Consider the following 72,089-nt stretch of genomic DNA (forward strand, 5'->3'; position numbering starts at 1 on the left):
CTTGGAACTTCGCGATTTGGTCACCACGTCGAGCTGCTCAAAGTAGCCGTAAATTTTTTCCAAAATAATAAAAACCGTAATACTTATTTAAGATTAGGGATTCAGAGGATACAGCAACTTAATTAAGGAACGCTCAGTAAAAAAAATCTTCTAAAAATTCCCAAAAATAAAGTCGTGACTACGGCGGAAAGTAATTCCCATTGCGGCAATGGGAGAAAGGGAGAGAGAGACAGAACATGAGAGATTCGCCGCTGAGCTGAAAGTTTCAACCCAACTTTCTCTGCGCTTGTAATCCTAATTGCAAATGTTTTTGGCTCGAAAAATAATGTATATCTTGTGGATCTGCTTTTTGTAATTTGAACAATATTATTTTAGTAATCGTCGAAGTAAAGTGAAATTCTCAGTGGTAACTGGTGGCGCTACCTCTAATATTGAATTATCCCTAATCAAACTCTGTATTCATCTTAAGACATGAGCCCTGAGACCCATAAGAATACAAGCGTAACAGGGCCCACGCCATCATGCGTATAATTCCGTTTGGTAGAAGTACGTCCATTTGTTGATCCGACATTCGACAAAGGGATTGAGTAGGCCAACAACTGAATCTTATCGCCTCTTTCTTATCGCCTTATTGCCTGCCAGATGAACTTAGTAATTAGAAACTTGCTCTGCAACTGTACTTGTCGATTAAGACCATTCATTGAAAAATAAATTGGTTACAAGAGCCGTGCTACGGTGTTTCGTATTGACCGAACAATTCAGTTATCGATGGCTGAGGGACAATACATCCTATCTGCAAATAGACGATTTTAAAGGACGAAGAGCAGATTTAGCCACTTTTGTAATTTTAAAATTAGGTTCGCAATTATTTTTAAACATCATAACAGGGCCGGATTTAGGGGGTGGCCACACGGGCCGCAGCCCATGGCGGCAAATTTAGGGGGCGGCAAATTTTGCAATTTTTCTAAATGTAGTTATAAAGAAAAATCAGATTCAGAAAAAAAATATAGAAACGAAAAAAGGTGACAAAATCTCTCCTATCCTGAGAGTATATCTCTGGATTTGTGGTCTTTCTGCGATACAATGGACAGGACCTCTAATTTGTCGAGTTAAGACTGAGAGAGAAACCGAACAGCGCGGCGCAGAGAGCAATGATGACGAGAACTTGCGATGAAAAGGAGAAACCCTTGGCGCGGCGGTCGGCATGTAACACATATTAGCGCCTACAAGACTGCATGGATACTTCACGCATTGCGTCAAAGACAGTGCGGTCGCTGCTGTCGGCAGCGGGCTGCGTGAAACGCATACCGCCTACAAGACTGCTTGAATACTTCACGCATTGCGTCAAACAAAGTGCGTGCAGCAGCGGTCGGCGTGGAACGCATAGCATATATAAGACTGTAGGAATACTTTACGCATTGCGGACTTACGCTGTCGTTATACAGGGTGTCCCAGGATTAAGTACGAATATTTAAGGAGTCGATTCTGTAAGTCAAAAAAAGACGTTTTCGAAGTTTAACTTTTTTTCCAAAAACGCTTTTCCTGGGGGCCACAGACATATGAGCACAATATTTTTCAACGCCGAATCTATTGGTGTCGTCAAAAAACAATTTTTGTCGCTGGAAACATTAATTTTGGCTACTTTTAGGTTCAATACCCCCCCCTATGTAACGAAGAATTTCATTCTTCGTTTTAAGTTTTTTCCCATCTTTTGTAAACGAAAATAGCGACAAATGTGTCACGGCTTGGCGACACCGCGCCGCGACGCCCGGTGACTGCCGGTGACGGTACATCAGCTGTTTGAATAATGAAAAGAAATGGAATACTGTTTCTCCTTTTTTTCTCTCTCGAAGATAACTGCGAAATCAGGGTTTTCCGAAGATTTACCCAAAACGAAAAATTGTAAAAAATTCTAAACTACTATAAACTTCTGTAGGAAATTTTCCTACATCCATTTCTGTAAATTTTATATTTTAATTAATTTTTCTTGTAACAAAAATTTTGCAACGAATGTCGAGATCGTCTTTCAATAGCTTCAAATCAATCTGATAGCCCTCTAAGCCAAACATTGTTCATCACCCTCTCCTTTCCGGAGGGTCACCTCTTCTCTCATCTTTCCTAAATCTTTCTCGACTTGAGGTGCACGTTAGTGAGTGGCATCTCGTCGAGCCCTCTGTCCATTTCACTTTCCTCTTTTCTCTTCTTCTGTGCTGAGGTGCACGTTAGTGAGTAGCATCTCGCCCAGCTTCACTCCTCCTCTCCTCTTAAATGTATCCTGCAATTTCAAGCCTTGAGGTGCACGTTAGTGAGTGGCATTTCGGCTAAATTATTATTATCCTCATTTTGAGTGTAGGTTGAGTAGGATCCTCACAAATTTAGCTAATAAAAGGACATTCTTTTTGTAAATTTGAGACATAAAGAGTTTGATCATTCTTCCCCTTTTTCAAACTCTCGCATTTTTAAAATTGGCGCCCGAATCCAGGATCCCGGCGAGCTCATTCCGGCAACTACAGTAACGTTGGCTTATCTTATACCAGAGGACGTATGTGCCTCTGAAGAAACGGGATTTGCCTCGTTACACCCTAAACCCCTCCCTAATATGCGTTTTCTCTTTTTTGGAGGTCTAAAATGAAAGATGCGCTAAAAATTACCCCCCATCTACCAATGTTCATTAATATTGATTGGTAAACATTGTCACAGTGTTAGAGAGACGATTTTTGTCTCCAAATTCGGGGGGTCGTGGCCTCCAGGGAAAGCGTTTTTGGAAACAAAAGTTGAGCCACGAAAACTTCTTTTTTTCGCCCAAAGAATCGACTCGTTCAATATTCGTACTTAATCCTGGGACACACTGTATTCCTCTTCCTGATGACTTTCATCTAAACATTGACGTTTACTCTTTTCAAAAATAACTACTCGAACGGCTGAAATGTGCAAACGTCGAATTACACCCGACATGCATCGCGCCAACTCTGAGGAACCACCCTGGTGCTTAGCCTCACGACTGGATTGACCGCAAGGTCATGTTTTTCCGTCCACGTCTAAACACACGGCGGCTCCTGGCCTGGCGCAACCGCTGATCAAATCAAGTCGGGGAACTTAGATTAGTGCGCCGGGCTCAATTTTTCATGACACCTAAGCTCCGGCGAAGAGCCCCGCACAAGAACCACGCATCAGAGCCGAAATCCCACTGGAGATATGCGATTCTCGCTGAGTGGGGCGGTGCGCTGCGCGCTGTGGCGGTCAGGAAAGAATTCCCGACCCTGGAAATTCGGACATTGATAAAGCGATCATTACGAGTATTAACTCCCGCCTAACGCTGCCAGATTATCTCGCAAAATCGCGTCGAGTTGTGAGACGAATATTTCTGGTTTTCGGCCTAATCTGGCGACCATGTTTCCAACTCCTGAGGTGAAAGCTTAATGGATCGTGTGAACAAATTCGCAAATACCATATTGAGTAGTATATGAGAAAATAAAGGGAAATTTAAAACTTTGTGGCATTATCAGTGTTGATAAGATTTTGCATGGTTTCCTTAGCCATAAAAATAACTGAAATGCCTTCGCCTACTGGAATTTTTTATCGGAAAATTCTCTCAGTATATTGGTCTAATTTTCATGAAAGGAATTGTTCCTGTCGCGTCACTGGATTTTCCCCACGAATGATTTCACGTCGTCCTAATCCGTAAAAATTAGAACTTCAGAGCGTGGATATGTAGTTCCGGCAGCTTAGTTGGGCTCTGCTTCGGTTTGGGGGACTGTAAAGATCGAACAAACAAACGGAAAAAATAGTTGCTTGATTTTAGCAACATCATATGGTGCTTAAACCAGGTTTTGAAAGTTCACTATTTAAAGATGATGCTTAGAATAAACTAGCAATCATCTTCTAAACTCTACTAACTGACTTAAGTCAGACGAAGTGATAAAAGTTTCCCATCGTTCTTTTGATCACATACATATGAAGCCGCTTTCATAGCGCTCTCTGGCGCTCTGCGATACCTGGCCGCCAAAGTCCCCTATCCTCCCAAAGCCCTTCAGGGAGTTGGCACACCCTTATTTCTTCTAAAACCCCCTGTCGCCATGCTTTCACTGGGACGTCCCCTTCGTTTCCTCCAGGAGAGACCTAATCAAGCATCTCTTTCCGCAACCTTTCGTCCGTCTTTTGATTAAATTGAAGAAAAACGATGAATTTCGGCAAAATCTGGCAAGCCTGCTCCCGACTCCCCCGCCGTTCCCGCATATGGCGCTCAAGCCGAAAAGTGAGGCCCCGTCTGTCTGGCGAAAAACCGCGTATCCACCCTTGAAACGGCGGATAGATAGGTGGTTTTAACGGTGCGGTGCGGGTCCAGAGCAGCATCGGAGCGGCGTGGGTACGAATAAAGACTAATCTCTAATAACGCATCGATCTCAGCCGTCGGTAATTATGATGAATCGCGTCCGTCAAGTCGCCTGTTGCCGCGCTTGTTTCGAGTCCGAGTTTTTTCTCCCGCCAAAAGTCTGCAAAAAATGGTGGCTCGTTCGCTTTGGTTAGTCGTGGTCAAGATGGAAATAATGTTCAACAGTCTGCAAAAACCTCATATTTATTGACTGTGACCTTAACAGGTAGAATTAGGGACCAAAGCTGCAGGTCATACCACTATTTCTATCATATTAATGTCAACCATCACATCGGTGGTAATCCAATGCGCTAGCCACTCGCAAATCGCGACCTCTGAAGGAAAACAAGAGTACATTTAAGTTCGGTAGGGAACTTCCCTCATGATCCGATGTCTCAAAGTAACCTACAGTTAGGGTCGATTCAACACAAAATTGTGTTGAGCTACCAAGGTCTTTGGGTTGATCAGATACAAAAAAAGCATAAGTAACACCAAACACGGAAATGATTAACGGTATAAGATCCAGGTTCGATCTTGGCGGTTCGCACCTGGTTTCTAACGAGACACAGTGGATCGAGTCAATTATAGAGGTCGAATTTGAAATTTTTTATTTTAACTGCAAATTTTGATGTTTAATTTGTCACATTTTAAATTTCAAAGGGTGTTCTTGAAAGAAAATTTCACGAGGAAACCAACAAAACCACTTTTAAAACCTCAAAGTTGCAGTGGCGAGGCGTGAATAATCGATTATCGATATTTCCTTATTTGAAGCTATGGTAACGAATCGATTAACAAGGTGTTCGTTGCGAAAACCCTGTTTATCGATCCTTTTCCATAGGTTTAAGTGGCGGATCAATCGATATATCGAAAAGCACGCCACGCCACTGCAAAGTTGTGTATGAGCGGAGCAGTTATGAGCGTATAAAGTTTGTAAATTTTGTCAGACCTCTCTCGTTGACTCAACCCACTGTGCGAGGTTACAAATTTTCAACCCAAAAATGCAATCAATGTAACTCAAATGAAAACTGATCAAAAAATACCAATCTCACGTTCAGGTTAATTATCACTGGGAAAAAAAACACATTGGATCTAGAGTTCACACTTCTTAAAAACATCGACAAGAAAAAGTACTCATGATTCAATCAGAGTCTAGCTTAAATCAAGAACCAGGCCTCTTAATTTAAGCGGATTTCGTTTTGATTCAAGTAAAAATCCGATTGAATCAAGAGTATTTTTTCTTGTCAATGTTTTCAAGGGTCTCGACTCTAGATCCAATGTGTTTTTTTTTCCCTAGTGCAATTGTTACGTCGATTACTGTTCCTAGCTGTGTGGCTATCGACTGATTCGCTCGACTAGGACGGGTGGAGCTGGCAACTTGGAGAGAGATCCATGTTGCTCGATGGACTGATTGCAGGGACTAATGTTGGCCGCGTAATTACGTCGCGTCGCCCCGCGTCGGATAAGTTGAGGGTTGATCCTCGGATGCACCCAACACCGATCCGACTCCAACTTTTTGTTTTTTACCACTCGCCTTCCTTGCGCCTTGCGCCTTGCGTTTTAATGAAGATTAAATGCGTATCTTACCTTGGGCAGCCCCGATCCCGATCCCAGCCCCAGTCCGGTCGGCCACAACGAGGCCCTTAAGTCAGAACCGCCTAAGTTCATTGATAACTCCGTGGAGATAGGTGATTTCTCTTACTACGCTACGCTACGGCCCGTAGATCTGGTCCTGTTTCCGAGCGTGTAGCACTCACTGAGAAAAGCAATCAAAGGCGCCTTCACCATGTTGCCCGATGCACGGTTGAAAATTTCCTTGTATGCACGGAGAAAAAAACTTCCACAGGCACTCTGAAATTAGAGCGCTACAATTGACGAATCCTGTGCAAGTGCCAAGGTGAGAAAAGCGGAAGCGCCTTCAATTTTGAACATGCAACACGCACGTCCGTTGAACACGAATAGATGCATCAAGGCGCTACAGTCAACTCACAATCAGTCTAGTCTTTGTAAAGCGGAAACGCCTTAATTTTTGAATATGCAACACACACATTCAAGATACTGAGAATATGAGCAACATTTATATAATTCGTAAATTTGTAATTAGAACTATTGGGAAAAATTAAAAAATAAAAAGTTGAAAAATGTATACACACACGGAGAGAAAAACTTCGCGCGTGGGACCCGAAGTTGAGGTCATAAGGATCTCTGAAGTTTTCGGATCTCGCATTCGAAAACTTGAGGTCCAGCTGCCGAAGTTCGGGTCAGACATCTGAAGTACTTAGGTACATACCGAAGGGTTCGAGTCGCACATCTGAAGGATTCGGTACATACCTAAGTACTTCAAATGTCTGACTCGAACTTCGGCCGTTGGATCTCAAGTTTTTGGATGCCTGATCCGAAAACTTCAGAGATCCATATGACCTCAACTCCGGGTCCCATGCACGAAGTTTTTCTCTCCGTACCTGGGATTACTTTGAGTTACTTTTTTTTAGTCAGGGAAACCAAAATGACTTGGTTGACAAGGTAGTAAAATGGACGTCTTTCTGCCAAACGGAACTATTGACGAGAGGAAAAGATAGGGTGTGCTCTAGAAAGCTACGTAAGGAACAATGTTAAAGAGGGCGGAGTCTCTTTGGAATAATGGAATTTTACATTCTGCCAAATGGAACTATGTGTCAACTTAATGCGGCACTCGTGAGCCGTATATTAAATTTTAAGTCAATTACTTTTTCTTACTAAGAGAGAGATGTATGAATTCGGCCTGTAAATTCACAACGTCTTCTCCGCCCAATGCTGATATAGCAGTGGAAAAGCAAGAGGGAAAAACGGAAAACAAGACTAAAATACACAATTAATAAAACCCGAGACGTTTCGACTCAAAACTGAGTCATTTTCAGTCGGAAATACAATAAAAATTTTCAAAAAAAAACGATGAAAACCTGAGCCCTACATAGTGGTGGCTGGGATCTCTTTAATATAGTTACTTGCATTGAAATACTACGCTTACGTTTTTTGTTTTTTTTCAAGACTACGAATATTTGTAAACGCTGTCTGTATCACAGCGTCCAGTTGGTCGAGACAATGAACAATATTTCTTCTTGAGCAGTAAATAATTTTACAGAATTTTCAGCAAACGAGTTCTATTTGTTACAAAGTTTCGAAAGAAATTTCTTTAAAGATAGCGACGATGTCTTCGCGAGTAATATTCAAAGGAGTCCGTTTTGATTCAAAGTGAAATTTTTCGTTGAACTATACACGATTTGCTTTGGCGGAGTCCTAAGTTTGTTCAAACTATCAAAAGTTGTTTTTAAACTTCAAGATAAAGCAATGCCTTTTCTATAATTATTTTAGCGATGTTCAAGAGGAATGAAGAAGTCGAGCATCTATTACTTAACAATTAACAATTAACGTTGAATACTTTCTGTTATCAATTTTGTTTAAATAAATGACTTATCTTGACAAAAAAAAAAAAAAAAAAGAGGAATGAAGAAGTCGGGCAACACGGCCCCCGAAAAAAAGATTGAGTAGACTCATCTTTCGTCGGCCGGGGCAATATTAGCGCTTGTTTTGACGTGTAGACAAAACGCAATTTCGGTAATTTCACCCGCGCTCTCAGTCCCAGTGCTGCCAAAACTAACTATTAAAACGAATCATTCCTGTCTTGGCATTGATTTCCAAATGCAATTCCGACAACCACCGAAAAAACGCTGCTGCCAAACCACGCCACAATTTCATTCCGAAATGAAAAGCGAGATCTTGAGATAACTATTTTTTTTTAGACTCAGAGGCGTACGTACCATTTCTTCACCCTCACAGGTTCACACCCTTGATTGCACCGCCGAAGGCACAGACTCAAGATCCTCCCCTCTCGGGACCTGTCATTCCATTTGTCAAAAACTTCGAATTTAGCCTCTCAACTTCGAACCCACGACGTTGTCTTCCGTGTTGCCATTTACGTTTAGATGAAAGTGCTATTCCAACTGGGCTAGACGATTTGCAGGAAGAAACAACAATGTTAGGCTCATTTTAGTAACAAAAACAATCGTTAAAGCTATAGTAGAGCTCCTGCGCGGATATGTGATTCATCGGTGAGCTAGAGATACTACAGTTTCGAATTACAAAATGAGGGTCCATCTGATGTCATCCACGGCGGCAGCTCCAAAAAGTTTATAAAAGTCATATTTTGGTAGCTTTTCTTGATTGAGAAATGAAAAAGTAACTCCACAGTATGATGGTCTAATTTAAGGGCTTGGAGGCCAAGGCGTATATGTGCATTTTTTGACAAAATTGAAATATTAATGCTTCCAAGTAAAACCAGCCTATGTGCATTTTCTGTGAAAAATTCGCTCCCATATTCAAATTTTTAAGCATTAAAAAGTCAGTTTGAAGTTTCTTTCCGCCATACGGATCCATGTAATATCGAAATTTCAAACACGTTTTTCTCGAAGTAGCAAAAACTGCACTTATGTGCCTTGTCTTTATTAGTTTTAGCCCATTAGGGACCGTCCACAAATTACGAAACGCTTTTTTGGGGGCATTTTTGAACCCCTCCCCCTTGCAACGCTTTTGTGACGGAAATCCCTATCTATCTTTTATCACGTAATAACAAGATGGCGTAACGCTCTCCTTGACCCCCCCCCCCCGAGCGTTACTTAATTTATGGACGGTCCCTTCAGCTATTTAAAAAAAAATGCATGATATTCCAAGAAATTTTGCACGTCAGGCTCCAAGTAAATTCTACAATCCCTAAAAATTGCTTTCCATCCATGTGCTTGGAGTTTCCAAAGAAATCGCTCCAGACAACAAAATGACAACAAGGCATCGAAGTTGGCACTCGGGCGTGTTAGAATTTATTGTTATTTTTTGGGAGGTCAGAGAGGTGAGGTCATTAAGGGCGGGAGAGTCGAGAAGTTAAGGGCAGTTTTGAAATTAGTTCCGAGGTAAGTTCGAGCTCGGAAGCACTGATTCCCACCCCCCGCGACCCTCGTTCCTAGCCCCCACCCGCCCCCTCTTTTTGCCCCCCTCAACCCTCTCGTCGTCTCTCGCGGCCGCCCGACGCTCGCGCTGTGAAATGAACAGGAACATAGTTAGGACGTCTGGACTGCAAATTGAGAGCAAGTTCGGAATAGTTGGTCGAAAAAGGCTCCAGCCCGTCGCCGGCTTCCATCGAACGCCTTCATAATCAAAGGCTACGATTTAATTATTACGGCCTTCGGGGTTCGTCAACCCTTTGAAATTTTCTCCCTGGTTCATGGGTCATTGGGTTGAGGGCTCGAGTCAAACGTGAGCGAGATCATGAAACTACGCTGGAACTGGGTTTTCTACGCCGGCTTGACTTTACCTTTGAGCTGGTGATTCTCGGTAGCCCGAGAGCTGCGCGCACTAGAGACAATATCGACGGTGAATGGAGACAAATAAACGAATATATAAAGAAAATTTTAGTTATTAAGAAAAATGTATACAATAATATTAATGATAATGAAGCAATAGTTGCTATCCCAGCCGATGATATACCTGTTGGTGATTCCGGCGTGTCTCGAGACACAAATACTTAGGCAGAACCGATTATTTAGTATTTTAGTATATTAATAAGATTATGGAGTAATGATAAGTAATTTGAACAACATGTATAAACAAGCGGGAAAGTTCTAATACTGTCGTATTAGAAAGCGCTCAGGTGTTAGTCAATGTATTTAGTGAAGAAAGGAAGTATAAACTCCGTCGACTTGGCTGGGTAATGGAAATAAAACATCAGCTGATAGCAAACAAAGGTTACCAAGGAAACCGTAAACGCGTTTTTTCGTTTCCCGAAAATGATAGTCACCGTTGAGCTCATCAGGCGCGTTTTTTTTAGGCTTCATTTGAGTTCAACGATCGATTTCGATAAGAATTACTCTACCGCTAAGAAATATTTCTCATAGACAAACGATCGAAACTACCTGCGCATTACGTTAAAAGCGTAAAATACGGTTTTCACAGCTTTATATATTTTAAAACTGGACCCCTCCCCAAAAGCCTACACATCGATGAGCTGGTGCGCCATTTAAACGAATTAGCACTAGTATACTAGTACTCAGAGGCAAGTCGAAATCAAAAAGCGCTGTCTATCGGCTGAGCACTTAAAATTTTGTGTTTCATTTGAGACACAATAAATAAAAAAAAAAATATCGACGGTGAACTCCCAAATCACGTATCTCGTTTGCGGTGTTTAAAAATCCCCGTCCTGTTTTATTTCTTAAAAGAGGAAAATTCAACATCACCTTTTGAAGTTTTCTCAGAATTTGCCTCTCACAGAGAAGAAATAGCCCGGATAATTTTAAGAATGAGCCTTGCGTAGTTCTCCTTTTGAAGATTGAAGCTAGTAAAACAGAAAGTCTGCAACATCGCAAACTGAGACACGTGGTTTTGTAATTTTATCATCGATATATTTTAAAGAACTTACGCCAACAATGTAAGCAATGCTATCAGGTGAGGTAGAAGTGAAATTCACGTTCGACGTTACTTTTCACTGAGTGATGATTGGTTAGCAATTTGTTGAGCAAAAATATCGAATATTTACCTGATCATGACTGATGAAGTTTAGGGTGAGAAATTTGCTCGGCAAGCTTTTGCAAATCGGGTTAGGATTACCAAACAGATTGGTCAAATCTTCATGCACTCATAAAAATTTTGGAGTGGAATTCAGTGCTGGAGTCAATACCGCACTTAAGGAATCCGAGTGATATGAATGCGGCGTAAGATCCACTCTCTTCACGAGATGACGAACACTTTTACGAGGCAAACTCTACCTCTTTGAGAAAACGTCGTGCGCTACTATAGAGCGAATTTCGCTTCTCATTCCTACCAATCGGGTTCTTTGTAGGCCAGGCCCGCCACATCCCATCTCGGGCCCTGGTACCAGATTTCTGGCCCGGGCCCCTAGCACAGAGGGGGGTCCGGGGGGCCTCCCCCGGGAAATTTTTGAAATTTTAAATCTATTTGGACGCATTTTGAAGCTCTTATGATGGAGATTTTCCATCAATTTCTGCAGAATAATTACGCTTTTTTTTACTTTCAGCACCAAATACTTTCGAACTGTTGCATTCAAAACATCTATAAAAATTTTTTTGAGGGGGGCAGATGATACTTTTCAATTCTAGGGGGAGCCGGGCCCCCTGGACTCCCCTTTTGTACGTCTATGGCAAGGGAGTTGAGCCATTGAAGTCGAGAATGCCCGGACAGGGGCCTCTTAGCATCCGACAACAGAAGAAAATGAAACGCAGTTACTCAAAATATCATTCTACATATACTCAAAATCTTGAAAATAGATAGAATCTCTAAAAAAGTAAGACAAATTTTATATTGCCCTAGCGTGTATTTGAAACTTCATTCATCTTTTGCGGAATTTTTAGGGCCATTTTTTCACTTTTCCTTACGAGACAAGGATTACACATGAATTCGTAGGGGATTGTCACCTGCGTCACGGGCCCCTCCAGGGCCCGGGCCCCGGTACCGAGGACCCAGTATCCCCCCCCTTGTGGCGGGCCTGTTGTAGGCTATGTATAGACTCCAGTGAAACACCGAATTTCACTCCTCAATTTTTAACAGTGCTTGGTTTTGAGTCATCACTGTATGGTGAGTCTGAAAGTCAACTTCTAAAAGTAACGACACTGTAGGCAAGGCAGCAGTACAATGCAGGGTCTCTAAAATTTCATTTTTTCAAAAGAAGAAAAAAAAATGTTTTCTGGGAATGCGACTTATGCGTGAAGATTTACAAGGAAAGTTACTCGGATTTCAAACATCTCGCTAAACTATATTGTATGATACAATTATATCAACTCCTGAGCCGCTCAAATTGCATCTACCGAGTTGAAGGCGAACTTGATTTTTCACTCCAGTTCTCAGTTATTCAAACATGAGCGCAAATACGGGGCTATGTTCTTTCTTTTACAACTTTATCTCAATGTCAATAGCAAAATATTGTTCCGTGCCGAGAATCGAGTAAAATTTAGTGGCGTTCTATCAAAGAGGTCACTAAAATCACGAAAATTACAAAAAGGTTCACTCGTTCTAGGACATCGCGCTAAGCCCAAATTCGTGTTTCAACTATTTGTAGATTATTAAAGATGATAGACAAATCTATAGACAAAAAAGGAGTAAGGAATATGGAGGGATCCTATTGGTGTAAGCGGGTGGTTGCAATGGACAAGGGAGGCGAGTAATAGACTAACTATCAGCAATCGAAAAGAGACCATACAGTTAGTCAATCATTTATCCCTTAGTCCCTAGAAACCAGCCGCTTCAACCGAGAAGATCGCCCGGGGTGTTTTTAATGACTGACCTCGTTGCTCATGGTTTTCAGCAAACGGGCAGTATGAATTAACTATTTACTATATTTAAACTACAAACAAAAATGTCTAATTTATGCCTGAACTTCAGAAGTTTTAGTAAGTTCTACGTCTAATTTAATGAGAAATCATGTTTTTACTCTGTATTGTGGTTCACGAACTGGTCTAGTATCGAATCTATCCAGAGACTACTACAGACCAGGAGCCATCTCTAAATTACGTAACACACTTTTTCGGCATTTTTGACCCCCCATCTGAATTGCTTCCTGTGACGTAGGTTACGTAGGTCCATAATCCTTTAACACGTAAAAACAAAATGGCGTAACGCTCTCCTTGACCCCCTCTCCCCCCTAAAGCGCTACGTAATTTAGGACGGCCCCTAATCTCAAACTACCTTTCAATGGATTGATCTAATACCTTAATTTTCCAATTTTCCGGATAGGGTCCCTTTTTCCCACGGACAGGCACATCCGAGCCAGGTCGCCCGAAGGTGGGCATCCTCCGTATTGAGAAAAGCGCTCTGTTAAGAGCACAGGGGAGTCGTGGAAATCCGGGCTGGGGTTGTAGCGGGGGAGGCGGGGGCAGGTGGGGGAGGCGCTAGGAGTGAGTGCATCGTTGCACTTGTTGATTGCTTTCGGCGAGCCGGAGTCGTAAGTCGGTGACGATCGCGCGACGCTCCCAGCAACGACGCGACGCTCTGGAACCCCGATCCCTGCAGGGTCTCAGCTCCGAGCCCCAATCCGGTGCTATTCTCATCCGGATTCCGCAAATCCGCAGGGAAATTGAGAATCGGGACGCAAATCCTCCCCCGTCCTCCCTCCCTGATCGGTCCATGTACCCCTTCCTCCCCCCCGCCCAACTCTCTAGCATCATCCGCTAGCTCGGTGAATTTTTCCACTCAAAATGTGATTAGTTTCGCTTGTCAAAGATGCATGAATCACAGACCCCGGAAATTGGATTATGAAAAAATGAAAGTAAAAAACTACACTCACTGGGGAAAAAGGTCGCTTAGATCTAGAGTCCAGACTCTTAATAACTTTGACAAGGAAAAATACTCTTGATTCAATCCGACTTTTTCTTGAATTGAAGAGCCAAGCTTCTTGATTTAGGCGGATTCCCTTTTGATTCAAGCATAAAGTCTGATTGAATCAAGAGTATTTTTTCTTGTCACTGTTTTTTAAGAGTCTGGACTCTAGATCCAAGCGAATTTTTTTTCCAGTGCTGTTAATCATGTGTGTATGGTTACTTTGGATTGTTTGGAGTGAAATTTTTGGGCCAGACAACCAAAAGGACTTGATTGATCAAAATTGTTGGATAAACCGACCGAAACTGTAGGTCACTCTGGTGTGTCGAGGGATGTAGAAAGTGTCCTGCTGAACTAATTTACTCTGGTTTCTCTCAATGCCACTCAGAGGTTGCAATTTACGAGGGACTAGCGCACTGAACTATCATCAATGCGATCTAGGTTCAATGGTGGCTCCAGATTTCTTACGAAGTTGAAATTTTTCCAAAGTTTTGGTCCAATGTACACTGAAAAACTTTTTTCTTCAGACATTATTTTGATTCAAAGCGTCGTTTCTTGTCGACAAAATTTGGTTTTTTTTTAAAAGTTAAATCCGTGCGGATTCAACTCAACATCGGGTTTTTTTAGTTAAAAAGGCGTCGTTTTGCTATCGTTAAGTTAAAAAAACGATTGCAAAACAACATTTCTTTAACTCAAAAACCAAATTTTATCGACAAGAAACGACGCTTTAAGTCAAAATAATATCTAAAGAAAATTTATTTTCAGTGTAACCCACAGGAAAACTGACCCAAAAATATCAACCACTCATTTAGGTTCTTCATGTTCTCCTTCCCATAATAACACAAAATGTCGGTTCCTTTTTCTTACAATGTTATTATTTTTCGGAAAATCACTGTAGGTATGTAAGCACGCGAGTTTGCTTCAATGCTGCAGGCACCTGCTAGAAAAAATAATAACCCTTTACTCTACGAACACACGAAAAAGTCATAAACTTTAATGACCCGCTAAATTTGAACGTAAAATTAATTGATCCGCGAGTCGGAGTGTCTCTGATTACTACTCGAGAGCGCCACCGTGTCTAAGTTGAATTAGTTCGATGTGTTCCGTACTCAAATCGAGCTTCTATACCCTCCTCCCAATGCCCTCTCTTCATGTCGGGAAAATGTACGGTGGAGAAACATTTCAGAGCGGAACGCTCGTTGCCTCTCACAATCAGACTAAAAGACGTACCTAAACTCCAACGTTGTAAAATTTCCGCGCGCAATTTTGATTTTCATTCAAATGAAATTTGCTACACCTTATTGAAAATCCCTCTGATTCTGCCACAACCTGCACTGAAAAAAAATCTCGGTGTATTTACTAAGAAAAGGGTAAAATTACCAAGAATTCAGGGTTCTATTTGATCCCAGTTTATTCTTGATAAAATTACCATTTATGGAATTGGTGATTTTACCGAGAGGCCTAGGTAAAATTATTGAACTTTCTCGGTAATTTTACTGGACCTTGGTAAAAACGCCAATATTTTTTATCGACTGTGGTAGAATTCCCGAGATAAAATGGCAAAGTTACCGGGAATTGATTACCAATAAAAGTGGTATTCTTACCTAAAAAAAAAACAGTAAAAATACCGGTTTTTAGGTAAACTTACCAATCTGTCTCGGTAAAATTACCAATAATTGGTAAAAAAAGTGAGATGGTAAAGATACCAACGGACCTTGGTAAAAACGCCGAGAATTTTTTTTCAGTGTGCCTGCAAAAATCGACAAATTTTAGACTTGAATTGCGTGCAGTTATTTTTTTTTTTCAAAAAAGGAGTTGTCGGGGGTAAATTTTGCAAGGTTGAAGAGGAGTTACGTTTCTTGGTCTGGCGGACGAGGCTCCGTACACGGGTGATCGACTAAGTGGGTGCAGGGATCTGGCTCTTTATTTTATTGGCGGTATCGATTGCAGCGCAAGTCGGAGCCGAATCCGGTCTTGGTTTTTATTGGCGTCGGTAATTAATAGTGACTTCCTGTAGCGATTTACCAGTGCCATTGCTTGCCGCGGCCGCCCACCTTAATCGTCAGATCACTCGCTCGATACCGGCACCGCGCCGACCCTTCGTTCGTTATTAATTCCTCCGTGTACCAAACATCACCATTGCTGCCACAGGGGACGCTAATCCACCAATTCAGATATTCATCGGTAAGTAGCATCGCGCCCATGATATTGGACTCCATGATCACCTATATACTGTTCGGTTGCTCATCACGTCCAAGATCTTAGACCCCATGCTCACTTTGATGAGGGATAATTTTTTAGAAAAATCGAAGTAAGCATAGCGTCCAAAATTGTGGGATGCAAGAATTCTCTGACAACTACGAGCATATGGTCCAAAAATTCATTAAGACATTTTTGTGAAATAAAGACGAAAAAATGTGTTTTCGTAAAAAATTGTGCATTGGTTAGGTTAGGTTAGTTCAAGTTACATTAGATAAGAGAAGTATACGATTTTCTATCATGATGAACTCTAAAACTAAGAAAGAGCTGCTTGCTATTGGACTCCATGCTCAAGCAAAGAAGTGAGAGGTTTAGCGATGAGCATGGAGTCCAAGATCTTGGACGAGATGAGCAGGAAAGTATATCAAGGGTCTATCGAGTAGACGTATTTGTGCTATACGGAACCAGTGACAGCTGGGAAAGAATGGGTGTGCTCGTTAGTCGAGGGCCGTAAGAATGAATGGGAATTACAAAGCGCCAGTGACGTCAGCGGCGACGACCGAGACGCGGGACGACGGTCGGGAGTCTTTAACTCATGAGCCCTGTCCACAACGCTCTTTTCTTATTCCCACGGCTCACGAGTGCCGCATTCAGTTAACACATAGTTCCATTTGGCAGAATGTAAAATTCCGCTTTTCCATTTCTCCGAAGAGAATCACGCCCACTTTAACATTGTCCCTTATGTAGCTTTCTAGAGCACACCCCATCTTTTCCATTCGTCAATAGTTCCGTTTGGCAGAAAGACGTCCATTTTACCACCTTGTCAACCAACCTTGTCTGTCCGTTTGGTAGAATGTAAACTCCCGCTTTTCCATTTCCCCACGGGGAATCATGCCCACTTTTACATTGTTTCTTATGCAGCTTTCTAGAGCGCACCCCATCTTTCTCACTCCTCTATAGTTCCGTTTGGCAGAAATGCGTCCAAGTTACTCTATTGAACACTACTTTGAGTTTACACTGATTCCTACCTCATGGTACCTCGGTCAGTTGCATTCTCATTTTCTTGTTTTAATTCTTAATTTCTTAGCTTTTTTCCAGTTGAGAATGGCATGTAATTGGCCCGAAACGTCCTGGTTGTGTTTATTCTATTTTCTTGGCCTTTGTAACCCCATTTGTTCTTTTATTTAATGTGTTTTTATCTACACATCACCTGAATGAGTGATTCCGGATCGGGATGAGTTCGACAACGCAGGGCTGAGGGGCCTTGGTGCGGGTCTCTGATTAGGCCGCCGGGACTCACAATCAGGTGAGGGCACAGGGTAGGTGAGGGCTCATCATTCATCAGCGGGACGCGATGGGCAGCTGCTGATTGTGCTGCAAGTTGAGCGGTGACCGCCGACCACCCTGGCCTGGCCTCGTGTCCGTGCTATTCCACGTCCATGCATCACAGAGCATACCTGCCCCGGCCCGCCCGCCCGCTCAAAACAACCTATCTCCGCGGGGTTTCCGTCGGACTTGCGCGGTTCTTGTTCGTTATTGTTGCGGGCTGCCCGCTCCCACTCGCGTCGTGCCATCCCGGCTTCGCCTTAGTGTCATTCCCACCAGTGGCGTGGCGTGAATTGCGATATATCGATTGTTATGGCATTCAAACCTATGGTAAAGAATCGATTATTAAGGTGTTCGCTGCGAACACCCTGTTTATCGATCCTTTTCCATAGGTTTAAATGGCGTAACAATCGACATATCGCAATTCACGCCACGCCACTGATTCCCACCCAGATAACAGCGAGCCATTACGCTTCTTTTGAAGCTCGTCTTATCCCTTCAGATGGAGATGAAATGGAAGGAATATTAAGTTGCTCACGTAGAGGACACTCTGCAAAATCGGAATTTTCGGCCCCCGCCCGAATTCGCACCGACTTTTTAAGGCTGATAGAGGATCATCAAAGGGGCATTAAGAGTTTTGGCCTAAGCCATAGGCTACCGGGAGGGAGGGGGCAGTAAGAAAATCTTTCAGAGCACCCTCAACTTTTAATCGGATTAAGTTTTTGCACTTTTCTTTTTTTACGACACACTCAACGTAAAAAATATTATCGAATTAATTGTAAGCTTGAAAAAAGTTGATTTTTAAATACGTTATAAGAATTTTTCGTAATTTATCCTCATTTTTCCGCGGGATAGCCTTAAAAAGATAATTTTTCAGCCCTAAGAATTCGGTGTGATTCCGTGCAGGGCAGGATTTACCTACTTGCCGCCCCCTTCTCGTTCGTTTTGAAACATCAATAAAAACCATCAAGTGAACGTGCCAGCGGGGGAAGGATGCAGAAGACGCGTTACTTGTGTTGGACACATTTTTTGGGAAAGCCCTGTCAACACTACTAGCAAAAGTTTACGGAACTTTGCGCGAAAGTTAAGTTCCGTAAACCTATCTCTGTGTGGACAGGGCCTTCCATTCATAAGAAATGAACGAAAAAATTATGAAAGAACAAACATAAATGTAGTTTAATGATTTTAACTTCCGCCGCCGCGCCGCGCAGACCGCACTGTGTTTGGCGCAATGCGTGAAGTATTCCGACAGTGTCGTAGGCGCTAAGCGTTTCACGCTGACCGCACTGTGTTTGGCGCAATGCGTGAAGTATTCGTGCAGTCTTGTAGGCGCTAATATGTGTGACCGCCGCGCCGAGGCGAGGGCTTCTCCTTTTCATCTCAAGTCCTCGTCATCATTTCTCTTTAAGTCGCGCCTTTCCAGGCCAAATTGCGTGTTTGGTTTCTCTCTTAACTCGACTAATTAAAGGTGCTGTCTCTTGTATCACTGAAAGACGACAAAATTAGAAATTACTATACTCTCAGGAAATGAGAGATTTTGTTGCCTTTTCTCGTTTGTAATTTTTTTTTCTAAATTCGATTTTTTTTATACCTATATTTAAAAAAATTGCAAAATTTGCCGCCCCCTAGATTTGCCACCATGGGCCGCGGCCCATGTGGCCATCCCCTTAATCCGGCCCTGATTCCGTGGGGAGAAGGGGGGGACATAAAAATATGCAGAACAGTACCGTCATCACGTTGGCAAAAGTAGGAGTTCCATTGGTGACCAAGAGGTGCGTATCGAAGCATGTGATTATTTATCAGTTTTTCTACAAATTATGATCCCGCAAAAGACCACTGGACAGGGTGAGCATGATAGTACTAAAACACTTTTCCTCGTTAAATGTGTTGACAAAACATAGTACACGTGAGGGCATAAGGATAAGATGGCGAAGCGGAAAGAGAAATATTCGGGCTCAGTAAAAATGTTGTGAAACCTATTTTGTAAGGGGCAAAGCAAAATTGAGCGAAGACTCTTGGCCGAACTTAAAATCTGTTAAACTCTTGTTAAAATCGCTGCTCGATGTGGAAGAGTTGGACAACTATCATTTTTGACTAACATAAGGATTCGACAACTCTCCTCTAACGTTCGTCTCTAAACTTTTCCCCCGTTCTTCGTCATACTCTCTCAGTTTTCTTCTTCTTTTTCGGAGTCTTTTATTATTTTGATGCTTGTATTTCCTCCAGCGCTGCGAGTTGAAAAACCGGAGAAGAGATTGATATTCCCTCCCGTTGCCGAAGATTCGAGTCTCCCACCCTCGCCTCGTTTGGAATTCAAAACAGCCCTAGATCCGCTTCCTCACACGTCTGATCCCTCCTCAAAAAAGTTCAACTTCCCGAAGTTTCAGCCGGCCCTAACTTTCGAAAAAAGCTGTCCCTCGTCGAAAGAATCGCGTCAGGAAAATGCTCACGTATGTTCCTGACGCCTTCTCACGTAGGAAATAAGAAAAGTTGCCCGATTGTCTCCTGATAAGAAAAAAAAAACATACGTTGGATCCCTTGAAATCCTTGGATTAATCCAATTTTATCCTGGGAAAAATTCTTTATAAAAACTATAAGTATAATGGTATTTGAAAGCTTTACAGAAAGAAGGAGTTCGCTTAGAAAAATAACAACAATTGGACTGAACATTGCGATGAGGACTTACTATTCCTGGCTCATAAAACATTTAGAACATTAGTTTCCCTACTAAGATATGTCATTTTTGGTAAAAGTCCTTTATTCGAAAAGTGGTTTAGTTAATGTCTATCTCGTGAAATCGACAGATACGTTAAACCTAATTTTTAAATTCTTCAAAATTCCATTTCAAATTACGTTATCTACTTTAAGAACCTGTTATTATTTTTCGAAATTTAATGACAGATCTGGAGTTTACCAGACTTGTGTTGGCACTTGTGTTGTTTCTGAGATGAATCAGGAACTGTAGTTCTCTATTACAAATGTGTTCCATTAATGAATCAGGATCACAGGAATCGACGCATCCTTATCTCAGCAATGCTATTTATGGACCACGGTCATTTGTATCGATTCGTCAATGAACCCACTGCCATCGAACTGCGGCTGATGGTGGAATTAAGGCCCCACTTCAAAAACCTTCAAATTATTTTTCGTCAATGAACCACGCCATCGAACTGCGGGTGAATAAGGCCCCACGTCAAAACCTTCAAATTTATTTTGATTCCTTTTAATCTTTAATTATTTTATTTTCCATTTATATTTTTAAGTTGCGGTAAGTATTTTAAAGATCTGTAAGTTGTGAAAACTACCCTCGTAAAACAATCTCTCTCGATTTAAAAAAAATATATCTTTTAACAGTGCTCCTCATATAAAACTCAGTAGACGACCTTGCGATTTGGCAACGATGCCGGACTGTCGCGTCATGTCAATAGGAAAACTTTTCGCCGTCAGCTTGGAAATGAACTCGTCCGGGATGAATTTATTGTCTCGAGCAGAAAACTATTTATTGCGTTTGATACTGATCCCTCTTCTTTCCCGTCAGTTTTCTCCACGAGTTTTCTTTTTCACGCATCGTGTGAGTCCGATTACAGTTTCAAATAGACCGAGACTAAATCGGCAGCTTTGAGCTTGGAAAATTTAAAACCGAATTGCGCATGGTTGGACGGAGAATCCTCTGATAGTATAAATTCTGCAGGCGAATCGTTAAATCAATCATTTTCCCCAGTGTCTATGCGGAAATTCTAGATTTTCTATTCTGACGAGAAAATGTTCAAGAAAATTAAATATAGGTTTAAGTATTTCAGGGATGCAAAGAAGTTCTTAGCCTTCCACTTTTTGGAAATCTCTCATCCCTGAGAAATTTCAAAAATATGGCTTTTCTATGGCTCCGTACGTATAAATTGCTGCGATTTTGCGTATAACACGCAAATTTGACCGCGATTTTTGCAGAAAACACGTGATTTATGCCACGATTTTGCCGGTTTTTTTTTTTTAAAACACCGTTTTCGGGGCCTTCCCATTTTCACGACTAACCTATCGCGACCCACTTATGGTCGCGTGGTCGAGAAATTTTCGTACCCTTGAAGTATTTTAAGAATCGTCCATAATCCGGACATCTTTGGATTTGTACTAAAAGTACCACACAGGGTGATCCAAAAGCCCCCCGTCACCCTTATAACCCCCAGGATTCTTTTCATTTTGCAGGCTGAAAGTATTAAAATTTATAGGGGCTCTTAAAAGTAGATGCTTTTGACCTAAGATCAATCACAAAATTTAATGTCTCTGTCTCAATCTGTTCAAAAATTAAAGGGGTGATGCCAGATGCTGGGTGGCGCAGGACTTTCGGATCATTCTTGACCCTTTTGACCGAACTTGATGGTTCATACATGATCAAAATGAGATGTTGCATGTGTGAGGAATTTGCGATTTGACAATTGATTCTTATGTAAAAGTTTGCGAGAAATACGATGGGGCCACTGGTTTTCTCTGAAATTAACACCCAAGCTCAAAAAAAGCTCTCAAGTTGAGGCCAAAATGGAGGGGATACCCACGCTATCCTGAGAGTCTACGTCTACATCAAGACAAACTCTCCATGCAAAGATAGGGAGCAAATACATTGACAGGGCTGCCACCTTATTTAGGAACTCTTAAACTGAAATCACGGCAACCCTGTCAATGTATTTGCTTCCTATCTTTGCATGGAGAGTTTGTCTTGATGTAGACGTGAACTCTCAGGATAGCGTGGGGTATCCCCTCCATTTTTGCCTCAACTTGAGCGCTTTTTTTTGAGCTTGGGAGATGATTTCAGAGAAAACCAGTGGCACCATCGTGTTTTTTGCGAATTTTTACATAAGAATCAATTGTCAATCGCAAATCCCTCACACATGCACATCCATTGCAGGAATGTCGAACCGTTCGAGATTCACTCATTACAAGGTGGGTAACATCAAGTTTTATTTTGATACATCCATCCTCTTATCACCCTCCCCCATCGCACGCCGAAAAAGTTTTCATCCGAACGGATTAAAAGCAGGCTTCCCTCGCTCCCGGTCTCGCTCTAAGCTGATAAACAGCAAAAAAATACATTAAAAGCGCGGCGGGACGCGAGGGGAAGAGATAAACGTGAGAAAAGTTGAGTGTGTAGGACGGAGGAAAACATCGTAAGTCGGAGAAGACACATGGCGGGAGCCGAACCCCGCAAAATGGAGGGCAACATCGATTTGTAAGAAAGCACGTAACCGCATTCCTCAGCAAGCCGCGGCAAGCATAGCGCTATACGCTCGGTTGGGCTCATCTTGAATTTTGGTTACGTTCTTTCGTAGGCGGGGCCACGGATAGGGGTAACGTTAACCGTCCCGGCGCACATAAATTTTAAACCGGATCGCGTATGCTCGTGAGGCGAGAATGAATGTAGACGAAAATTCGGATTACGAATTGAATCGCAGAGGAGTTTTTGTCGACCCAGATTTTTTTTCTCGCGGCGAGTAGGCGGAGGGGAAAGAGTTGGGGAGGAAAATTGGAGGGGATAAGCCCTGACTTGAACCATCTACTCGTGTGAAATGGCTTGACGGTGTTGAGTGGTAGTTTCTGCCCTCTAAATATATGAAAGTTTCTCGTCTCACTTTTCTCAAGCCTTCCGCACATTTTTCTTGAATCTTCATACCTATTTCAAACATCAATCTCCCGTTTGCCTCTCTTTATATTTTCTGTATATATAATAAAATATTGAAACGGAAAAACAGTTAATCGTTTGACGGAGTGAATTTGTATGTTTATTATTTTTTTTCCTGTGCATCTAGCCAGTAACACTGAAAAAAGAGGCTGAAGTTTTTCTCGGTGTATTAATCGATTCTTTTTGTCTGATTATTAACTAAAAAACACAAGACAACGGCTGACTAAGGCCAAAAAAATAATAAATGCAAAGCCTGAGACGATTTGGGGTGATTTCAACCCCTTCCTCGACCCGAAAACAAAAATAGTTATCAAATTTTTTTGTTTCCTGGCGGCCTCCACAAAAATCAAAATCCCCAGGTCCCCACGCGTGTAAACAAAAAGATCCTCAATCGATTTTATATTTTCGATCATCCAAAAATTATTCGATTAATCTATTGTGAACTAGTCGAAAAACTCTATCGCCCAGGATGCGACATGATGCGGCTTTGGCTGCGGGAGTTTGGGGCCCGGCCCGGGATCCTGCCATCGCTGTGAACTTTGCTGAAAGGGCACAAGTCCAAAAACTCACGAGCCCTGACTTGCGTTGATTACGCAGGACGCCAAATCTCACGAGTTTTTGGACTTAGGCGTTTTTAGCATGCAGGGATTCATTTGCATATCCGTCCGCTCCGGTGCCAAAACTATCCGGACGCCGCCACCGCCACTGCCGGCTCGCGATTGTTCCGCTACGGCGCGGCGCGGCGCGGCGTGGCGCTGGAGTCCGGCCGGGAAAACTTATGAGCTGTGTCAAATGCGCTGCGACAAATATGAAGCTCCCGGGAAAAACTCCTCCATTAGCGCCAACTTCTGCGATTTAATGGCAGTTACTGTCTCCGAGAGCGGGACACGGCAAAAAACGAGCGGGATCCCGAGGAAAGCGCAAATTTTAACCTCCGCCGTTGCCGCTCCCAAATCCTGGAGTGCCTATATAGGGAGAGTATGGACATATCGAAATATGTAGGGCCCAAAAGGTTAGGTAACCTTTGAAAACGAAAAATGTCACTGCCAATCTTCAAACTCTAATGTCAGACCAAAATGGAAAAGAATGTTTATACATGAGCATTCTCCTGCAAAAATTACTAAATGTATGCAAAAACTAAGTCGAATACGTGCCTCATCAACGACAGTTCCTTACAGTTGTAAAAATTAATCACTCTGGATAATTTGAATTCATAGAATGCCTGCCCTTTTGGGCCCTAAGAGCTCCATCACCTAACCTCAAAATTTCCGACATGTCCATACTCTGGGTCAGCTGCACTAGTTACAAAATCACGTCTAGACGTAGTGATGCTCGATTCTTAGGGTTTAGCTGAAAATAATTAAATCCGTCCAAACAGCAACTTTTTACGTTCAATATTAACCAAGATACCGGGCTTTGAAAAAATCGATTTATGACTGCATTCGCCGTCGCGAAATTGGCAAACGTTTATATTTTTCCGTGAAATATCGCGACACCGCAGTTTGTTATGTTATTCTAGTGATAGTATATACTACTCTCGTTGCACTAGTCGGTCCCTCCGTGAGATTTTGCGCGCAATATGTAAAATTTATGATCGCGCCTCTAGGTTCGGTTTAAAATTCTATGTGTTTTTATTCTCAAAGCTTTGTTTTAAAATCTGAAACAAAAAATATCGATAGTGTGATCTACAGTGAGTATTCCTCGTATAAACCGGTTCATGTAGCCTTGGGAACCGTACTTTTGGCTGATGCAATCAAACATTTGAACTGTCGGATTTTCTTTGACAGATTGTCATGCCACCCTCAGTCGGCAACTTGCGCGCCGCACCTTGATACGTGCACTCGTTGCGTAAAGGGGGCGACTTATTGCGGCAGGTGAAATTTTAGCTGCAAGGATGTGCCTGTTGCGAACTTCAGCTAGAGCTAAAAGAGGAGTGATTCCTCACAAAAAATGGCTCATAAATCACCATGAGTGTATCGGGAAAGTCTGAAGTACACTCCTAAATTCACAATCTGCGTATAAGAAATATGCGCTTTTTTAAGGTTCCCGCCTCAAAAACGACACAACTGCTACAGGCAGGGCCGGATTAAGGGGGTGGCCACATGGGCCGCGGCCCATGGCGGCAAAATTTAGGGGGCGGCAAATTTTGCAATCTTTTTGAATGTAGGTATCAAAAAATGAAAGAAAAAAATCGGATTCAGAAAATAAATTACAAACGAGAAAAGGTGACAAAATTTCTCATTTACTTAGAGAAAAAGTACAGTAATTTCTAATTGTGTCGTCTTTCGGTGATACAAGAGACGACACCTTTGATTAGTCGAGTTAAGAGAGAAACCAAACACGCAATTTAACCTGAAAGGGAGCGGCGCGGCGGTCGGTATGAAACACATAGCGCCTACAAGACTGCATGAATACTTCACGCATTGCGCCAAACAATGTGGTCAGCAGGGATCGGCATGAAACGCATAGCGCCTACAAGACTGTATACCTCACGCATTGCGCCAACACAGTGCAATAACGACGGTGAGGCTCAAAGTGTCCTCTCTTTTAATTTTCTCTTGTTTTGCCGGTTGAAAATGCGGGTATGTGATCCCAGCGAAACGTCCCGGGTTTCTCATTTTATTTTATGTGTTTCTTTTTATTATTTGCGGCCCTAGTCTCGTTTTAAGTTGTTTCTCTGTTAATGTTTCGGGTCGATTAAGTTGTTTTTTGTAGCATCCTAGTACGTAAGGGTTGCATAGAGTGACTCCTCTAGCAAAATGTTCACTTGTGCCGCATGCAGTAATGGTTTTGAAGCGGGAAACAATAAAAACGCATATTTCTTATACGCAGATTGTGAAGTTAGGAGTGTATTTCAGACTTTCCCAATGCGTCCATCGTGGTTTTTGAGCCATTTTCTAATAGATATCACTCTTCTTTTGGCCCTTACTGAAGTTTGCACCAGGCCCATAAAAAAAAATTCACTCCTTTCATTATGCCTCCCGAACAGGATGGCAAAATTTCATTAAAAATAAAATCTTGAAATTTCACGTGAAATATTTAATGAAATTTCAGAAATTTATGAAAAATGCCGGTTCCTTTACATGTTTCGCACAATGTAAAAATTGTGACTTTCCTCTATTTTTGTGTGTTTGAGTGCGGGTTGCATACTCTAGCCCCTGAAAAATATGAAATATTTCACAGCCTCGTGAAATTTCATGAAATATTTCACAGAAATTTCCAATCTTTCATTTCTTTCTTACGTTTCATGTCACCCTGCTCCCGAACAACCTCGAGTGGAACAAGGCAACGTCTTGTCTGTGATCCTGATTGATTCCTCGAGTTCTTACCCGAGAGCCCTCCGCGACGAGGAAGTACGAATTAAAGGATTCCGGAGCCGATCAACCGAATAAGTCACCCCGATGCACCGCCTTACACGGTTGCCAACCCCTCGGCCGCAGAACGCGAAGCTCCCGACGCCGAAACACCCCGCACGCCACGGTTGGCCACCCTGCGGCTCAGCCTTTGAGATAATTAATCGATCGGTGCATACCATCGCCCGGGGTCGGGGACAAAATTCGAGGGGAGGAAAAAAGTGGAGTAATTCGAAATTACCGGAGCATCAAAGTGGGGTTCCGATTCCGATACAACGCCTCGTCGGAGAAAACGCGTAACGACCCGGGGTCCCTGCGGGACATGCGCGGTTTCTGGTGAGGTCCCTTTGACTTTTACCCTTCCCGAATCGTTATCCGCACCTGTCACAGTGCATTTTTATAATTACTCGTGACTCGCCCCGCCAAAGACGCCTATCACGCTCCTGGTCAACGATTATGTCTTTGATGCGCATCGCTGGTGCTTACTGCTTCGCTGCCGGTTTAGGGTGCACTGGTAAAAAAAAAAAAACACACTGGATCTAGAGTCCAGACTCTTGAAAACATTGACAAGAAAATGGACTCTTGATTCAATCAGATTTAAGCTTAAATCAAGAACCAAGCCTCTTAATTTGAGCGGATTTCCTTTTGATTTAAGCTAAAATCTGATTGAATCAAGAGACCATTTTCTTGTCAATGTTTTTAAGAGTCTGGACTCTAGATCCAATGTGTTTTTTTTTACCAGTGTGTCTCCGCATTAGCCGTTCAGTGATGGCCGCCTGCACTATAACTAAGAACCAAAGTATATTTGACTTGGAGATTTTTTTATCATAGTATTGTAAATAGTAATTTTATGCATAAACAGAATACAGAAGTCTATAGTCAATGATTTCTCATTGAAAGGGCCTTTTGGTTAAACTGAACTTAAAAATTTTGTGAACTTAAAAAAAACTCCAGCCGTGGAATCCGTGCTTTCGAGCTATATCGACGTACCGTCCGCGTTTCGGGCTCAGAGACCGAAAGTTCCGGGGGTAGCACTTGGAGCAATCGAAGCTATCGGAACTTTCGGCCTCTGAGCCCGGAGCGGCGGTGTGGGTAGTTAGTTAGTATATTTTGAGACATTCAGCGTCACAGGCTATTAACGTCTTTACAGAGAATTTTGAAAATGGGAATATGTACGATCTACATAGCCCAGAACTTTTTTTTTTCAGTGCACGGAAAAAAGAGATAGGGGTTCAGTTTCAATTAACAGTTGGATGATATGGATATTTCTAATTAACTGTGGTAGTACCCCCAATAAACTAGGTTACTAACCCAAGTGTTACGGTACCACCCAAACTTGGGTTGCACAAACATTAATTGGATATATCCGTATCATCTAACAATTTTAGGAAATGACCCCTAACCCTTTTTTTTCCCGTGTGACATTTTTCGGTGTTGCGATTCCGAGTCAAAATTGGGAAATCAACTCCTTATGCCCCATACGTAGCTATTTGTATTAACCGTGCTCAATTGCAAATTCTTTTTTTATACTTAATAAAAATAAATAAACTTAAAGTCAGTGCAAAGCTCAGAAGATCCAAAAAATATGTTATTTTTCTCATTTGGCATCGTTGCTGTGCGCGAAAGAAGTTTATTCAGAGTTCGAAACAAAAACTAATATTAATAAACGAGAAGTTATTGAATATTTGTTATAATTATTTGAATTCCATGATGAAATGTATCGAACTGGGAAAGTGAAGGATAAAACTCACCTCGGTGTGAATCTGCAATTTCATTTTAAGATCCATTTCACGATGGCAATGAAGGAGTCATGGCATGAAGATGAAAAATATAACTATAAAAAGATGTGGTCCTGTTCCTCCAGTGAACCTAGCAGTCTGCTGACTGTGAAATGTTCAACCTATATTTCTCCTTCCTTTGCCCATGTAGGCAACACTAAATCCCAGGAGTAGGAATAATGGTAATTTTGGTAATTCAAGTCTATCGTTTTTCGATAGCTGCAAAAATCATGAAAATCGATCCTGTAGATCTTCAGAATGAACTGTGACGTCACTCGTCTACAGCCATAAAAATCAAGGATATTGGCTTTGCAGAACGGTAGAACGAACTGTAACATAAATGAAGATTTAGGTGTCAGAGACCTTATAGTGCTGATGATAGTGTGCGTATATTGCAGATATTTTGCTCATTGGCAATGTTTTGAGCTGGCAACTGTTTGCAGCCGTGCCTCTTGGAGCGACGCCTGTCTTCGCCTGAATCTAAGTAGTTTAATTGAGAAGCAAGATGTCCGATAGTGGCTGTGATTATTACATCTTTATCAACCACGCTTCGGCTTTGATTAACTCGAAGAAGTTCGATAGTTTCCCTCCGATGAATAGGAACAATCCAGGTCGAACGTGTTCCCTCTTCCGCGGAACATTCGTGCCGCCAATTCCTAGTATCCTGTACCTAGTGCCACAAGCAATAGGCGCATACAAATTTTTCACAAATTGAGCAGGGAGGCCTACAAATATATCCTAAATTCTGAGGGGATGAATTTATGTTGAAATAAATTTCATTAGTATATCACGGTTCGAATGGAATCACAATAAAATAAACCAAAGGACCCCTACCATTCGATTTTAGCGGCTCTGGTGCTTGCACTAGAGCTGCTATTCCGGACGGTCCCAGCTGGGGAGTATCATTGGACCATGTTACATTGGAGAGACCGCGCGTTGGTTAATGGGAATCGGCGCCATTTTCGGCTATGTTCCTTGTCATGACTTTATTTTATTGCATATTGTTTTATTGTTAGCCAATGCTATGTTGTGTAGTGTATTTTTGGAATCATGGTGATACAGTCAATAATTCAAAACTTGTCTGTGCTTTAATCTCGTGATGGAAAAAATGTACTTTACGTTCAAAATTTGAAAATTTGAATTTTAAAGTTTTCGCGGTTAAGGAAGCTCCAACCACTGGGTTGGAGCTTCCTAGTCATATTACTCGATATCAGCTGATAGCAAACAAAGGTTACCAAGGAAACCGTAAACGTCTAATGCCGTCTGCCCACGTAGCAAATGGGAGGCGAAAATGGAAGTCATCAGTGCATCGTTGAGTGTTGACGCCCGATCCCATTTTCAGACATGTTCACACGTTTTGCTTGCAAAGAAAAAAGGCGGCAAATCAATTTTTATTATTGGACCAATGAGTGTTCTCCAATTTGAGTTTGTAAACATCGTGGTTTCTAGGTTAGGTTTTTGGCTGTGTGATAAATGATATTATGCCGTCTTTGATTTTGTTAAAATGACTCGATATATGTTATTTGATAAACGATTGGAGTTTTGATAAAGTAAGTTGATTTGAATTAAAAATTGTGTCCTTAAAAAATGGATGATGAGGTGATTTGGTTAACATGGGCATTTGTGGTACTTGCGGCGTATTGGGAGTTTGTATGGAAACGACGTGGCAGTAGTCCACACTTTTTACAAGAAACTATTTTGTACAAAGTTCTGTACAAATTTTACACTATTTATACAGTAATATAATACAAAAAAATTATGTACTTTATCACAACTCACATAGCTTCAAAACAAGATAGAAAATGATGGATGCTCAGCCCCGACACATCGATGATCGCGAAATTTGCGCGGCCCGCGCAATTTTCACGTTCAACACTCACCGATGCACTGATGACTTCCATTTTCGCCTCCCATTTGCTACGTGGGCAGACGGCACACAACTACCGTGGCCATCGGGGCGATTATTGAAATGACATCGACTCTATGTCGCCGCTTACGACAAGACATATAGCCCTATCTTAACCGTGTAATATATCGCAATTCGATATTCAAAACCATTACCTACAATTTCAGATATAAAAATGCAAATTTTTTGCAGCCTCGCTAAACGACTTATCAACCATGCATTCCAAAGTTTCTTATCACAGGGCTGTGAAAATATACAATCTAATAAATACAAAATAACCAAATATCTAAAAAGACAAAATTTCAGTTACAGTCAGTTTCAGTCTTATTGTTGCACAAACTAGTTATTTGACAAAAAAAGAAGATGATCACTCAATTGAAAGAAATTGGCGCCCAATCACAACGACAAGTTAAAAAAAATACTGTGGGAGAAATTTTTTAGGATGCGGACCTCCAAAGAGCCTTCAAAATTAAAAGTATACAACAAGTGATAGTGCCATGCATTCTGCATATCAAGGGCCAATACACATTTATACACCGGCTACGTAAATCTGCTAAGTTACAAAACATGAATCGACAGTTGTCGGATTGTACATCAGTGACAAAATGTGTCTAGGCCCTCATTCTTGACTACAACTACTGTCGCCAGAGCCGCTCTCCGACGCGAATGCGTTGGAGCTTCCTGCTTGTTTAGTATTTCCAACCATACAAACGGTGTCAAGAGGTTTCGTTCAATAGAAATTGGTCCAAAGCAAATGGACGTATGCCTTTGTGCGAAAAATTGATTACATAATAATATTGCCGTGTCAAACGCTGTATGAGCAATGATCCAACTTTCCTCGACAAATCACGAATTTTCAGGGAAATTGATTGAAAATTTCTCTTTCGACTTTTCGGAGAATTTCGTTCGAATTTGATCTAAAAAGTGTAAAAATTTTAAGGGAAAATATTCATAACTTTCTTCAAAAATAAATAATTTCTGAGAGGAAGTTTGGCAACATTTAAGTGCTTATACGGCGTTTTCACTCACCACAGCAGAGTAGTAATTTTTTTCATATTCAACACGGAGAAAAATGGAATCGCGCTAAGCACTAGAATCTGCGCCATAGCACATGCGGCGGACGATGATTTTGCTTCAACCTTCCATTCCGCACTTGGGCACAGCCGGCGACTGTCCTCAGCACATTCTTTCCTGTACTTTCGCACGTACCTCCATAACTTCTTGTACTTTCGCACATACCTCCTGCACTTTCAAACATAATTCCTGTACTTTCGCACATACCTCCTGTACTTTCGCACGTACCTCCTAGACTATCGCACGTATCTCCTGTACTTTTGCACGTACTTCCTGTACTTTCGCACATACCTCCTATACTTTCGCACATATTTCCTGTACTTTCGCACATACTTCCTTTACCTTCGCACTTACTTCCTGTACTTTCGCACATACTTCCTGTACTTTTGCACATACCTCCTGTACTTTAGCACATACCTCCTACACTTTCGCACATACCTCCTAAACTTTCGCACATACCTCTTGTACTTTCGCACATACTTCCTGTACTTTTGCACGTACCTCCTGTACTTTAGCACATACCTCCTACACTTTCGCACATACCTCTTGTACTTTTGCACATACTTCCTGTACTTTCGCACAGACCTCCTGTAGCACACATTTCTTCTACCAGGTGACATGTTTTCCTGCACTCAAGCAGATCCAGCGGAAGTTAAAGCAAAGCTGATTTTATTTTTCTCCGTGAAATGCTAGACATTTTCCTGTAATTTTGACAACGTCGCTGAGGCTGAGGTGGTAAAGCCGCCGAGATGAAACGGAGATTAGCTACACCGTCACCGAATTAACCTCAGCGCACTTCTCTGAAAAAGAAAAAGAAAAAGCAGTACAAACATGTTTCCCGTCTGGGATTTTTTGGTTTCCCCGTCCTGGAGCGGGAACAATTAAAAGCGAGACCGCAGGCAAAAACAATTATCCTTAAAGAAGAGAATTATCCTCTCGAGTGCAGCGTTTACAGGCTAAGGTCACGCATTGACGGCCTGCCTCACTTTGGGAGACGCATCTCGCGGTGTCTGGCGTGTTGCCGAGTGGATAGAGATTCAAGAATCAGAAATAAGCTATTAGATGCACAAATTAATAAAAAATCCTCAGAAACTTTTCAAGAATTATTCTGCACAAGGGAAAAACCATTTCCAATAATTTTGGCGAAAATGGGTCGGCGACTTCGCCGCATGTAGTCCAGTACCACATGTGCATCCGTGTGCAGTTTCGTGGGTAAAATTGTTGTGATATGTCATTCTCTTCTTTAGGATGTCTAGAATCAGAATTTCGATGGTGTCAAGTTCAAAAATTGAACCGACGCCCAGAATTCAAGATGGCGTCCAAGATGGCCGCCGCCATGGTGAAAGTTTTAAATTTTGCGGATAGCGTCGAGTCAGATGTCGATTCCTATGTAAAATGACACGAGGAATCCGAATATCACATTTAAAAACACCCCCGACCCAAAGGAGGGCTCCAAATCCAAGATGGCGGCCAAAAATACCACTCAGGGGTACTAATTTGCCTATACGGGTCCAAGTGCATAGTGAGGTATCAATTATTAGGTTTTCGGGGTCGTAGAGTCCGAAAATGAGGTCCATTTTTCGCTGCGGCCCTCCAGAGACCCTAAAATCAAATATGGCGCCCAAAATGGCCACCGGTTTTACGGCTGAAACACCAATTTAGCGCAGCTATGATAAGCAATACGTTCAAAATTTAGTTTTGTGGGGCAAGGAGTTCGAATAGGAGATCAAATGTTTATTCCTACAAAAAATTAAGCCTCCGAATCGAAAATGGCTACCGACATGGTTGCCAGTTAGAGGCGCAGGCCGGTAAATGACTATTGATATTAAGGGGATTTGCCAAAGGAGCTAGGGGTTTCGATAAGGGCCGTTTTTCGGCCCATACCCTGAAATTCTTCAATTTTACGATTTTTTTGCTTCTTGGGAGTCTAAATTTTACGGAATGTGTCATGCTTTTGTCATTTTCGGCCTATTTAGGGGTCTAATGCTGGCCTAAACATGAGTCTGAAGGCTAATTTTTGCGGAAAATTCGGGTTTCTTGGCATTCGACGCGCTGCGCCCGCTGTTTCATAACGATCAAATATCATCGGAGGAGCAAATTTTCCTTCAAGTATGTTCATTAAGGGTGTAAGATATAGTCACTCTGGCCAACTTTCGTCGATGGCAACCCTTGTGCTCAGTGTTCGAAACTCACAGGCGCCAACGCGCCAAATGCGCCTAAAACATCGGTCATTGCTCCTAAAAAAGAAGGCTCTGCGCCAACGTGGCCCTTAAAAATTGCCCCTTTAAAATCTGAATTTTCATATTAGGTGATCATTCGAAATTTTCAGCATTACAATTAGTGAGAGCTTTTTCTATTCTTCACGATTTCATCCTTAGTGCTTTTGTCTTCACCAAGTCACAGCTACCTACTAGTTCTGTTACGAAAACATCTAAATTTGCGTCTAATTTTTCACTAAATATGCCGTAATATATAGGCAAAAAGTCAATCTGGCCCCTAAAAAATCTTCAATGGCGCCTAAAATTCAGGCTTGATGCGCCCCATGGCTCCTAAAACTCAAAGGTGAGTTTGGAACACTGCTTGCGCTCATAGTGAAAACGAAATTTTTAGACTTTACTTGTTTTTCATCATTATTTAGATGGCGTCTGATTAGATCACAAATCTTAGAAATGTGTAATCTTATTAGGCGCAGTTCGAGGCTTTCATAGCGCAAATTTATCATAAAATGCAGAAAAATTACGCTTTCGTACCTTTAACACAACATACTTTCGAATTGTTGCATTTAACAAATCTGAAATTTGTTTGAAATTTTAACTCTGTTTGGACGCATTTCGAGGCTACCGTAACACAGATCTTCATGAATTTCCGCAGAAAAACTTTTTTTTTACCTTAACACGAAATACTTTCGAATTGTTGCAATCAACAAATCTGGAAATTGTTTGAAATTTAAACTGTATTTAGACGCATTTTTTGACGAAAATTTTATAAAATACTAATCAAATGAACACTGTGGTTTCATTTAAGACTCTACATCAAAAGAGATAAATATCTTCGAAGGCCTCAAACTTTTTCTTTTCTCGTCTTTCCTCATCATCTTCTGTCTCCTCTTTCCTTCACTCTTTCCCCCTTTTTTTTGCTTTCGGCGGGGGGGGGGGTGGGGGGCTTGAGCCCCGTACCTGAAAGTGACATAGAACCCTGTGGGCATATCCGGGTGGTATTACCAACGGCAGGTGGACGGTAGAGTCGTGGGCTGCCCAGCGCATATTGCATCTGTCATCTAGTACCTCGCTCATTACAGATATGAGGCTGAACTAGAAAAACTAAGCGTTTGCTAGATGAATACGCGTCATTTCTCCAAAATTCTACAATGGTAGCTCCAAATGAGTTGTCTGATGGGAGGAACCTGATGAAGAGGCAACAGATGAGGAAGCGGTAAGGAGGCTAGGCAGGAGTGAACCAGGAAAACCAGAGTTTCCAATTATTTTTGGGAAGTAGAATTCTGATCGATCGCAGGCAATAAAAGTGACGGAGGGCAGGGCTTGTCAGGGTGGGTAAAAAATCAGCATTGAGAACTCGTGATTCTGACACATGGCTTACTTTTTATTCGGATCCCAGATCACGGTCAATGTTTCAAAGTTGCATCTTCGTGCGTAAATATCACGTCAAAAATTCGTAAGATAATGGGTCGCCTACAAGCCCAAGATCATAAAAAAAACTTTACCTGCAAAAAATATGATCTATTTGCATCCCTGAATACAGTAATTTGAGTCCTACGTATTTATTTAATGCGCATAATGCGAAATAATGGCTCAAATCTTGGGCCAACTCGGAATAATTTTCTCGATTTTTACCGATGATATGTGGCAATGCCGCGCCGCGATGGGAGTCTCTTTAGATAAATACATGTAATGAACAAAATAATAATAGATAAATGCATGTGCATATTCACTAGTCATGTGATCGTTACGTATGAAAAATCAAGGGTTTTGAACTTTGCTGAATGAGCTCGACGAAGAACAGCCTCCAAATACTGAAATAATCACAAATAGTTTTCTGTGATTTTAGGCAACAAAATATGGCAACACCGGCTTTTTCTTTGGAGGAGGGGGGGGGCTTTTAATTCCATAAAGTTTTTTGGAGGGCTACGTACAATTTCCGCCAAGGAATCTATTTCTGGTTTAAGATGAGTAGCCCTTTTTTATGCCATTTTAATAATAATGATGAAAAACAAGAAAATTCTAAAAAGTTCGTTTTAACTATGAGCGCAAGGGTTGCCATCGACGAAAGTTGGCCAGAGTGACTATATCTTACACCCTTAATGAACATACTTGAAGGAAAATTTGCTCCTCCGATGATATTTGATCGTTATGAAACAGCGGGCGCAGCGCGTCGAATGCCAAGAAACCCGAATTTTCCGCAAAAATTAGCCTTCAGACTCATGTTTAGGCCAGCATTAGACCCCTAAATAGGCCGAAAATGACAAAAGCATGACACATTCCGTAAAATTTAGACTCCCAAGAAGCAAAAAAATCGTAAAATTGAAGAATTTCAGGGTATGGGCCGAAAAACGGCCCTTATCGAAACCCCTAGCTCCTTTGGCAAATCCCCTTAATATCAATAGTCATTTACCGGCCTGCGCCTCTAACTGGCAACCATGTCGGTAGCCATTTTCGATTCGGAGGCTTAATTTTTTGTAGGAATAAACATTTGATCTCCTATTCGAACTCCTTGCCCCACAAAACTAAATTTTGAACGTATTGCTTATCATAGCTGCGCTAAATTGGTGTTTCAGCCGTAAAACCGGTGGCCATTTTGGGCGCCATATTTGATTTTAGGGTCTCTGGAGGGCCGCAGCGAAAAATGGACCTCATTTTCGGACTCTACGACCCCGAAAACCTAATAATTGATACCTCACTATGCACTTGGACCCGTATAGGCAAATTAGTACCCCTGAGTGGTATTTTTGGCCGCCATCTTGGATTTGGAGCCCTCCTTTGGGTCGGGGGTGTTTTTAAATGTGATATTCGGATTCCTCGTGTCATTTTACATAGGAATCGACATCTGACTCGACGCTATCCGCAAAATTTAAAACTTTCACCATGGCGGCGGCCATCTTGGACGCCATCTTGAATTCTGGGCGTCGGTTCAATTTTTGAACTTGACACCATCGAAATTCTGATTCTAGACATCCTAAAGAAGAGAATGACATATCACAACAATTTTACCCACGAAGCTGCACACGGGACCTCTTATTTGTACATGTGGTACTGGACTAATGATTCAGTATTAAGTGGACCGAGTTCAGCAGAAAGGAACCAACCCACATTACGTTGAAACAGCGAAAAAGACGTTTGAAGATTTATTCCTGCATGAGGCTTAATGTAAAAAATAAACTTTAACCCCTCTTCTCACAACCTTTTGTTTTTAAACTTTCAGTTTTTGGCAGGAGAAAATGTACGGCTAGTGAACTCAAAAACATTCTCAACTTAATTTTTTCGAAAATAAGGGTTGGCTCCTTTCTGATAAACTCGGTCCAAATACGGAAGCTGGTGTTTTTAGTTTCTTCCCATTCCGCATAGGAGCCCTGTAAAGACGCTAAAATTTGTAGAAAAAAATTGCAAATCTAGTTTGAAAATTAGAAATATGGCGAGATTTCTTCTTCGTCCTGCAAAACCGTAAGCTTGCAGTCAGGTGGTATCGTTTCTTAGCCATCGAATTGCCTTGAAGCACGCCGCCATAAGTTTTGGAAGAGGTTCGACCGCGCCAGGCATACGTCACTGCAGGAGTTGATGAAATAACAGCCATTGGTTATTTAATTCCTCATTTCGACGTCTTTCTAACAAAAAAACGTACCTAAGTTTCAAAGTTATTAACAATTCCACTCGCCAATGGTACCCCTCTTTGAAGATTGCCGGAAATGTTTACATGAAAGTTCCACCTATTTTACGCCCAATCAGACACGAAAATCAAGAAGTTCCTTCTTGTGAACAATTATTTTAAAACTTTGAAGTGGCCTTCATCGAGAAAACTTCGACTATGATAGAGGCTACATCAGAAGCATCAATTACTAAGGGAGCAAGTCAATTACCAAAACTCCCCCAATGACTAAAGGCACTGTTATAAAAGAAAAAGATAAACAAATAGAATAAACATTGTTATGGGAAAAATTTGAGTTCAATTAAATTTCATAAGTTATTATATTGAAATCGTAAGCGTCTGCGTACAGCTGTACACGGGAATTTTTGATGAGCATCCCTTAATATTGGACGTAGGAACACGGCGTTTGAACAGATTTTATTATGTTTTTTCTGCTCCATAAGCTTGACCCATCTTCACGCTTTCGATTAGAACAACTGACCCATATTCTACGTGAGATTTTAATTGGACAACATTTTACTGCGATGGAAATCCATAACTGATCCACGGATTTGCGGCTGCAGTCGTTTCTGTCCAAAATCGGCAGCGTTGTCTTCGGGCTCATTCATCCAAAACGTCCGGGATCCTGATTCGTCGGTTCGTCAGCGTCGACGTCGCGTCGGATCGGGGATCGACCCTCTTGCTGTTCCGACCTAACAGCCGACGGAATCGTCGCGCATGACCAATTATTGCTCTTGTTCATGCATCGCTCACCTTCTCAAAATCATCGATATTTTAATTCTCGTTCATGAGCACTTTAAGCCATACGGTGAAAAAAACATCAAATCACTGGGGAAAAAGGAAAGAGAGAAGAAGATCTTAGTGTTTGTTGAATTTGCGATAGCAGGTCGCCAGGAAGGTCAAAGATGCAACAAAACTCGGATAAGGCATTGGATTGGATTGGCAAGGAGATTGGATAAGGGCGTAGGCGTATCTGCATATTTGGAAATGAGGGTGGAAGTTGGTCCAGAGGGCCTCCCATGGACAGTTTTCGAATTTTGAAAGCATCTAAAAATGCAGCCTGAGTGAATTTCGTCGTGAAACATTACCAAATATAACAATGGAAAAAAACACACATTGGATCTAGAGTGCAGACTCTTGAAAACATTGACAAGAAAAAATACTCTTGATTCAATCAGATTTTTGCTTAAATCAAACGGAATCCACTCAAATTAAGAGGCTTGCTTCTTGATTCAAGCAAAAATCCGATTGAATCAAGAGTATTTTTTCTTGTCGATGTTTTTAAGAGTCCGGACTCTAGATCCATTGATTCCTCCCATAGATCCACCTTTGGATGAGAATTGTCTGCAGGGCATCCGCAGTGCATTTCCTTTCAACACAACACCTTCAACATAAACTACATACAAGCAGGTCCTGCCATCAAATTTAGAAAATAATTAAGTTGTAAAAATCGATACACTTCCTAGCAATTTTTTTGTAAGAATTCTCGTTTCAGATGTGATGAAGATTGTCTGGGGACAAAACTTGTAAGAAATCGAGAAAAATCATTTTTGTGAGCTCTTCAATCTATTAGGCGTTGCAACACCTCAAAGAAAAATGGTACAAGTCTAAAAAACAATATAAAATGGTGAAAATATGAAATGTGACTTTCATGTATCTTTCAGCGCTAAATTCGCAAATTATCTCGGTGGTTCCCCTTCGCGCAACAGTGTTTCGGGAGATCAGAAATCTTAAAAAGAAAAACAGGAGCTTTTCGAGGGGAAATTCCCTTTCAAACATACGTGATAGAGAAAAGCCGCGGTCATTTTTGGTTTCAGAAGCCAAAGATATTTTTAAATGCATCTATTTCTGATAATGGGATTTTACTGGTCGAATGGCACAACCCGCCGAATATTTCGCGATATACTTAATTTCCTCGGATAAGTCCAGTTTTTCAGGAAAATTGGTGGACAATGTAAAAAACCATAGGCCACTTATTCAGCACTAAATGATGACTCACTTATTGTAAGCCATACATTTTTTCTATTTAAATGCAGATCCATATAATTACGCTTCAAGAGCGGACACATAATATTAACGTGGCAACGTCAATTATTCAGCTTACCGTTTTCTGAAAGCTGTCGAAACCAGGAGCGGAAAAGATGGCCGACAAACAAGACGGCTTCCTCCGTTTCTTGCTCTCTTTTTTAGTGGTGCCGCCATAAAAAAGGTAGCGGCAGCTGATAAGGGGCCAGCCACGGCAGTAAACCATAATAATTGTAAACCGAGAAAAAGGTGAGTTAATGCCGGTCTGCAAGCCTTCTGTGTGTAGCGGTAATGTTTTCATTTAGTCCCTCTAACGAGACTTGAATGGTGGACCTTGTTAAGCACTCATTGCCGAAATTCTCCGAGTCTTAGGCTGGTGGTATAAAAGACCCTGTTGCTTGTAACCGCCGCTGTCAGATTGCAAATGATCCTCGGGCTTGTTTCCACAAATACGCGTAGAAGAAAGTTTGGTATATCAGAAATGAAGAACTTTCAATTTCATCAGGATATTTGAGGGGTTTGAAGGACAAGGCGCATATAAACAGTAAAAAATTGAGATATTATCGATTTCAAGTAAAACTACTCTTGATACTTATCCATCATGGAGGCACAGTTGAACTCTACTGCTATTCAGAGTGCCGATGAGGGATACAAATATTTGAACGCCTGTGTGAGCCGTGAAGTATCGAGCAAGACTGAAGGCGTTTTCCGTTAGATGCACGGCCTGCTACTATGTTGGCAAAATACTTCTCTGCTATGAAGTTCATAGCAGCACGATAATACGTTGAAGTACGATATTTTGTATGCTTAAGATAGGGCTGTGACTCCTCTTTCCCTGTCGTGCCGACTTGGTTGCAATAATCGAGCCGCAGGCTAATTTCCTCAGATTAATAAGTCAGAAATTAAGTATTTTGTCAACGTAGTAGTAAGCCTTGTAGTCAGGTAAAATTTATCCTCCACCAGATACTTCACCGCTAACATCAGCATTACAATATTTGTATCCTGAATTGGTACGTGCAGACTAGCCGTGTAATCAGGAAAAGCGCCTTCAATCTTGAGCGATACATCAAACTCACACCGGCGTTAAAATATTTGTATCCCACATTAGCACGCCGAGTAAATTGATTTTCGCCATTTGAAGTCCGTTCAAAAGGTTTTACGTTATACTGATGGCGGATCACGTCTTTTGGTGCTAATTATTCTATCCAGTAGTTCATTTCATAACTTTCCTATGAGCCAAAACACAAGAACATTTTAGGATGGATTCGATTCGATACCATCGATAGGTATGTAGCCGGCATAAGGAAAGAACAGGCATTTTGTCAGATGCCGAGGCAGAGAGCCAAATTTTGTTACTTTTTTTTACTACTTCTAACAGCCCACAAGGGCTAATCCTGCGCTTCGGTCGCCTCCCACCTTCATCCCTACTGAACAACCAGTCCCAGGCAACCATTGTTTGGGTTCATCAAACTCGGGCCTGGCCGGGAATCGAACCCGACACCTCCCGATCCTAGGGCTACCGCTAAAACCATTAAACCATAGGAGACCGACCAATTATGCGGGTTTGGATGTTTTTAACGAAGCTTTTGACGAAGTTTTTGACGAAGTCTTAAGCTTCCAATAATTTGAAAATTAGAATTCATCAAATCTGGATACTTTTCTTGTATTATGTTCTCCGAACACTCCTCGTGTATTTTAGCTAAGTTTTTTTTTTTTTTTTTTTTTTTTTTTTTTTTTTTTTAAATGATTTTATGACATGTTGCAGATTTGAGGCTAATGTTCTATTGAGGACTAGAAATAATTCATTTCCAGAAATATGATGCTAGTTTTCTGCAGAAAAATCTTTCCTACATGAGCAAAAAAGGTTCTTGTCTTAAAATAGCAAAACAATCAGAATTCCAGTCTGTAATACGTGCGGATATATTTGACTATTTGCCTGGGTATTTCATGAAATGCCTGATTTTACCTTTATTCGCGACGTTCTAATAGAAATGCTCTATATTGATGTGCTTTCCATCACGAGAGATGGAGTATTGCTAAGCCGCCAACTGGCAACAGAGACCGGATTTCCACGATTCGAAACGGATTTGAGGAGTCCGAACTCATCATCTTCGACTCCTACTCCCCCTCGCCCCCCTCCGTGGCGCTCTTTTCATCACCACTTGGTCTTCGTTATTTACTTTTCTCATTACTCCCGTTTTAATTCCCACTAATCGCACGCTTTAATTTTTCCTCCGACTCTCGAGACCACTCTCGAGCGAGCTATTATCTACATCTTCAGGGAAGACTCCAAGTCCTTAATTTCCTTCCTTCGTCCTGACCCCCTCTCTTCGCCCCTCCTTCCACCCCCTCCCTCGCTGCCCTTCTTGACCCCTCTCGTTCGTGCTCTTTGATCTGTCTCTTGGACCTAAGATACAGTCGTCATTACCATTGTTTTTTAGTTTCGCTTGCTTTACAGTGCCGCACTTGACAAAAACAAAGCGAAAAATTGGTTTTATATTATGTATTTTAATGACAGCATGAATAGTCACTGTTGAATATAAGGGCAGAGGGGGAGAGGGGGAGGAGGGGAGGAGGGGGAGGGGAATTGGGAATGGAAGGGGAGGAGGGGGAGAAAGTTAGCGTAAGGGTAGAAATTTCAAGTCATTCAATTTTTTTGACCGAGCCGCGGTCCTCTCGTTGGAAGTGTTGCATGGATTTAGCAGTAACTGGATTGCATTTTGCATAAAGGAACCAAGAGCATTCCAATGTCACCAGGATTGTGCACTTTTTTTACCTCGCAAATATATAAACTGATCATCTACATAAGTTTTATCTTTATTCCCAATAAAGTATGAATTCAATACGAAAATGACCCTTGTAAATTTAATTTTTTGCACGATTTCGGTACTGTTTTGCAAGGAATGTAAGTTGCACAATCCTAGCACCGTCGATGTGTGAGAGGAACGTTCGATTAAAATGAGCCACTTGATTTTTCCTCGATCATTTTACACATGGAAATTGAATGTAACAAAGAAAAGTTATTAGCAACTTTGATTCGATTGCAGTATTTCCTGCAATCTAAGTCATATAATATTGGTGGAATGAAAACCGTCGTAGGAAACAATCAAATGACAATTGAGTTTTTTTTTCGGATTCTCAAAGAGGAAACTCATAAAAAGGAACTAGGCCCACATCATGATTTTATGCTTGTATTGCGCGGCTTGCATTGATTTTATGACAGGGGTCATTAACATTAACTCTTGCAATAAAAAAGTGATTCAGATGACTTTCGCAAAAAAAAAAATTAAGAGCTCAAAATACCGCGCATCTTACGTGAGCTCCTTGCTCATAAAGCAGTGAATTCCTTCTTATTTATAACTCGATTTGATTTTGTGGACTGGACGTAAAAATTTGTTTTAAAAAAAGAGAGATTCCTCATTGTTTTCTCTTTTTTGTTCTCTCAGCCAAACATTTTACTCATACACTAAAGTTATAGTTACCCTCATACAAACAATGAAATTCGGTAGGTAAAAGGTGGTGGAGGGACCGGGTGCTCCGACAAGAATCGATTAATTAGCATTGGTTTAAATGGAGGAAATTCGGTGTTGCCAAATTGCTGGATCAGCCTCTGCTGTGATCTCGAAAGGCAAGTTCAGAGTCAGACCCCTCGGCCCTCCCGCTTTAAGTGGTTTACGTCATTGGCGAAGCGTGAATGATCGATTATCAATATTTCCACATATGAAGCTATGGTAAAGAATCGATTATTACGGTGTTCGTTGCGATCACCCTGTTTATCGATCTTTTTCCATCGGTTTATGATGGCAGATCAATCGACAAATCGCAAAGTACGACACGCCGCTGTGGCTTACGTAAAACGGCTCGTATAAGATGAGAGGGGTGAGTAGAAGAGAAAAAACAGTTTGCTAAGGGAAATTAAATTTCATGAAAAAAGCGAACGGTTGGATTCGCTGCTAGTAATAAACGCATCTATTTATGAAACTTGGAATCCTAGGCTTGCACTGAGCTGGCGCTTCATTTCTGCCGTGCTAAGGAAAAACACCGTATGAGCATTCGGATGTCGCCAAATTACCTCTCAGAAATTATTTCATCTTCGAAGAACTCTATGAATATCTTTCCTTGAGATTCTCAGACACTTTAAATCAAATTTCGGACAACATTGCCTAAAAAATCGGAAGAAAAATATTCCCAGATTTTGCCGAAATTTCGTGATTTGTCGAAGGAAATTTGGCAACGCCTGAAGGCTCATGCGGCGTGCTTCCTAAGCACGGCAGATCTCTGCACAGGACGTCGCGTCGCATCGCATTGCTCGGAGTTTTCTGAAAAGCCCCGGGGATATGAATATTATTTACCTTATTTTTATCCCTCGTTTTAATGAAACGTGAATTTAAACGAGGATTCGGGTGGGAATTACTGGCCGTGAAATCACTCAAAGGCCCGGAAACTGAAAATTGCTCGGGCGACGCTCCACGCCGTCACGTGGTGGCGCGGGTCCCGCGACGCACCCCCGACCTGGGTCAACTCTTCGCGCGGTTCGGCAACCCCAGGCCTCTTTCAAAAGGGAAAATTCGTTAACGATCGACAAATGGGCGCCCAACTCGCCATTTATCGGAGCAGCGTTGTCAGTTTTTACAAAATGACAGGGAGCACGTAAAAATTGAGAGGATGAGTTGGACTACATTTTGCAATAATTAGGAGCTACAATTTCTGGCTCCATCAAAATACTTGTACACTGGAAGAAAAAAAAAAACACATTGGATCTACAGTCCAGACTCTTGAAAACATTGACAAGAAAAAGGACTCTTGATTCAATCAGATTTAAGCTTAAATCAAAAGAAATTCGCTCAAATTAAGAGGCTTGGTTCTTGATTTAAGCTTAAATCTGATTGAATCAAGAGTATTTTTTCTTGTCGATGTTTTTAAGAGACTGGACTCTAGATCCAATGTGTTTTTTTTCCAGTGTATCAGTGGCGAGGTCCCCATTTGAAGTTGTGGCACAGATTCGATTATTAGGTTGTTCGTTGCGAACATCTTGTTTATCGATCCGTTTCTGTAGGTTTCAATGCAGATCAATCGATATATCGCAAAGCATGCCACGCCATTTATTGGAGCAGCTGTTTTCAGTTTTTACAAAATAGCTGGAGCACGTAAAAATTGAGAGGATGAATTGGACTACATTTTGCAATAATTAGGAACTACAATTTCTGGCTCCTTAAAACACTTGTATTAGTGGCGAGGCGTGAATGGTCGACTATCGATATTTCCCCATTTGAAGTCATGGTACAGAATCGATTATTAAGTTGTTCGTTGCGAACACCCTGTTCATGGATCCTTTTCCATAAGTTTAAATGGCAGATCAATCGATGTATCCCTAAGCACAGTGGGTTGTTGTTGAGGGCGTTGTATCGAAACTGAGCCAGAAATTGTAGTTCCTAATTGAAAAATGTAAAACCATTGAACTCATTTCCCAGAATTAGCCTAACTGAATTTCACCATCACCCATTTTCTGTCTACTAAGCGGAAAAATTTAGGAAATTACTAATTTTTTTTATTTATTACATTATTAAGTAAATAATACAATTGAGTAAAGGCTAATTTTTGGTAAATTTCATACAAAACATCCACCGCAATGAAAGATAATAATTATAATAGTCTCTTGATTGGCATGGAACTGATACAACATTATTCTTCCCATATTTTTGCAGATGTGACTGATTTGCACATTTAGCATTGCTCACTTCGATTCTATGAGTGACATCACTCGTAGAATCTAGGTAGAGCCATGGCAAGCATTACCATTACCATAATAGATGACATAGAATACCGAGCTTTTTTCCCCGATTTTGCGGTCGAATCTTTGAATGGAGTATTTTTACCGTTATGAATGATAAAATTGAATCGGTCAATTTCCTGCAAAAGGTAGTAGTAAAAATCACTGAAAAGCGAATACCGAGGTAACATAAAAGCGGCGAGTAAATACAATTAATCCCCAATTCCAGTCAGCCAAGCTCAATGGAGCCCCAACGCAATTTTTACTCACCGAAAGTTGAGGGAAAGCAAGATAGAGAAGAGAGGTGGAGATTACATTGACGCAATGTTTCGAACTGAACTGAATCGAAACAGAGGAGAGTAAAAAAAAGCGTTTTAGTTAAATGATGCAAAACATCAACCGATTAGCCCATGAAGAGATTTCAGCTTGCATTAAATACACTTTGCAAACTTTACGCTTTGTTTGTTAATTTAACAGAGTGTTCGTTGACTCCATCCGATTTTTATGTTGTATGTACTGCGATAATTACTCAGTGCGCTGGGGGATTCAAATTAATTGAGGAGTTAGAAAACATGTTTGAGAATATCCCTCACAGTGTCCACTCGACTCCTATTCTAGCAAACCTGAAAATCGAAAACAATATTCCGTAAAATAATGGTCTTCCTTGTGATCGTCCAATTTCATAGGCAGGGCCGGATTTTCCTACTTGCCGCTCAGGGGCCGCCTGTATTTTGCCGCCCCCTTCTCATTCGTTTTGTAACATCAATAAAAACCATCAAGTGAACGTGCCAGCGGGGGAGGGGTGCATAAGACGCGTTTACTCGTGTTGAACACATTTTTTGGGAAAGCCCTGTCAACACTACTAGCAAAAGGTCACGGAACTTTGCGCGAAAGTCAAGTTTCGTAAACCTATCTCTAATGGACAAGGCCTTCCATTCATAAGAAATGAATTAAAACATTATGAAAGAACAAATACAAAATTTGGTTTGAAGATTTTAACTTCTACCGCCGCGCCGCGCCGACCGCACCGTGTTTGGCGCAATGCGTGAAGTATTCACGCAGTCTTGTAGGCGCTATCCGTCTCACGCTGACCGCACTGTGTTTGGCGCAATGCGTGAAGTATTCATGCATTCTTGGAGGCGCTATGCGTTTCACGCTGACCGCAATAACCGCACTGTGTTTGATGCAATGCGTGAAGTATTCGTGCAGTCTTGCAGGCGCTAATATGTGTTACATGCCGATTGCCGCGCCGAGGGCTTCTCCTTTTCATCTCAAGTCCTCGTCATATTTTCTTCCTAAGTCGCGCCTTCCAGGCCAAATTGTGTATTTGGTTTCTCTCTTAACTCGACTAATTAAAAGTGCTGTCTCTTGTATAACTGAAAGACGACAAAATTAGAAATTACTATACTCTCAGGAAATGAGAGACTTTGTAGCCTTTTCTCGTCTGTAATTTTTTTTTTCTAATTCCGATTTTTTTTATACCGACATTTAAAATTGCAAAATTTGCCGCCTCCTAGATTTATCCGGCCCTGTTCATAGGAGAATCACAAACTCGGTAATCCTAGTCGAACTGGTTTGAAAGAGAAATTGTTTTACTTCCCCTCTACTTGTCCTCAAAAAACCTCGCCAGTGGATTTGTCAAAACTTACGCACATCACTACTTAGCTTTCAAAATTACAAGTACCTAGGTATAGGCTAGAAACAGTTCTTCGATGTGCAGCATGCAGCAGTCTATTCGGGAATTTTCGTATAATACAGTCTGCAAATTGTTCTTTAAAAATTTCACATTTCCACCGTGCGTTTTTGACGTTACTTTTCTCCTGAAGTCTCTATGCTTACAAACAAATCATATCCGATATTCACTCCCATTTCTTCTAGCAAGCAGTGTTTCCCTTGCATATTTACAGGAAATGGGATTTTCATGCGGTGAGCAATCCGTCGTTTTCCTCACTAAAAAACGCAACCACATTTCAATGTTACCAAATTACCCCTCGTAGATTGCATTTCAAAAGGACAATCATGGGCATTTCTAACTGAACCTTTCATCGACATTTCTTCAGTTTCCGTGAAAAATCAGAACAATCTTGGACAAAATTTGCACAACATTCCTGTAAAAGTTGAATAATTTGAGTCAAGGGCCAAAGTTACGTTTCTTCGTCCGCACTGGAAAAAAAAAAACACATTGGATCTAGAGTCCAGATTCTTAAAAACATCGACAAGAAAAAATACTCTTGATTCAATCAGATTTAAGCTTAAATCAAGAACCCAGCCTCTTAATTTGAGAGGATTTCTTTTTGATTTAAGCTTAAATCTATTGAATCAAGAGTCCTTTTTCTTGTCAATGTTTTCAAGAGTCTGGACTCTGGATCCAATGTGTTTTTTTTTCCAGTGCGGGAAACGAGAAATTTATCATAAACGATTCAAAATCGCAAAACTTTGTTATACGCGGTGGAAATTTGTAGACAAACCATAATTCTTCATCCACATTAATCATCAGGTATTCCGCGCTACTGGTGCCAAACATAATTACGTAGGTATGATTTTTAACTCTCTCCACTCGGTCAGCGCAGAGCAGTTATGAGTCAAGTTAAGCTGAGGTTGAAATATTCGCCGTCCAGATTAGGTCCTGTCCGAGCCTCTTATTCAAGATAAGACGTCGACATTCGGACGTATTTCTGCCAAACGGAACTATGTGCATTAAGACATGCGTCCTCAGACCCATAAGAATGCATGCATAACAGGGTTCACGTCATAATGCACATAGTTCCGTTTGGCAGAAATACGTCCATTTGTCTTCCCTAGCCGGAAAAACGAGACGAATCCCTCCCCCGTCCCGCTGAATTGCCAGATCGTGCAGGAAAATCTTCCTCGCAAACAGGAAAAGAAAGGAGATTGCAGGCAATTTCGCAAAGCGGGACTGAAAGCTGAGGCGCTCTTGGCCGGAGCTTCAATCAGGCTACTTGCGGCGGTCGAAAATTAAAAGATGAGTAATAGAGACGAACAGACAAATCGTGGGGGCGTGCAAACCCATGGGAGCGGAGAGAGAGGGAGGGGGCAAAGAGGATGGAAATAAAATAAACTTAGAAGTCGCAGCAATTTGTCTCGGTGCAGTGCCCATTGCCCCGCTTCGGGAGATTAATAGGGCTCCGGCCATTTCGCTCGGAGCGGGGGGTGAGCGGGGTCGGGGGACAGTGGGACACTCTTTCAGCTTTATTGCCCCCGTGAAGGTGTCGTAGAGGCAGTGTCTCAAAATCCCCCCCCCCCCTGCTTCGCAACGATGGTGGTCATCGTTTGGCTTCAATTTCAGTGCGGCTTTTTTTCTCTGGTTGGAGTCGCGGTGATTTCTGCACTCTGGAAAGTGAACGGCTTATTTTGAGAACACTGAAAAAAAATTTACGGGCTATGTAGACTTACCGTCCATTCCGGGCTCAGTGGCCGAAAGTTCCGGATACTGGAGCCGTAGCTTCGACTGCTCCGGGTGCTACGCTCGGAACTTTCGGTCTCTGAGCCCGGAACGTACGTGGACGGTATGAATATATAGCCCGTAAGCACGGCCTCCACGGCTGGAGTTTTTTTCAGTGAAGTACCTAACTCCAGAGGAGACTAATTCCAAAAATAGAGGAGGAACTTATTGAGGCCGACATTTTTTGTGAATGGAATATATTTTTGGCGAAATTTATTTAGTGCCCAATCGGTAACGAGTCACTAGATTTGCTAATGATTATGAATAATCGGGCACTTTGTAACGCCACGGACATTTTCTTTTTCATCCATACTTATTGAACGTAATTAGACAAATCTCATCCTTTTTTATATATTTATTATATTTATTATATATTTATTTATTCTACACCTTATTTTTGGCAGTGAACAGGTTTTGACCATCAAAACAGATACGGAAACTGCGCATTTTTTTAATATTCATTTTTGGAAAGTATTTGTTACAAATGAAAATGCCTGCATTGCTCCTTTTTTAATTGAATGAAAGGAGGTATAGCGATTTGACTGACGTAGTACATCCTTTCATCATTTTTCCGCCATTCCGGCGCGTTTGAAATTCCTTCGAGTCCTTGGACTTTTGAAAAGCGGGCCTTTCCAGGATTCTAGTTCCAAAAATACGCAATAGATCACCACGTAATCTACTCACCTGGTACTTTCAGGATATGAAATAAAAAACACAAGGTTGTGTGACCCATTCCTTACGGATCTTCCCGTGATTGACGCGATGGACGGATTCGATTGAATTAAATTGGTGAAGAAGAGGATTGAAGGTGGATGGTGGGTGAAGTACTTACACTTACATACGATCCGATCCGAACCCCGGATGGTTCGGGAAGTTGAGCTCGGTGTGCACGCGGTCCGTTGCGTTGGCAAAGTGTCATGCTTTGTTAGTGCTCATACAAATGTCACTGCGTTGCCTCGTTTGTCTTCCAGATTATGTCGTGAAGTGCGTGTCACACTCCGGCTTGTCCGACCGAATCCCATCGTGCCAAGTTTCGCGAGGCCTCCGACATTTTTCTGTCACCGGCTCTGAAGGAAGAAAATTGACCGCAGAGGTCTCTCGAGAAGAGACTTATGTGGAGAGGTTTTAGATTGCCAACATTAGTTCATGCATATGAAATTGGTGGAAAAGGGGAGGAAGCTTGCAACGTTGAGAATCGGCAAAATCGGAAAGAACTTGATGTAAAAAATACACGTTTACCCGAACGAACAAACCCACCTACCAAACATCATCGCTCCTCTAACTAGAGGGCGTACCTCAATTTCCATGTGAGCCTTCTTTGCATACAAATCCATGCCTTTTGGGGCTCATGTGGAAATTGAGACACGCCCTCTAGTCAGAGGAGCGACGACTTTTCGTAGCGAGTAGCCAACGACACGGCCAATCAGCGCGATGAATTACGATACAAATATATGAACACCGGTGTGGGTGGTGAGGTGTCTAACGAAATTGAAGGCGGTTTCGGATATTGTACGGTCAGTCTGTACGTTGACGAAGTTGACAAGTCTCTGCAATGTTCCATTCGGGAAAATGGGCCTACTTCAGCGTTGGGGATAGAACTTAGGTGATCAAGAGGACCAATGTCATGATGAATTTGACAAATGCGACAGCAAAAGGAAGATAAGCTAGTAGAGATTTCGAATCGAGACTGTAAAGTAGGACACTTTCAATGACATTCTAGACACATACTCAAAAAATCCGAACTCAATCAACTGTAACACTTCATTCCTACACGGTGACTACTAAGGGTGAAGATCCTCGTGCACACGAGTTGGATGGAAAGACTCCTCTTACCAAATGTTCACCTGTGCCGTAGTATCGTTTTTAAGAAGGAAAGCTTTAAAAAAACACATTTTTCTGCATGTGAAGTTAAGAGCGTATTTCGGACTTCCTCGATGCGCTCATTGTGATTTTTGAGCCATTTTTCAAAAGACAGCTTTTCTTTTCGCTCTAGCTGCAGTTTGCAACAGGCCCATTTCAAGGAGGTTGCGCACTGAAAAAAAAACCCAGCCGTGGAGGCCGTACTTGAGGGCTATATAGGCATACTGTCCGTCTTCCGGGCTCATTGTCAGAAGCCGAAAGTTCCGGGCTCAGGGACCGAAAGTTCCGAGCGGAGCACTCGGAGCAATCACAGCGACGGCTCCAGTACCCGGAAGTTTCGGCCTCTGAGCACGGAACGGACGATATGTTTATATAGCGCGTAATTTTTTTTTTTTTCACGGAAAATTTTTAACCCAAAGAAAAACTGACTTTAAAATGCTAAGAAAAAAAACACACACACACACATTTTTGTGTCATGCTTCGGGTCATATCCATGACAGCGTTTTAATGCCGTCTTGGATTTTGCGGCATGTTAAGTTGGGTTCACTGCCGAGTGTGATCTACTGATGAGGTCTAAAAAGGCCCAAACTGGTATAGATCTCTCGACGTGACTCCAACTTCATATTCCAATGCAAACTGCCCGAGCTGAACACTCTCCACCCTCAGTTCGTACTGGTGCGCATTAGAGTTCAAAATATTAATTTTGACTCTAATTTTAATTTTTGGAACTTCTTGGCTCTGCTTTCCCCGCGAAATGGTGTAAACCCAGCACTATTTCTCCACCTTGTTTAACATGTCAACCTCACGCTCAGGTTACTTCGGGTTCCACTCCCTATATTAAGGCGAATCCAGGGTTCGATTAGGGATAATTTAAGATCAGAGATAGCGCCACCAGTCACCACTGAGAATTTCACTTTCCTTCGACGATTACTAAAATAATATTGTTCAAATTACAAGAGGCAGATCCACAAGATTTATAATTTTTGCTTGATTTTTTGAACCAAAACTACTGGCAATTAGAATTACAAGCCTAGAGAAAGTACGGCTGAAACTTTCAGCTCAGCGGCGGCGGCCGAGCGCGCATCGGAATCCCTTATGTTCTGTCTCTCTCTCTCCCATTGCCGCAATGGGAATTACTACCCACCGTAGTTACGACTTTATTTCTGGGAATTTTGAGAAGATTTTTCTACTGAGTGTTCCTCAAGTACGTTAGCTATATTTCCTGGATCCCCAATCTTGAATAAGTATTACGGTTTTTATTATTTTGGCAAATATATACGGGTATTCTGAGCAGCGCGACGCACTGGAAAAAAAACACATTGGACCTGGAGCCCAGACTCTTGAAAACATCGACAAGAAAAAATACTCATGATTCAATCAGATTTAAGCTTAAATCAAGAACCAAGCCTCTTAATTTGAGCGCTTGTCTCTTGATTTAAGCTAGAATCTGATTGAATCAAGAGTCCTTTTTCTTGTCAATGTTTTCAAGAGTCTGGACTCTAGATCCAATGTGAGTGGTTTTTTCTTTTTTTTTTCTTTTCTTTTTTTTCCAGTGTGGACAAATCGCGAAGTTCGAAGCCTGGATTCACCTCAACACAAAATGTCGCTTACTTTGTCTTACAGTGTACATGAATGGCGTTCCTCTTTGGCGTGCTTGCAATGATTCAGCGGGTTGCTCGGAGACAGAGAGACGGTCTTCCAGCGTTGAGGACGGGTGCCCACCGAGTGGCGTGCCATCGTCGCGAGGGCCCGAGTCCCGAGTTCTTGACAAAGCCTAAGTAATGAGCGTGGCCGGCGACAGAAATCCAAATCAATCAGTCGCTGAGCTTTCGCTCTTCGGGGACTGCCCGAGCCCGTCGCGAAGTCCTTCCTGCTCGACCCTCATTGTGCTGCCTCCCAGTCTCGGCGTCAAGGCCCGGCAGTGGCCGCTGCCGGCATCAACAGGCCAGCACTCCCAGGCCCATTTACATATTCCTAATCCCTCCACCCGCTCGCTGTTGCTCCCAGTTCACCCCTGCCTCAACCCAACCGAGCCGCTCTACTGCCATGCTGAGGAAGAACGTCGTATGAACATTCGAGAATTGCCAAATTTTTCCGGATAAAACATGTAGTTTTGAGAAAAGTTATGGATATCTTTTCTTGGAATTTTTAGATATTTTAGAGTAAATTAGGAGCAAAATTGGCTGAGAAATTTGAAGAAAAATATCCGACAGTTTCCTTGTAAATTCGTATTTTATTAAGGGAAATTTGGCAACGGCTGACGGCTCATACGGCGTTTTCCCTCAGTGTGGCTTGATGGCGCGGCCTAGGTCCTAACCTGGGTCGATAGACTCAGGCCAGTCCAGTAATGCAGCTCTTGCATGTGTCAGGAATTTGTGATTTAAGTACTGGATCCTGTGGCAAATTTCGCGAGAAACACGACGATGCCACTGGTTTTCTCCGAAACGAACTCCAAAACTCAAAACTCTTAAAGGTAAGGCCAAAATGGAGGGAATATCTCACGCTATCCTGAGAGTCTACCTCTTCATGCAAAGATAGAGAGCGAATTCACTAGCTGGACTGCCACTTTCTTTGGGGACCCCAAAACTGAAAAACACGGCAGCCGCAGCCCTGCTAATGTATCTGCGCCCTATTTTTGAATGGAGTGTCTGGTATATGGTTGGGGTAGCGTGAGTTATACGATCCATTATGAGCTCAACTTTGAGAGCTTTTTTCGAGCTTTGGAGTTCGTTTCGAAGAAAACCAGTGGCCCCATGGTGTTTCTCGCAAAATTTCACTCTGGAAAAAGTACTATCAACACACTCCACTTTGATTAAAGAAGAATGTAGCATAGTCATCAACAGTCATCAAATGGTCTACTTTGATCGGAATTTGATTCGTGTATCGAGGCCTTAAGTTATGCACTGGAATGGTATCCCTTTATGAACTTTTCATTGAATGATACCCGGATATTTTATACTTAATTCAATGATTAACATGCTACAGCCACAAGATTCCCATAGAGTAAGAGAAACACGTGCATCATCTTCGCATCTGGCGTTGGGGATGCAATGATTTTCCCCTATATTTTCTCCTCCTTTGAATGTGTTCGTTCGTACCAAAACTAGTGAGTAAAATATTCAGATTATTTTCGACGTGGCAACCGCACGTGCGTGTTACACGAGACGTCCAAAAATTCCGGCAGCCAATGGTAGCGCACAGCTGCCCAATTTGACGAGCAAGCTCTCCCTTTAAAATCGAAAATGCCAGAAAATGGCAACAGCGCGACGGGTAGGCCGGTAGTTGATAAACGTCGGTTGTCGGCACTGCCGGGCAATACAGCCCGCAGCCCCGAAAACTGACCGGGCCGTTTCCCCCGGGGAGGGTGGGGGGTGGGGGGACTTTTCGTGAAATTTTTATGGCCGGTAGAGAGAGTAATTAATCTACCATTCCTCGGCGAGGACCAGTTCTCGGTAGCCAGGACGCGCCGCGCAGGGCCGGGGTTGTGACTAAATTAAAAGGCGGAGTTGCCACCCTCAATTTTCGGGTCCACAGAAAATTTAGGTGTTAAGGACGTGCACTGAAAAAAAAATCTCGGTGTATTTACTAAGAAAAGGGTAAAATTACCAAGAATTCAGGGTTCTATTTGATCTCAGTTTTTTCTTGGTAAAATTACCATTTACGGAATTGGTAATTTTACCGAGAAATCTCGGTAAAATTATTGAACTTTCTCGGTAATTTTACTGGACCCCGGTAAAAACGCCAATATTTTTTATCGACTGTAGTAGAATTACCGAGATAAAATGGCAAAGTTGCCGGGAATTGATTACCAATAAAAGTGGTATTCTTACCTGGAAAAAAAAACAGTAAAAATACCAGTTTTTAGGTAAGCTTACCTGTCCGTCTTGGTAAAATTACCAATAATTGGTAAAAAAAAGTGAGATAGTAAAGATACCAACGGACCTAGGTAAAAACGCCGAGAATTGTTTTTCAGTGTGGGATATTGGAATGAATGGGACCCATCAGCCATACACACTAAAACTCAGAACTTTGGTATCCTTCAAACATACTGGTAAGTAGAGGTATCCAATATCAGTGCCCTAGAGCCAAAAGGTACCAAACTCACATTTTTCAAAAAAATCGATTTAGTGTCGTTTTAGACATCTCCAATAACGGTTTCGTGTGTGTAAAAACCCTTATTTTGCGGTAAGATGCGGAATTTCAAAAATTGCGATTTACATTGGAATCAATGGAGCCGACGCATACGGGTTTTCCCTGATATCTTGGAATGACTAAAAAAGAGTTAGGTACTTTTGACTCTGGGGTGATATAGGTTGTGAAATAAATAAAGGAAGAGAATATTGTAGTCATGATACCTTAACTTAAAGTGTTTGGATGCTGCGAGCCCGCATGACCACAGCATGTCTTAAGCACCCAAAGTTAAGGTATCATGGCTACAATGTTTTCTTCCTTTGTCTATTCCACTATTTTGTATATTCCTATGGTGCAACTAATGCTGGTTCTTGGTTGGGTTATCCAAGAGGTACACCGAGAGAGATATGTTTGTGTTCTTGCATGACTTTCAGTCGATTATGTAGGAATTGAAACATGAATCAATTCAAATAGTGTGTTGATTTCGGTATAGTTTGTAGTTTGAATTTATCACAGAAACTAATTAGAAAATCTGGAAACTTTAGAATCACCATCCATTCTCCGGATTGGCGGAGAATTTGTTTTATTTTTTCTCTCAGTGAAAGCATCCACCGAGAGACACGCATTATTTCAAATTTCTTCCCATCAAAAAATCACCTTAAATACTGTGGACCCATTGACAATTATCGATTTCAACTGATGAGAGTAAAATCAGCGATTTTCATTTTTTAAAATTCGAGTTTTCCGCCTGTCAAAAATCAAAATCAAATAGAGTTCATAAGTGAGCACTAAATTTACTTCAGCGAGCTTTGCTATAAAATATAGTTTTCAGCGAGCTGATTTTTTTTGAACAAACTTAAAGAGAGTCGGGTATTGCAAGTCATATGGATAGTTTTGAGAAACAAATTCCGAATTAGCAGATTAGTTTCCAATGACCAGTTTGACCCAAGTTTTTTCACGAGCGGTCAAATGTTAAGATACTGAATTTTGAGTGAGTTTCTCATTTTAAAGTTGATTGTGAAATTTTTCGAAGAGTTTAGCAGTTCTAGCGTAAACTTTTGATTAAAAAATGTACCTTATGGTGCTTCAATTCTCTCAATATGTGTCAAAATACTTTTAAACAGTTTGCCATGGATTAGTTAAAACAAGACTGAGCCCTCTGAGATGTACTGGTGTGATTACTTCAATTGTTCATCCTCAAGGTGCAACAAGGGTTCTCGCCTTTTTTTTTATTTTATGTATAGATTTTACGATATGGCAATTATATTTCGGGGAGGCATTCTTTCTAGGAGAAACACCCACAACAAGGGCTCAGAGTCGATCTTTAAGGATTATTCATAATTTATTCATAGTTGGGTAAACGGGTGAAACGGTGACCGACAAAAATGACAGGTTCGGTGGGAATTTCAAGAATTATTGTTGGCCGGGGTGCTTATTTGTCGAATTATGTAATTCCGTAATAGCAGCGCGGTCGCAATTATCGGCCGACAAGTTGAACATTGAGCAATCAATAAAACTGACGCACGGGCTAGTGTTGGACGGTCATTAAAACGCATCGACAAAACGCAAAATATGGGTCTCATCTATGAAAGGAAAAGGCGGGAAAGTACCGCCGAGTTGCCGGTTTTATGCAAAATGATGAATTGATGAATTAATTCTTAAAGATGGATCTGCTGGCTACAGCTTTTTTAAAGGGCTACTTGATAGGGTGAGAAATTGTATTAGTGTACCACAATACTTGTTTCCGTGTTCAAGTTTTACGTCGATGACTATGGACCAAATTACCTCCAAATGTACATCATAAAATATAACATAATTGCGTTTTTGCGTCCTTTGAATACACACTTCCCGCTTACATAGAGATCAGAATCAACTCGAGTCAAGACGAGCAATGAAGCAATTTTATATTTTAATTGTCAGTGGAAAATTTGTTTCTGTGTACTGATTTTCCCCCCCCCCCCCCAGAATATGCCTTTATTAAAAGGGGCAGAAATTGTGTGTAAAACAGTATTTTAGGCTCTTACCTAACGTATGGAGTGTTTTTTACTGACTGATTGTACCTACGTTGACTGTGGTTGTTTGACGGATAGTGGATAGTTTGAATTCACTAATTATATTGAAATAAGAAGGGTTGATTTTCCAGAAAAGGAAAAAAAAAACCACTAAAAATGTAGCGCGAACTGAAAATAACAGAACTGTAGAATAGTACTAGGTCAACACTATTCTGCAGGGAAATCAATGCCAAAAAATTCCAACAATTTCATTAGATTAAAAAATTAGAACCCTTATTTGATCCCCTAATGTTGCACTGATACTCTTTAGAGTTCAAATTTTTTAATCTATTGAACTTTTTAGACTTTTTTGGCCCTGATTTCCATACAGAAAAGTGGGAGCCCACCACTTCCCTACCACCCTGTTCATTTTTCACTTGAAATGTTAATTTCGAACTTTTCGACTTGTTAAACATGTTTCGCACGAAATTTTGATAGAGGTACATGCCTCCTAGACCGATGGCGAGGAGTGAATGATCGATTATCGATGTTATAATCGATATTTCCTCCTAGAAGCTATGGGAATCAATAAATGAGGTGTTGCTCGCCAACACCCAGTATATCGATCCTTTACCATGGGTTTAAATGGCAGATCAATCGATACATCTCAGAGCACGCCACGGTTCTTTCCTAGACATCTAACTTTCCCGTCTCGTGGTCCAATAGAACTGTAGTACGAGGGGAAAAACTCAGAGTGTGTGTAGGAAAAACTCTTTAAACATTCCCATGGAGCAAATGAAGCTCTTCTCTAAGAAGTACTCCCTGAGCTAGTTGAGCCGCAAGTCGGCAACAAGGTGGCTAGCCGCGGAATCCTAGAATTATCCGTAATCGATAAATCCTGAGCCTATACTTAGAGCGAAGAAGATATATTGGAAGAAGTATGGCACCTGCTCCAAATACGAGCCACGGTTAATATTCACTTAGTTAAAGACCCGCGACTCGACTACCCGAGCTGATATATTTAGGTCGATCATGGCCAGGATTTTTATCCCGGCCCCGGCGAAGTGCAATCGCTCAGCGTTCGCTGTAATTTTAATGGCGCGGCCCAGGCTCCGACCATGCGGCGAGCCGCGTTGCCCGCCCCGATGCAAAAGTCCCAGTCGTGTGCCTTGCATACTGAGTGCCTGTCTTTTCGGGCACAATAATTGTCTGCTACCGATATTAGATCCCCCGACCACGATTATCGTCCGCGTTTTACTCGTCGTTTTGATCCGAGACGCCTCGACGACGCCGCAGTTTTACTTTTTCAACTTTCGTTTAAACGGGATGCACCCGGTGGCGCACGGTGGAACGAGCTTCACTGGAAAAAAAAAACACATTGGATCTAGAGTCCAGACTCTTGAAAACATTGACAAGAAAATGGACTCTTGGTTCAATCAGATTTAAGCTTAAATCGAAAGGAAATCCGCTCAAATTAAGAGGATTGCTTCTTGATTTGAGCAAAAATCCGATTGAATCAAGAGTATTCTTTCTTGTTGATGTTTTTAAGAGTCTGGACTCTAGATCCAATGAGTTTTTTTTCCAGTGTTGTAGAAGAGGTCGGGCGTGAAGTTTGTGTTTAGAATTTCAAATTTTAATGTTGATTTCATCACAAATTCAATTTCAAGGAGAGTTTCAGAGAGACAATTTCACGAAAAAGCCAATGGAACCACTGTTAGACCTTTTGGTTCCATATTTTTAAACATATGAGCTTTCAAAGTTTCCAGATTTTGTCAGACTTCTTCTATTGACTCGGTCCACTGTGTGGAGTGGCGTGCTTTGCGGTACATCGATTGATCTGTCATTTAAACCAATTGAGAAGAATCGATGAACAGAGTGTTCGCAACGAACAGGGTGGTATGAAACGTAGGAGAAATGAAAGATGAAATGTCAGTGAATTATTTCAGGAAATTTCACGAGGCTGTGAAATATTTTATCAGATCACCACTCGCCACTTACTCCAGACTTATGGATGTATTGGCCCGGGTTGGTCACATGGTAACAAGTCACGAACCGAAACCGAAATAAAACCACGAAAAAACTAAAAAACTAAGAAACTAAAACCGAAAAACTAGCAGAAGCGAACTGAAACAAACAACTGAGGAAAATAAACGGAAAAACGACGGTTGTTTCGTTATTACGGATGAACTGCATCATCGTCAAAGAGAATGAGATTTCGTAAAAACTGTGAAGATTGCATTTACTTTATAAATTGGAAGTAATAATAAATTCAACCAATTTGTTTAAAAAAACGTAATTTTACGAGAATTGTGTCTTCCATTCAAATTTTCCCCCATTTTCTTGACGAGAACCTCCGCCTCAATCTCTGATAAATGCACAGTTTAGATAGTCCGGAGGAGTGGAAAGAGTAATAAGGAGGTTAAGAGCGTCGCAGTATAATCTAATCTAATCACGGGGTGATTCCAAGCGTAAAATTAGGAAAAAGGAAGCACACAGTAGACGCCGAGGCCAAGGATAGTCTGCATTGAGCTTTAATACCAATTGCGGAGAATAAACGCAGGCAAACGGAAAAGAAAGGTCGACTTATGGGGATGGTGGAGGAGAAAGTGAGATGGGAACACCCCTGCTATGCCGCAGAATTTAATCTGATAGATGCTCTATCACAAAACGCACGCATCGTAGGCCTAAGTGAAACAGTGCATTAAGATTATAATTGCAGGAGGGAAAGAATAGAGTTTAATATAATTTTCACGAATATATTTTCCAGACTATATTATATTTATTAATGTTTAGATATTATATATTAATATATTAATATTAATTATTATTATATAGATATTAATATTTTCACCATTGCACCTAGAAAAGCATAACGACGGCGTCAGTACGCAACCACGTATCTCGTTTGCGGTGTTTGAAAATCACCACTCCTACTTTAATTGTTTAAAGAAAAACAAATCGATATCATTCCTTGAAATTTTCGCAGAATTTCTTCGGCACTTAGAAAAAAAATCACGGTGAGTGGTTTTTCATTTAAAAAATAAAATATGACAGAAAGTCTCCGATGTCGCAAGGCGAGATATGTAGTTGCAGACTTACACCGTCCATAAACCTTTAGGCTTGTTATGTTACAGATTTCCTGTCTCGCATATCAATTTTTCTAGAGACTGGGTGGTCATAGTTTTTGTTCCCAATTCCGTGCGATTCATCAGGGTTATTCTTTGAAAATTTCGCTCTGAAGTGCCAAAATTAGTTTTCTTAAAGACACAACACAAAAATCCAGAGAAAAGATGACTCATTACAGCAGGTTGAAAGAAACTCTGCAATGTCATGCTGAAATATCTCATTTTTTGCAATTTTGACGAACGACAACGCTGTAGCTTATTTTAATAATGCATCCCTCGAAAAATCGACACCGTCGCAATGGAAATCAGCAATTGTTTCCTTCATCGGCACAATAGGCAACGTTGGCGTTAAGCTAAGGTGTAAAAAACAATCAAAGCTTCAGTTGGTCAGACGGACACTAAACGAATTTCATTATAACGCCTAAATGCAGCTATTCGAGCTCCAAGGATGTCCGTGTTGCATACGCGCGAAATTGAAGGCGTTTTGACTTCAGATAGTACCGTCTCACCAGCGCGTTCAGTTCAGCTTCAGCGAATCGATGGAAAGAGACAGGTAAGATGTGGAGACATTAAAAATCCATATCGCTGTTAGGACAGAACATAGAGGTTTTACAGGGGGTATCATTAATTTTCTCGTAAAATTTCCTTCTAGGAATACCTTAATCAATTAATAATGTGAAGGCAGTTTCAGTCGAACATGTCATGCCCAACCTCTCTGAAAGACTCATTTCCATGTCAAATTCGATGCATAATCGATATTTATTGTTCCTCTACGCAATCCATAAGATTTTTAAAATCTAACAAAATACTGATGCTATTTTTTTGACAGCTTATTTCAACGAAAATTTTGCATGGATTCAACTTCAAAAAAGGACAAACAGGGTTGCCTACTTTGTTTACCTTATCAGTTTCTTTCATGTCTACCAAAAGTAGTAAACTAACGACCAAACTTTACAGAATCAAGTTCATTTCTGATTAAATAGAGCTGGTGCTCTCCCGTAAGAGAGCAGTATCTTCAGCTGCCTTGTGCGAATTGGCACCTTTTCTGCCGACTTTTCACCTTTCATTTTTATTCATTCCTAAAAAAACGATATCACAAAAATATGTGGAGGACTTGCCTAACACAGAACGATAATTCCCGTCCTTATACTTCCATGTTAAAGAAGAACACCGTATGAACATTCAAAAGTTGCCGAATTTCTCTGGATGAAAATATATTTTTCAGGAAAGTTATGCATATTTTTCCTTGACATTTTTGGATATTTTAGATTCAATCGGGAACAAAATTGGCTGAAAAATTGAAGAAAAAAATCCGACAGTTTCTTTGGAAATTTATATTTTATTTATGGAAATTTGGCAACGGCTGACGGCTCATACAGCGTTTTTCCTTAACACGGCTGACGGCTCATACAGCGTTTTCCCTTAACACGGCTGTATAGCTGAAGTAAATTTTATCAACGCTTAAGCATTCGAACAACTCCTACTAAGCTTACGGATTATGGACAATTTTGCGGAAACAGTACCCACTGAAAGCAAGAAATTCTAGGTCCATTTTTCCAAACTTCATTTCTGGAGTAACTATTCACTTCCTATGTAACACGGCAGAGCGAACGTACGGATTTTCATTCATCTTTGGCCATGCGCGAGGCAACGTAGTCAGTGGCGCTCCACTCGCGGCGCGGCGACCACCGGAACAACTCGGGACCCCCGTCTCGACTCAACAACATCAACAATCAGTTTTCGCCGGGCGTTTGCACGAGAGGGCCGCGTTCGCACGCTCTCTGTATCTCTCGCGTTTTATTCCCTCACATTTCTAGTTTTTTTTCGATTGTGATCGACTCCCTACCAATTCATTAAAACATCGTTTAATGCAAACAACTTTATCAACGCGTAGTTAACCTCCTAGAAAGTGTTCAAATTTCCAAATCCAGCCGCAGTATCGCAGCTTGTGTTCATTCGAGGAAGGAAATAGTGATAACTTGTGCGAACCTGGATACCTACCAAACAGGAATTTTGTTTCGCCGAAAGTGTCGACACGTGATTGGATAACATACGTGCTGCAGCTAACCACAGTGAAGCAATATTTGTCCTCTAACGAGTCCTGATAAAGTGATCTTAAATTGAAAATAAACCGAAGCCAGTGTTATCATTTCAAAATCGTCAAAGTAAACAACTGCGATAAGTGTGTTCAATGATTCGTATCGCATTTTAGTGGAAGATATTTTCAACGGGAGAGTATCAGGTGTTTCCGTTCTGAATTGCAGTGTTTTTCGAGTACTTGGGGCGCCGCGTGCTAAATTAATTAAAAGCGGGCAACATGCATCGATTGCATTGACATCCCGATGGTGGTGATCGGAAATCAATTAGAGGGATCGAGAGAACAGGTTCTCGGGCTAAATTAATTCGGTTTTAATTCCCAGTCGATGAGCCGGTTCCGAAATGGCGGCCGCGGCGTGTGATTTATCGCGGGGCAATTTTTTCCTGTGCGTTTTTATCTCGGTGTGTTTTTCTGCCGGACTCACCGTCAGCGAGGAAGACCTGGGATCCCCGTTGCGCACCGCGCAGTGCCGGGCTGGATGCGTTAATAAGGTAGCCGTGCTTTATAAATACTTTTTCAGCCTGGTTTCCTTTTTTTCCACTTCCCTTTCAGCCGTTTTTGTACTTTATCTCTTACTTGTGACTCGCTCATTCGCGGGTTCTTGACTAGTTTTTTTTGCGGGGATAACGAACGGCGAACGGCTCTGACCTACCGATGAATTACGAGCTTGGGTTCGAGCCGTATTTCGACGGTGAAACTACCAAACCACGTATCTCGGTTTGCGACGTCGCAGACTTCCTGTCATACTTTATTTTTTAAATGAAAAACTACTCAACATCCAGTCTTGAAAATTTCTGTGATTTTTCCTCTTCGTGCGGAGAAAATTCCGTGAAAAGTTCAAAGAATGATATTGATTTGGTCTACTTCAAAAAAATAAAATGTGAGCGTAGATTTTTAAACACCGCAAACGAGATACGTGGTTTGGTAGTTTCACCGTCGATTTGCTTACGTTCGGCGAAACCGCGTATCCGGCGTATCTTGATTGCAACATTTCTAAATTTCCTAGCGTATGCATATGTTTTTAGAATTCAAAGAAATCAACACTTAGTTTTCATTAAAATTGTCGCTGTTTTTTCTCTATCGTTTCATGAGTACTTTGTTCATATATAGGTAATTAGAGTCGGAATGTTGATTTGTTCTATCTATGATTCACCACCCAAGATTTGGACTGCAAAATTTTAAAGGAATTTCAGTTCGAAAGTATCGTATGAGTCTCAGATATTTCTATTCTGTCGCTAATTGTTGTTGTTGTTGTTGTTGTTTTTTTTTTTAAATATCTGCGCGCAGTGCACGGAAAAAAATGAGGGAAAATGACGTTCGCGCTGAAATTTTGATACGTTGCAGTTGAGTTACGCAATTTTAGAATTTTGATTTTCCCTTTCTTGCCAGAATTCTGAAAATCCGAGAAAATGATCCTGCAGCTTTCGACTCTCTCCAAGAATTTCAGAAGCTACACCTAATGGATTGGCCAGTAAATCCAACGTGCCAAAATTAAGCCAGGACTCTTTTCTTCTCCTTTTCAAGAATTAAGCTAAAAATTCAGTCCGGATTAGTACTAAGTCAAAAAGTCGTGTGTATACAAGTTTGAATGGTTATAGTTCAAAAATGATAATTATGGAAATTATTTATGCCTTATTCGGATTGCAATAATTTGTCGCCGCCAAAAATAGGTGCGAATCATGAAAGAGTAAAAATTCCAGGTCTGACAAATTTTAAGATAGGTCCGTATTTACCGTAAAGTTTTCTACAACAATGAAATTTTTTCCTCTTTTCCTAAATTCATTTTTTGTACCAAGGCCCACGGACAGATCATTGATATCCCGTAAATAGGTAGGTCTGTATTCCCGTGGTGGTTAAACTTTCATTGATATTGCCAAAGTAGCCATTTCCGTGACTCTTCTGAATTTTGGCCAATGCTTGTGAATTTTGGACGTGAGTATTTATGCTAAAAGGAACTGTGTGCCTAGGGTTTGCATGAAATATAGTTTCTTTTAGCACAAATGTTTTCAATTGTCCCTCTTAACTATTATCAACTAATTTCGAGTGTAACTGGATAGAATAGCGACGGAAATAGATCATTTCAAAAATAGTATTGATTTCTCAACGAAAAAAGAATGAATACCAAATACCTAAAACATTTTGCAGGCTTTGACAATTCTAAGGCGTGTGCCTATCTTTTGGTCAAAATCAGTCGAATTTTTCGTCCGTATTTCTGTTTATCAAAATGTTGTGTTAGGAATTGATTGGTATTTTCTGAATTGATCCATTACCGAAGTTATTCTGTTGAATTTAAAGTGAGATTAATTAAAATCGTCCTATTTATGGTCCTGTAATCTGCCGTAGTGAGAAAAAACGTCGTGTAAGCATTCAATTGTTGAACAATTTCGTCTCAGAAAATATTTGTAAAGACAGTCATAGCTAAATATTTTTTATTGGCATTCTCAAAAACTTAGGATCAAATTACGAACAAAATTCTCTGAAAAATCAGAAGAAAAATATTCACAAATTTGTCAAAAACCCGTAAGGCCAAGGAAATTTGGCAACGTCTGAAGGCTCATATGACATTTTCCCTAGTTTGGTAGTACTAAGGATCGCCTTAAATTTCCTTTATCATAATGTAAACCTCACGACTTCATGAGGCCTCCAAAGAGCTGTTTTAGGAACAACCTGGGAACATTTATGAATCAAACATTTTGAAATTCCTTATTCAAATTATTTATTTCTGAGCCGAGCAGAAGGCTTAATGAAATTGATGGACAAAGCATTTGACAAGGAAGACAAAAGGCATATGGGGGGATCCTATTTGTGAAAGCGGGTAGTTGCAATGGACAAAGACGGAAGGCAATGAGCTAACTAACGGCAACGCACAAGAGACCATATTGTGAGTCCATCATTTTCTCCTTCAGTCTACGGAGCCACCCATTTTAACTAATAGTACCGCTCAATACTCCTTATGTCTTCTTTGTCTATCGCTTTGTCTATCAATTTCAACAATCAGTCCGCAGTGCACGGTGGTGAGAGGAAGGAAAGGCCGTAAAAAAAAGTCAGAGCCTAGATATTCACACTCCGTGCCGGACTGCGTCCGTACATACGTCACGCACCGGCAGGCTATGGATTCCGCATCGATCTTGCTGCAACGCGAGCTACGCAGAAAAACCGCGCTCTATATTTTACGTCACGTCATAACTGACAAACGGGCTAGAAACGGAGTTACCAGATGCAACTAAAAACTCACCGGCTACAGCTCCACTTGCAAAAACCCGGACCCGACGCACATCGGAGGGAATCCCTGGAGGAATCGGACAGGCTGCGGAAATTTGAAAAGCCCGTATCCTTGTCAATGCAGAACGTTTAAATGTTTCCATTAGCAGGGTGTCTACAAGTCCAGAATTTCCGGAAAATCCGAAAATAGTACTGATTTTTAAAGGGCGGTCCGGAAGTACTGGAAAAGTGCGAAAGTTCCGGAATAAGGTCCGGAATGTTTTTAATTTTTTGTCATTTTTGTCGCAATATCAATTTTTTGAAATATTTCGTCAAATAGAGGTACTGCAAAAGTACGGAATTTTTCTGTTAGAGGAGATACTAAATTTCTTGAGAATGTACTGAAAAAGTATTGTAAAATTACTTATTTTTGCCCAACCTGTTTTACTAGACACCCTGATTAGTTTTAGGGTGGAATCTCCTTCAGGAAGAACGCCTTAAAATTAAAAATGTGACGGGAAAAACGTTATAATTTGTAATTTTAGTCGAAAATGTCATGATCGACTTCTATTGATGACTAGACCCACTGAGCGACGGCTAGAAATCGATCTCGGCTAGACGCGCAATTTTTTTCCGCACTTCCCATACGCTGCCGCACGCACTAAGGAAAAACGCCGTATGATCATTCGAGAGATGCCAAATTTCCTCCGATAAAATGTTTATTTTTAAAGAGAATTATGGATGTTCTCTCTTGAAATTTTCAGTTTATTTAGATCTGATTGCGAATGAAACCCTCCACAAAATCGAAGGGAAAATATTCATAGATCTTTTTGAAAATTCGTAATTCATCAGAAGAAATTTGGCAACATCTGAAGACTCATACGGCGCTCTTCCTCAGCACGGTTGTACCGTCGACGCATTCTAATTTTTCGCACTTTTTTCGCCGCGACCAACGCAGGGGTCTGATTCCTGAGACCGCTGCCCGTTGCTGCCTCTGCACCGGGACTATTTATAAAGTGCGCGGTTGGAGCCGCGCGGAACTTCCTACATTAAATATATCTTTCAAATGCTTGCTTTAAAAAAATCTACCCTTGAGATTCATACTTGCAGGATTTTTCAGTCAGTAAAGACTGGAAATTTTCAGGATTTCTTATTTCATCAGGAAAATCGATCACGGATCAGGAAATTTTGTGTGCGTCAAGCAGTTTTGAACTACGTGGAGTTTATCACGTGTAAAAGTGAAGCATTTGATTACATGAAATGAATAGGTGCGTTGGTTTGTAAAATCAACGTAGGTAGTATCAATTAATTCGCGAAAAAAATTGATTTTTTTTTTTTTTTTTTTTTTTTTTTTAAATATCAGGAAAATTCAATATGAGAGTTCTGTAAACACCCTAGTCTTGGCAATAGGGCTGTTGCACGATTCATGGAATGCGTTGAAAACTGTATGCCATGGCTGAACAGTGGTATCACTTTCAGAAGTCACGATTGCTCAAGGACAATAGCAGGAATAATTCTCCGGACGTGTTGTCGGTGACTTTACCTGACTGTTGGGTTGCCTTCAATTTTGATTGTAGGCAACCCGAGCTCCCACGTGGCCGAATAGTGGTATCACTCTCAGGTGTCACGATTGCAGGATGAGGGAAGCAGGAAAATACACGGAACGCTCTACTAGGACGTTTGGCGTGGAGCAGTGACTTTACCTCGTATTTTTCATTTTTTGCGAGGTATTTTGCTGCTTAGCATTTCAAAATCGCTCTGTGGGAAAATTAGTATTCCTAAATTGCTGTATTCGTGTGTCGAGATATTTCTATTTTTAAGAAATAATTAATACTATATACCTAAATAAAATTGTTCGGTTGAAAATGTCTGAGAGTTTAGGCAAAATGTCTCGATTTTTCCTGCTTCAATTGCACCCTTTTTTCCTTAGGCCGTGTTCACTGTAACATTGATAAATAAAGAAAAATAATAAATCTTAACATGTACATACAATTGATTCGCGTAAAAGTAGTTTTTTTTTGTTTAAACTGGGCCGGACCCGTAATTTCCTCTTTGTTGGACCTGGGTCCTCCATGAAAGTATTAATTTCTGCTCAGTATCAGTTACACAGAGATCCCGGTGTTTAAGTGTTTTCGTGTGTCACTCTATTTGGGGCTTCTTGGAGAAAGTATACTTACTGTTGAAGGAACGACTTTGGAAACGATCCTCAATGTAAGAAGTAGATACATTTTATCGCATATGTTCGTAACTGATGTTTAAAATCTTCATTTGCTCAACACGATCGTTTTGAAGACTGTGTGCTGTGTGTGTACAATGAGAGCGCGTAGGTGTAAAGGGTCTTGAAACAATGGAGGCAAGGCAGACAAAGCGAACTTTCAAAAGCAATATCTAATATGAAAGTTCAATATCTCATTGTACGTATCAAACTCCGTCCAATATACAAGTTTTAAACAAGCTCATCGCCTGTAGCAAGCAGTCAAAATCTTTACTAGTTAAAATCATTTTCACAGAAATATATCTCTGCAAATTAAAACTTTTCAAGGAAAACTGAAACTCCAATTTATTGAGATCTCTGTTTTATTTGTACTAAAGTTGATGCGTATATCGTCACCTTCCCGGCAAAGTATCACAAGCGCCATTTTTACCGAAATTGAGTTATGAGTAGTTTCGAAAAAACGAGATGCATTTACATACGAAAATAATAATTTTTTTTAGAACAAAAATCTAGAAATATTAATAAAACTTGATTAAAGTTGATGTACTTTCGTATCACAAGCGCCATCTGGGCGCAAAGTATCACAAGCGCCATTTTGCTCGCCGGCAACGTTGCACTCGCGACGTCAGCAATGTTTTGGTAGGTCCGCGCGTATTTTCATGCTCGATTATTTTTCTCTAGCAAGTCTCATCTAAAAGTCAATACTCTCATTCCTGAAAGTGTTCATGTAGCGTTTTCTCTATTTATCATGTAATTTTAATGAAATATCGGTTTACGGTAATGATGCCACAAATATCGGTGATAGTTTTGTTTTATTTTGTGTGAGCTGTTTTTCATGGATGCTCAGATCTACGTGCAGTCTTCTCATTCACAGTAAGTTTGTTCAAAAATATTGTCACTTCAATCCACTATAGCGATTCTCTGGAAGCCGAAAATAAGTTAGGCTTGGGAAAAGTTAACTGTCTACTCTTCTGTAACTGCATTTGTAAGCCACAGACAGTAGCAATGGAGCAGGTCTACATCGATGGTAAAACCGCACGAATGCGTATCTGGGCTCGCAGTGTTTGCAAACTTCTTGGTTCCCGTACTTTATTTTTTTATGTGGATAACGACTGGACGGCATTTCTTGAAAACTTCAGTTATTTGCCTTCTCTCTGTGAAGAACATACTGTGAAAATTTCAAGCCATGATGTTGGTTTAAGTAATTTCCTTTTAGAGAACAAAATAGAAGCAGAGATTTTGAAGCACTGTGACCGAAATATACATTTCTGCAGTTCTACCGCTGGCATAGCATAGAACAATTTCTATGGATCTGAATCTCTGTGGCAGGAAAGAAAACTTCAAAAGTTGTCTATTCATGTAGTTGTTTACTATCTGGCCCTATGTCATCAACAGTGAAGTAGGTCCTTCTCACAAGACAAGGACTTCGGATCCTGATTATCAGACAAATCCAAATCCATAGGTGGTTAAATTGAGGAGGTTGCTTCTAAACCCAGCAAAATGTTGCCAACATTGTGAAGCTTCTCTCATCACAAAAAAGTGAATGGATAGAGTTGAAATGAACTGTTATCCAGATGGTTTTACAGTGAATAATCAAAGACAAGGAGAACATGGCAAACATATTGAAACTTTAGTTTTGATGACAGTGCATGACAATAAGCACAATCTTCACAATGTCGTTAGTGACTTTGCTGGGCTTTAAAATCCACCTTCTCAGTTGAAACACATAGGTTCCTTTAGATAATCAATCACCTAAAGCCACTAAAATGGATTCGTTACAGAATTGTTGAAATTTCAGCATTCAAGCAGAGACGATTGTTGTTATTGAGTTATTGGTCTTGGTTAACTCATATTTTATTCTCATTTTCAAAAGTAAGGTGATTTTTCTTCTCCCTATGAAACCTAACATAAGTATAAGAATTTCAAGCCACAATGTTCCGTCAGTGTGCTTTTACCTTAAAAAATAAAGAAGGGACAGAGACTTTGAAAATACGCAACCGATATACACATTTTTATAGCTCCATCGTTGATTTGTATTGAAAACACTGGCAGGCAATGTTTTTACATTAATATGGAATTTACTACTGTAGATACCAAGTTTGAAATGTTTCTTGTTTTATTTTTCAGTATTATCACAGAAGGCTGCTCTGTCACTAGACAGTAGAAGACAGTTGTCGCAAGTAGAATACAGGCAATTCTCGGTCAAGGTGCTAATCCCTCTCCATATATTCTACATGTGTCTGCATTTATACCTACTGTGCCTAAGTTTTTTTTCTATGTCGTCCACTTTTTGGAGGAGCCTCCGAGCTGAACTTAGCTAGTCATCAAAAGACTCCTGAAATGCTGTCCCATGACGTCCAGTTGTAAAGAGGTGAGTTATTGGTCTTGTCCTTTCATTTTCTGAACTATTTAAAATCTTTGAACGTTGTTTATCTGCGTTGGTTCGGTGTCCTTTTAAAGAAAGAAAATAGGGGCAGAGATTTTGAAACATTGCAAACAAGATATGCACTTTTGCAGTTTCACTGTTGATACATAGTTTTACTATTGATACATGCTGAAAATACTTCGGCTAGTAACATGCTGACAATCACTTCTACTGTCTTACTGTACATATTTACCAAGTTTGAAATTTTTATTTTTTTATTTTTCAGCAATATTACAAATAGGTTGCTTCCACCACTCAAAGTAGAACACAAGCAGTTATTGGTCAAGGTGCTAATCCCTTCACATAAATTCTTCACGTGTCTGCATTTGTACCATGCACTAGTTTTTTCCTACGTCGTCCACTTTTTGGAGGAGCCTCCAAACTGAACTTAGCTAGTCATCAAAAGACTCCTGAAATGCTGTCCCATGACGTCCAGTTTGTAAAGAGGTGAGTTATTGGTCTTGTCCTTTCATTTTCTGAACTATTTAAAATCTTTGGACGTTGTTTATCTGCGTTGGTTCGGTGTCCTTTTAAAGAAAGAAAATAGGGGCAGAGATTTTGAAACATTGCAAACAAGATATGCACTTTTGCAGTTTCACTGTTGATACATAGTTTTACTATTGATACATACTGAAAATACTTCGGCTAGTAACATGCTGACAATCACTTCTACTGTCTTACTGTACATATTTACCAAGTTTGAAATTTTTATTTTTTTATTTTTCAGCAATATTACAAATAGGTTGCTTCCACCACTCAAAGTAGAACACAAGCAGTTATTGGTCAAGGCGCTAATCCCTTCACATAAATTCTTCACGTGTCTGCATTTGTACCATGCCTTAGTTTTTTCCTACTTCGTCCACTTTTTGGAGGAGCCTCCGAGCTGAACTTAGCTAGTCATCAAAAGACTCCTGAAATGCTGTCCCATGACGTCCAGTTGTAAAGAGGTGAGTTATTGGTCTTGTCCTTTCATTTTCTGAACTATTTAAAATCTTTGGACGTTTTTTATCTGCGTTGGTTTGGTGTCCTTTTAAAGAAAGAAAATAGGGGCAGAGATTTTGAAACATTGCAAACTAGATATGCACTTTTGCAGTTTCACAGTTGATACATAGTTTTACTATTGATACATACTGAAAATACTTCGGCTAGTAACATGCTGACAATCACTTCTAGTGTCTTACTGTACATATTTACCAAGTTTGAAATTTTTATTTTTTTATTTTTCAGCAATATTACAAATAGGTTTCTTCCACCACTCAAAGTAGAACACAAGCAGTTATTGGTCAAGGTGCTAATCCCTTCACATAAATTCTTCACGTGTCTGCATTTGTACCATGCCTTAGTTTTTTCCTACGTCGTCCACTTTTTGGAGGAGCCTCCAAGCTTAACTTAGTTTGTCATCAAAGGACTCATGAAATGCTGTTCCAAAACGTCGAGTTGTAAGTAAAGAGGTGAGTTATTGAACTTGTACATGTTTCTTTGAACTATTATAACAGGATTTCTGATGGTCTGTGGAACCTGGAAAGTCAGAGACTTTATGAGGAGCTTGGACAGTCAAGGAACTAAAGATTGTGAACTTTAAGTTCCTCCATTATGTACCTAGCTCATTCGTAAAACTGAATTACATTTTTCTGCTCTATGGAAAGAATATTCTGGGAGAAATTCAAGCCAATGTTGGTTTCGTCTCCTTTCAAAATATAAAATAGGGGCAGAGATTTTAAAACACCGCAACTGCATTTTTACTTTTGATACGCAACCAAAAAAACACTGTAGCAAGGAATGTGTTAACAATAACAACCTACTCTGCTGTGTTAAGGATAGACGCTGTATGAACATTCCTACTTTACCAAATCTCTCCCAATCAAGAAATAATTTTTTGAGGTAATTAAGGAATTTTTCTTCCTCAAAATTTTCTATCCAACTAATAATTTTATCTAAAATTGCGAATCATCTTGTCCGAAAATTGGAAAGAGTATGTTTACGAATTTCCCTTAAAATTCTCGCTTTTATCAAGATAGATTACATATAAATGCTCATAAGGCGTTCCTCTTTACCACAGCAGTAATCTGCTGTATTTATCCTGCTTGAAATTTATGTTGTTTTGGTTTTCAGCCGGCATCATTATAGTGGGTAAGGTGAAATGGTCAGTGTCAAAAAGGTTTTTAGTGCCAAAAAAGATGTATGGAGAGACACTCAAAACTCTAAATTGCAATGGATGCACTACTGTGCAGTTTAATGAGTCCCCTGAACATTGACATTTTTCTAAGTTGGCATTTTTTCATCCTCACTGATTCAATTACAGCCCTCAAAGCAAACATAGAGTCAGTACTTTGAAGTGTACCATGTTTACTTCAAAAGAAAATATTGCTAGGTTAAAGGAGAATTTTTCCATTACAATTGTTTTATTTCATCACTAGCTTAGTTTTACGAAATTATAACAGAAAAGTACTTTTTTGATCTAACTATAGGAGGCTCTGCAAGGGCCAGCAAGAAGGAAAGTAACACCAAAATATCCAAAATGGTGCGGTTATACTGTTCCAGAAATTTTTACCTCACAGAGCTCTCAACGCATCCTATTGATCGAGCTTGTAGCCATCTACCACATACTCCCTCTAACTCTTTAACGATTGCTCAGTGCATCTTGTCCCTGTATCAGTACACGCTGGAAAAAATCAATGTAATAGGCCCTAATGATTTGATTGATTCTACATTTAAAGCAGTACATTCAGAATTCAGCTTTTATTCAGTTTCAATTCAAAATTTTCTCAGCAATTCTAAGTATTTCTATTTCTGCATGTTCCAGATGGGCGAAGAAAATTTGAATTCCCAAATAAACTGGGAAGAATTGTTGGCTAGTGGAGTGCCAATCAGCCTTGACGTCATG

This window comes from Bemisia tabaci, chromosome 3 (genome assembly GCF_918797505.1).
Source record: "Bemisia tabaci chromosome 3, PGI_BMITA_v3".
NCBI lineage: Eukaryota > Metazoa > Arthropoda > Insecta > Hemiptera > Aleyrodidae > Bemisia > Bemisia tabaci.